The 57,608-nt window shown below is 35.7% G+C and overlaps 1 protein-coding gene across 1 annotated transcript; it reads right to left on the bottom strand.

Moving 5' to 3' along the window:
- Positions 1-2,486: 2,486 nt before the first annotated feature.
- GTF2A1L (general transcription factor IIA subunit 1 like) lies at positions 2,487-50,983 on the bottom strand. The gene is made up of 9 exons (XM_059134758.1): positions 50,800-50,983; positions 48,137-48,238; positions 47,845-47,968; positions 40,353-40,408; positions 38,250-38,334; positions 36,629-37,215; positions 11,534-11,794; positions 10,392-10,481; positions 2,487-2,773 (listed from the first exon to the last, which is right to left on the bottom strand). The coding sequence occupies exons 1-9, from the start codon at positions 50,818-50,820 to the stop codon at positions 2,666-2,668; spliced, it is 1,434 nt and encodes a 477-aa protein (XP_058990741.1). The 5' UTR covers positions 50,821-50,983; the 3' UTR covers positions 2,487-2,665.
- Positions 50,984-57,608: the final 6,625 nt, after the last annotated feature.

Genomic DNA, 57,608 nt, shown 5'->3' with positions numbered 1-57,608 from the left:
GATCAGGGGCAGGCGCCTGGGTGGCTCAGTGGGTTAAGCCGCTGCCTTCGGCTCAGGTCATGATCTCAGGGTCCTGGGATCGAGTCCCGCATCGGGCTCTCTGCTCGGCAGGGAGCCTGCTTCCCTCTCTCTCTCTCTCTCTCTCTGCCTGCCTCTCCATCTACTTGTGATTTCTCTCTGTCAAATAAATAAATAAAATCTTTAAAAAAAAAAAAAAAGATCAGGGGCATGAAGACTTGCAGAGACACAAATGGGACAAGTGTGACTTTTTCTCTGATGATAAAAAATAAGGAGGACCACATAAATAAAGAGGACCAACATAGTAGTATCTGTGATATGCCATTTAAAAAATCACTGAAGCAAAGTGAGATTTTAAAATCCACAATGGAAAAGAGTAAATGAATTTTAGAAACAACTGTTACTGCATCTCCCAAACATTTGAATCAATACATTAAACCCCAGCTCCCAAGTGAATGCACATTCTCAATAAATTCAGCCCTTATTTTGCTTAGGACAAATGCAGAATGATTGGACAACACTGGGAGGGAGAAAGCAAGAAGTCAACCCTAGAATCTTCAGTCCTGGATGGGGTACATTTTAGGAAAGAACAAAACAAGTAAGTGCCATCTTCTTGCCTTCCATGTAGAAAAGATGGACATTTCACATGAAGGACAACATTCATTAAAGACAACATTCATTAAAGGGAAGTTTTGGAAGTTCTTAAAAAACAGACAAGGATCTGGGACAGCAGGGGTCATAAGGAAAAGAATAATTACTCTGAGGATAAAGCAGGCATAGCTGGAGAATCTGGTTTGGAGAGCAGTACATTCACTAGTACTAACTGAATCCTCTTTCAGCTGCATACTTTAGGCCAAAGACAGTACCCCACAAATGTTATCCCAAGGCCCAGAAAAGATTAATCCAGACTTTAAAAAGATTTACCAGTAGCTGAGTCCCTTGGGTAGGACAGGACAAGTACTGGAATAAATTAAATTCTCCAAATGGGGTTGTCTCTGAAAAAGAAATGAGGAATTGGGGAACCTGGCTGGCTCAGTTGGTAGAGCATGCAACTCTTGATCTCAGGGTCATGAGTTCAAGCCCCACATTGGGTATGGAGCCTACTTAATTTTTTTTTTAATTGTATAAAAAGAAACTATTAAATTTAACAAAAAAAAAAAAAAAAAGAAATGAAGAATTTGCCCTGTGACCAAACTGAGCTATCTAATCCTTGGGGAGTTTTCTGAGACCACTGGATTTTCTATGAGAGTTACATCCTAGAAAACACCATTCAGGGCTGAAAGTAGGATCTTAGAGACCATGTATACTCTACCTGTTAAGACAACCAGAATGATGGGGAAAATGTTCCCTTCATTAATTTGAATCTACTAAGGGAAAGAGTATTACAGAACAGCTCATTGGGATATTCATTAGGTGTTTTGTTTTTTTTAAGATTTTATTTATTTATCTGACAGAGAGAGACACAGCAAGAGAGGGAACACAAGCAGCGGAAGTGGGAGAGGGAGAAGCAGGCTTCCCGCCAAGCCAGGAGCCCAATGTGGGGCTCCATCCCAGGACCCTGGGATTAGGACCTGAGCTGAAGGCAATCGCTTAACGACTGAGCCACTCAGGTGCCCCTATTCCATGTTTTTAGTGCTGTAAGAAAATGAGAGCTATTAGTGTTTTGCATTTTTTTTTTCACTCCCTGATTTTAAGAAAGTTATCTAGATCTTCCTGTGTCAAATGAGATTGCCTGGACAAAACAGAAGGTTCCTGAAAAGAATATCTCTTCTTAACTTTTGCTTCAGAAAACCCAAATTCAGTGAGGGAATTCCCTGTGGGGGCAAAGGAAAAGAGATGGTGTCTTTCAGGGAAAAGGAGTCTGCAAAGGGATTTTCCACTGTTAAGAAAAACAGGAAAAAACTACAGATGGAGAAAAAACCCACCATGACTAAGAAGAAGGAAGTCTGTTTCAAGAAACAGAATGGAAACATAACCACTTCCTCACAATTCTCAGGAAAATAGCAGAATATGAAGAAGAATGGCCCAGTCAGGTGCTAAGCCTAAAGAGGCTGATCCTTAGCTCCAGGGATCCTGGGCTCAGCACAGATTTCCATATTCAAGTATAGTACAGTTTCAACAGACATCTGCTTCCAAGGGACCACTTGGGCTTGCACAGTCAGCATATCATTAGTTATCAGTGTAGACTGAAGACCTAGAGAAGCTTTCTTAAATATCCTTCTAATCACAAAACTTTCTAGGGTCTGTTGCAACATGGTTTGGGGAGAGATGGGAGGACACCAGACCCAATCTAATAACTGATACCAACTTTATCATGAAAGGGAATTGGAGTCTGATTTAAATTTTACTTCAAGATGAAAGAAATGTGACATTTCTTCATGCTCCATTACATCTGATTCATTTATGCTTCGTAATGCTATACATAATGAGGGTTTTTTTTTTTAAAGAAACCCCATTAAAACAACAAATGAAAGAAATATAAAATTGTGTATTTGTATCTGCATCTGAATTATAGTTTTATTAAACTCCACACAGGGAACTAAAAAATTTGAGCAGCTCTATACTGGGCTATATAAAAAATAAAAATAGGTTTCACAATATGTGATATAGTCCCACTGATGTTTATGGTGTATCGAGCTCTTAAGTTTTACCACTCTGCATCACCAATGGCTTTGGCAAATACATAATCTCTCCCTCCAAAACACATAACACCATCTTTCAAATAGAATTTCCATTTGTTCTTGCTTCGATGAATCTGGAGGGAGAAAAATAGTCTAAATTAATTAATTTTATAAGTTAAAGGATCATTTATAATTCTTTGCACATCACACGGGATTATTCTGACCCTAAATGGGAGTTCTTTAAAAATAAGACCTCCTCACATACTATACCTACACTTTCTTCCAATATACCTCTTTATTAGCACAGAGTGTTCAGGCTGAACCCTCAAAAGTCTCACTTTGACTCCTTTTCCTTCTACTTCACAATACTTTAAAAAATCTCAATAAAAATAAAATAAAATTAAATTAAAATTAAAATAAGACCTCCTCAACATAGTTTATTCATTCATCCAGCAAATATTTGAGTTCTTGTATGTCAGGTATTATTTTAAGCACTGTAGATATATCATTTTAGAATATATATATGTCATATATATATATTTTTTTTTAACTTTTTAAAACCCGGAAAAATTCCTGACTTTGAATAGTTTATATTTTAGTTAAGGATGGAGGGAATAGAAATCTAATAAATATAACCTAATTATAAGGACTACTAAAAGGTCCTAAGTGCTATGAAAACTAGAGCCGGAAAAGCAAGATCACAAATACAGAGGTGGGTTATAATTTTAAATAAGAAAGTCAGTGTGAGCTTGACTTATGAGATAACATTTGAGCAAAGACTTAAAGAAGGTAAAGGATAAAGCTAGGAAGATATTAACCACAGAGAACATTCCAGGCAAAGGGAACAGAAGCACCAAAGTCCTGAGGAGGGGGGATACCTGTTCAAAAACAGCAAAGGGTTCAGTATGTCTACAACAGAATAAACAGAGAGGATGTAGTTAATATTATCAGGCATGAAAAAAAGTGGAATTTCATTTTGAATGAGAAATTTACAGTAAAGTACTGAGCAAGGTCAGAAGATACAGTTTATAATCTACAAGATTCTACTGGCAGTTCCTTGGACTTAATAAGTCAGTCTAAATACAGACAAAATAAAAACTAGAAAAATCCTACTACTCCAAGAGGTAAGAAATCATAAAATCATTATTACCTCTGGGTAAACCACAAGTGACTATTTAAAAACCTTAGATATGTATGATCTGAAATCAAGGGTAAAAATTAAACCCAGATGTTTATTGCAAACAGTCAAACCAAAGAAGGAAAACCTGTGACCAATATTCATATACATTTTGTAAAGCATAAGAAAATACAAATGATAAACCCCTATTTGTATAGGGGGAAAGAAGTCCTAATAATGGAAAATTTCTTCTAAGTTTGACTCCTAAATTTACACTTGGACATATCTTTAAAAGTCCCTGAAGAAAATACACATATACATACATATTTTTTAAAAAGTCATTGAGGATATTCAGAATCCTAAACTCAGCATAGATGATAAAATCTGACCACTGGGATCCCCTGGGTGGCTCAGTTGGTTAGGCGACTGCCTTCAGCTTGGGTCATGATCCCAGGGTCCTGGGATTGAGCCCCACATCGGACTCCTTGCTCAGTGGAGAGCCTGCTTCTCTCTCTCCCTCTGCTGCTCTGCCTGCTTGTGCTCTCTTAATCTCTCTGTCAAATAAATAAATAAAATCTAAAAAAAAAAAAAAAAAATCTGACCATAACTAGGAGGAGAACAACAGTAACAGCAGCAAATAATCCTAGTTAACTTTATTCTAGAAATAGTGCATAAATAGTACATTTATTCTAAAAATGCAACAATGGTTCAGTATTAGGAATTTATTAATATAAAAACTGTATTACTAGAGCTATGGAGATAAACCATATAATGATCTCCAATGATGTTGAGAAAGCATTAAATAAAGAATCTAAGACCTTTGTTTAACTCAATAAGAATCAAAGACTGCATTACACACATACACACACACACACACACACACACACACACACACACTTCTACCTCAGCTTAAAAGCTGTCTTAGAGGTTAGTGGGGAACCCTAAAAGTATTCCCACTAAAATCAAGACATAGACAAGGCTTATTCAAGTTTTTATTCTAGAGATCCTAACTAATACAATTAGATAAGAGGAAAGTACAACTTGCACTGGATAATGCAAGTAAAGAAAAAGAAAGAAGTGGAGGTATAGAAGTCGGAAAGGATAAATATTTACAGATGCAATGACTGCAGATTGGAAAACTCTAAGAGAATCAAGTAAAAAATTACTAAATAAAGGGACACCTGGGTGGCTCAGTCAGTTGAACGTCCAGCTCTTGATTTTGGCTCAGGTTGTGATCTCAAGAGTTGTGGGTTCGAGCCCACCTGCAACCCCACACTCAACATGAGGTCTGCTTGAGATTCTCTCTGCCCTTCCCACACTTGTAAGCACTCGTGTTCTCTCTCAAATAAATAAATCTTTTAAAAATATTACCAAAAATAATTCAGCATTGCTACAAAATTAATAAGCACAAATTCATACTCTTCATATATATAATAAGCACTGGTTAAAAGATACAATGAAAAAGCCCTTTAACCACGGCAACAAAAGATAAAATAGCTAGCAGTAAATTTTTAAATACCTGATCTATGGCACCCTTCAACACTCTCTCCTCTTTGAGATATTTTCCTCACTTGGCTTCATGAAGAAGTACTAACTCTACCAGATTAAGATTAAAATATATCAATTTAGTATAGGTCAATGGACAAACCAATGGGACAAAAAAGAAAATCGAATAGACCAATATAGAGGGAAATGTAGTAGGTGATAAAAGAATCATTCTTGGGGCGCCTGGGTGGCTCAGTGGGTTAAGCCTCTGCCTTCAGCTCAGGTCATGATCTCAGGGTCCTGGGATCGAGCCCCGCATTGGGCTTTCTGCTTGGCAGGAAGCCTGCTTCTGCCTCTCTCTCTCTCTGCCTGCCTCTCTGCCCATTTGTGATCTTTCTCTCTGCCAAATAAGTAAAAAATAAATATTTTTTTTTAAAAAAGAATCATTCTCTTATTAGCATGGACAAAATAGACTTTTCAATAAGTGATGTTAGGAAAATTGGGTAACCGCCTGGAAAAGAAAAATGAAAGAAGCCAAAGAAATACTACAAGAACACATGACGAATCCCCTTTAAAATCTTAAGAAAGAGCTTTCTATTCATGACTCAAAATCAGAAGCCATAAAAATTAATGTTGACAAATATAACATCTGCATCAAAGAAAGAAAAAGCACTGGGAGCAAACAACTGAGGAAAACTATTTCTGTATATAAGGGCTAATCTCCACCCAAACAATATAGAGCTCTTAGAAATCAATAAACACAACAATAACCCAATTTTTAAAAAAAGACAAATAATATGAACAAGGAGTTCACATAAAAATAGAAATAGTCCTTAAACACATGAAAAGTTTAAAAATTTCACCAAGACATCATTTTCCACTTTTTATAATAGCAGAGATTCGAATATTTTATTGCACTCCATTGGCAAGATTGTAAGAAAAGCAGCACTCTCAGATATTGTAATGGGAGTATATACTGGAATATAGTCTAGGAGAGCAATACCCAGTAATCTCACTTCTGAGGATTTTTTTTCTTAAAGATTTTGTTTTTAGGTTATCTCCACACCCAACATGGGGTTTGAATTTACAGTAACACTGAGATCAAGAGAGGCAGGCTCTACTGACTGAGCCAACCAGCGGTCCTACTGGGTATTTTTTTTTTTTTAATGGATATACTGCACACTTATGAAATACCTTACGGATGTGGTCATTCAATAGCAAATGACCGAAAAATAACTCAAAGATTCATCAGAAATAATTCTGCAATGGAAAATTACACAGCTATAAAAATATTAGGACAAAGATATCCAAGATATGTTGTCTTAAAAGACAAGGTGCAGAATACAGTGTTGACTATGCTACTTTTTAGGTTTCTACTTGAGTAAAAAGACCCTGTAAATACATTAAGAAACTATTATAATGGGTTACATTTTTACACTCAAGGAAGAGACAGGGAGCTACTAGTAGGAAGCACAAATGGTGAAGGAGCAAGAATCAGACTTTTCATGGTGTACGTTTTATAGTGTTTTGAATTTTTATCAGACATGAATGCAGTATCTATTTATAAAACAAAGTATATATTTATAAAGGGAAAGATACTGTTACACACATACCAATTACTCATTGTACCATCATCTACCAGACAAAGCCAACTATAAATAAGCTAAAGTTTGCTAACTTGTTACATGAAGATGCAACATATTCAAATAGTTTTACACTGCACTATAGTGTCCAATTATGGTATAAAACACTCCCATCTACAGTAAAAGGTTGCATTTCACCATCAATCTTCCCTATATCATTATTTTATTTTTATTTATTATTATGTTTGTTTATATTTATTTATATTTATTACTTATTATTATATTTATTTGTTATTTTATTTATATATTTTATGTTTTATATTTATTATTTTATTATTTTATTTATTATTATTATTCCCTATATATAACCTTTATATTAATTTTAGAAATTCTCTAAGACATTCTATAACATGATTATATCCTTTAATTCTGCAGTCAGCATGGTGACCAATGACTTCATTTAACCTTTTTTCATGGCACATCTCAATATTTTCAGTTTTTCCCCAATTGTTAACTTATAAATTTCAAAGGTAAATTCCATACGGTAATCAAAGCCAGATTAAATATACTAAAAAAAGCCAACAAGACAACAACAAAAGTAAAACAAAAACAACACTACTCAAAGTTTAATAAGCATGCAAATCACCCCAGGGTCTTGTTAAAATGCACATTCAGATTCCGTACTCTGGGGTAAGATCCAAAAGTCTACATTTGTAATGCTCTCCCAGGCAAACTGATGATACTGGCCTTCAAAACACACTGACTAGTAAAACTCTTAAAATACTACTGAAAACTTCAAAACTTACTTGAGATTCGCTATATTAAGTGCGATCTTAAATGAGCCAACTGATGCTCATTTCAAAGAACTGGGAAATTATTCCCTCATAAAAATCTACTGCTGGCAGTGGTCTCTTGCATCCCACTTTGACCTTATAGATACATTTTCTTTGCTAGCTATTTCTAAGTTCATCAGTCCCTTTTAAGAACAATTCAGTGGCTCCCCACTGCCTTGGTTTAAAATGTTTAGTACTGTTTTTAAAATATTCATCAATTAGAGAGAACTCAGACAACTAGATTTGTCAACACTATACACCTAATATCACTCCTTCTACCCCCTGTAAGAAGCAAAGACAATGTATGAAAACACACTTTGAAAAATACAAAGCACTATGTAATTAATTATAAGCTATTTCCCACAACGCAATACAACAAAGGATACTATATCCATAATGGTCTAGAATATCCTCTGTGACTCTATGGGATGCATACATAATTTAGTGCCTTATAGTGTCTTCTTCATAGAAGGCAATATACTGTTTATATGAAACTAAAATAAGTTTCGAACCAAGAATGGTCTCTTCTCTATTACCTTCTTATGCTTATGTGTTTACCAGAATCTAAATTGCCATTTTCTATCTATATAAAATGTTATAGGAGAGAAAACGATCTTATTTTTAGAGAAACAGATTTCTTTTTATAGCAATTCAAAACACCATCCTCTGTTTCTCTCAAGTATATTAGAATTGTTACTGGGAAAAAAAGACAATGATGTAAATATACATTAGTCATCGGGAAAATGCAAACCAAAATCACAATGGGATACCCATACCAACTGGAATGGCTAGATTCAAAAAATCAGATAACAAGTGTTAGTGAAAACTTGGAGCAATCTAAACCCTCATACACTGCTGGTAGAAATGGAAAATGGTAAAGCCACTTTGGTGAACAGTCTGGTACTTCCTCAAACTATTGCCGTATAACCCTGAAATTTCACTCCTTTATATATACCAAGAGAAATGAGAATATATGTTCACACAAAAACCTGTAAATAAATGTTTAAAGCATCATTCTTTTCAATAACTTGCAATGACCCAAATGTCCATCAACAGATGATTGGATAAATAAAATGTGGTATTCAATGGACTAGTATTCAGCCATAAAAAAGAATGAAGAACTGTTATATGCTATGACATGGATACATCTTGAAATACTGTAAAGTAAAAGCAGGCAGGCACACATACACACACACACACACACACACACACACACACACATTTATTATATGATCCCTTACATATGGAACTCCAGAATAGAGAAATCTAAAGAGACAAAAAGTAAATTCGTGGTTTCTTAGGCCTGGGGTGAGGATGGGAGGAAATGGGGAGATATGGGAGTGAAAACTAAAGGGAAATGTGTTTCTTTTTGAGGTGATTAAATGTTCTTAAAATGGACTATGTTAATGGCTGCATTTGTATATTCATACTTATGAATATACAAAACCGCTGAATTGTATACTTTAAACGTGAGTTGTATTGTATTTGAATTACACCTCAAAGCTGCTAAAAATAAAGAAGTAAATATACAGGAATTAAAGACAAAAGCTGACTATTCTACCACATCATCACAGATATAGTATTTAAAAAGAAGAAAAAGCAGTATTCTCTGTTAGTTGTCAAAACTGAATTGCTTTTAACTTAATCTCTAGATTTGAAAACTGACACACCTTCAACTATTTTTTTGTTTAAGTGGGCTCAGCCCAATGCAGGGCTTGAACTCATGACCCTGAGATCTTAAACTCTTGACCTGAGCTGAGATCAAGAGTTGGACACCTAAGTGCCCCTCGACTCTCTTTGTTGATCATTCTCTAATGTCCAAATAATCAAGTCCCGTTGATTCTTCCATCACTGATTCTTTCATGTTCTACATTGCCACCCCTCGTCCAGGCTCTGGTTACTTCATGAATGCACTATCCCTGTTCTAACCATTTACCTCTGCCTAATCAGCAACTACAGCCAGTTTTAAGCCCAGTTATAATTTTCTTAGTAACATTTTCAGAACGCCAACGTCCATCAAATCAAGTTTGAATTTCTCGTACCAGACTTCTGGATTTTCCAATCTGCTGCCAACTCTGTCCCAAACCCCACCTCATTTCCTGATAAATCCAAAAGAACATGTAAGGCAGAGCTGTCTCTTCACTGCCCCCTTGTATATTCTACATGCATTCATTTCACTGTTCTACTTGTACTAAGCTGTTCTACTCAGAATGTCTACTCTCCACACTTATCTATATCTTACAAATCATTTAAGACCTATTTCAAAGCTCCACATCACTCATGAAGGATTTGTGGAGAACTCCAACTACAAATGATTTCTTATATTTCCTAGCTACTTTTTGGACTTACTGCCTATACCACTCATCTTACTATTTGATTTATATGCCATGTATTTTAGCATTTGATTTATATGCCATGTACTTTAGCATTTGATTTGCCTGTCACAGATTTTAGCTTCTGATTTACCTACCATCTTATTGTATGCCATTCTTTCATTACATATAGAAACATCTTGTTTCAATAAGATTGTCACCTCCTTAAGTAAGAATTATCACTTTTTTTGTATCCCTGAGACCACACAGCACAATGTTAAGACACAAAATATATATAATTAACTAGCTTTTTCAGGATTCACTATGGATTGTAATTTACCATCATATTGTCCATCATTTTACATACCTTCCTACCATAAATGCAATTAATAAACCCACAGTTCAAAAGGTGAATACAGCACCTTGTCATACTGGCAGACGATTACATTATCCGTGTCAAACAGGTCTGGCACATCCTGCTCACTAACGTCATCTCCAGAATTTAAGGGGTCCTAAAGATGAAAGATGGTCACAGTAAGGAATTTCATGATGCTGTGAATTTTTTAAAGACAGAGATACATATAGAAATAAAGGCACTTGTTGGGGTGCCTGGGTGGCTCAGTCAGTTAAGCATCTGCCTTCGGCTCAGGTCATGATCTCAGGGTCCTGGGATCAGGCCCCGCATCAGGCTCCCTGCTCACAAGGAACCCACTTCTCCCTCTCCTCCCTGCTTGTGCTCTCCCCTGTCTCCATACTCTCTCTCTCTCAAAGAAATAAATAAAATCTTGGGAAGGAATGAAGGAAGGGAGAGAGGGAGGGGGAGAGAGAGAGAGAGAGAGAGAGAGAGAGAAAGAAAGAAAGAAAGAAAGAAAGAAAGAAAGAGGGAAGGAAAGAAGGAACAAATGGAAGGAGGAAGGGAGGAAGGGAGGGAGGAAGTTACTTGGAAAGAGAATAGTATCGTACTTAAAAAGTCAAATAGCCTGAGTTTGAATCCCAGCTTGGATACTTGGTAACTATAAGAGTGACCTTCGTCAACGTACTAAAACTCTTGATATCTCAGTTTTCTCATCTGTTAAATGAGGGCAGTAATAAGACCCATAAGGCTGTGGCAATGTTAAATAACAAAAAAGCAGGTAAGACTTAGTGGGATATCTGGCATATCCCTAAGGCCACCATAAATGATAGTTAGTACTACTTACCACATTCTACAAAAACTTACTGCATTTATTAGAATCAGAGCAGCAACTATATGCTTCTAACCTGGCTGCCTTCTGTACCTCCACTCCTGTCCTCTAAACCTTCCACTGTCTCCAGTTAAGACCAACAAATATAGTAGCCAATTCCCAAATACTTAATATTAGTCTGAATTACAGTTTAAGATAAAAAGTTTAAATAGTAGGGTACCAATAATTCTCATTTTAAAAGACTAAAGACAGGGTTAATCTTAATTGTGATTCCTCTTGATTAAAATATATTAAAGAATAAAGTGTATTTAAATTATACTAAATTACAAATGCTGTAAATTTAATTTAAAAAAAAGTTTCAGCTCAAAAGTGATTCTCACCTCTTCTACAATGTCTGTTTGAGGATCTTCATTATCACTACTGTTGGCAGTTGAAGCTTCATTTGATATACTGTCAACTTCTTCTTCAAGTACCTTCAGGTCTCCTGCATCAATAATCCTTAGAAATTCATTTTCATCTACTTCTCTTGTAATTCCTATTTCGTCATTGGAAGATGTATCACCGGTTCCATCTATTTGAATTATTTCATTAATATCATCATCAGTGACCTGAATGCTTAAATCCATCTGAGAATTAGAATCCTAGAAAGAGAAAAAAATGCAGTAAAGTTTTTCAAGTCAAAAAGGTGTATAAAACATTTTATCACACAAAATATAAAATTAGTTAAACATTTCACAATAATCTTAAAATATATTTATTTTCTATATTTATTTTCTTTCCTATGTAAGTTCCCTAATTTTTTACTTTAGAACAATTTCAGTATTTCTATGCAACATGGAGGTAAGGTTTAAATCATAAATAAAGTAAATCCACTCACATTCATACACAGACAACAAATGAGTTTACTAGTTCCAGGTAGTAACTGCTGGCTTTTATATATACCACCTTAAATTTATACAGTACTTGTTAGATTTTAACTCTTTCATTTTATTTTAAACAATAATTCAATGAAGTAGAAAGTAAAGTGAAATCATGCTCAATAGATAAATAAAAAACAAAGGATTATACTAGCTGAAATAAGCCAAGCACAAAAGAACAAAACGAAATCAAAACTGACAGAAATGAAAAGATAAACAGACAAATCTATAATTATAGTTGGAGATTCAACTTTCCTCTTGCAGTGAACAATAGAAAAATAAACTGAAATTTTGTAAGGATATAAAAGACATGAAAAACACAATCGAACAATTTATCCTAATTGACATTTATAGAATACTCCATCCCAAAATAGCAAAAAGGCACACTTTTTTAAAGAGCACACATAATGTTCACCAAAATGGATCGTATTCTGCTAAAATAAATCCTGACAAATTTAACACACACAATGTTCTCTAAGTGCAAAGGAATTAAACCTGAAATCAGTAACAGAAAGATCTGGAAAATCTTCTAATATTTAAAAATTATCACATTTCTAAATACCCATGGATCAAAGAGTTAAGTCACGAGGGAAAGCAGAACATAATTTTAATTGAATATAAACAAAAACATAACACTTCAAAACTTGTGAAATGTAGCTAAAGCAGTGCCTAGAGGGAAATTACAGCATTACATGATTATATTAAAAAAGAATCAAGTTTCAAATCAATGGCCTAAAATTCTACCATAAGAAAGTAAAAAGACTGAATTAAGCTCCTGGCAAGAAAGAAAACATAAAAAGAGAAATAAATAAAATTGAGAATAGAAAAATATTGAGAAAGTTAGACCAAAAGTTCATTCTTTAAAAAGATCAATAAAATTGATAAGCTTTTAGCCAGACTGACAAGGAAAGAGAAAGAGAAAGAAAAAACAAATAAACACTATCAGGGATTAAAGAAGTGGTTTTGCCATAGATTCTGAAGATACTAAAAGGATAAGGAAATTGTCTTCTGCCATTTGAGCTGCTATAACAACATGCCATAGGCTAGGTAGCTTATAAACAATGGAAATTAATATCTCACAGTTTTAGAGGCTGGGAAGTTCAAGATCAAGTTACAAATAGATTCAGTATCTGGTGAGAACCCACTTTCTAGTTCACAGGCAGTGTCTTCTCACTGTGTCTTCACATGGCAGAGAGGCTAGAGAGTTCTGTATAGGGTCTCTTTCGTAGGGTAATTTGTCCCATTTGTAAGGGCTCCACTCTGACCTAATCATGCCAAAAGACCCAACCTCCTAACACCACCATCTTTGGGGGTTAGGATTTCAGCAATAAATTGAGGGGAAGAGGAACACACCAACATTCAGACTGAAATAAATTAGTTTAAAAAATTAATTTTGGGGGCTCCTGGGTGGCTCAGGGGGTTAAAGCCTCTGCCTTTGGCTCAGGTCATGATCCCAGGATCCTGGGATCAAGCCCCACATCAGGCTCTCTGCTCAGCAGGGAGACTGCTTCCTCTTCTCTCTGCCTGACTCTCTGCCTACTTGTGATCTCTGTCTGTCAAATAAATAAATAAATAAAAATAAATAAATAATAAATTTAAAAATAAAAAATAATTTTGTAGTAGCGATAAATGATTAGAAATTGAAATTTTAAACAGCACTAATTAACTTAAAATTTTACTTCAAATTTTAGAGAAGTTTCCAAAAGTTGCCCCATTGAACTTAAGTTTTGTGCGTTTTTAAAGTTTTTATTTAAATTCTACTCAGCATTTAGTGTACTATTTGTTTCAGGAGTAGAAATTAGTGATTCATCACTTACTCATAATACCCAGTGCTCAACATAACAAAAAAATTGCCCAGTTTTTAAGAGTCTGCACATCTACTAAGTGGGAAGAAGTCTAATGAGCTCTTCACCTCCTTGGAGAGATGAGGGCTGCCTCCTCTGTGGAGAGGGAAGCACTCTGAGAAGCTATGCTCATGTGATTGTGGTGCATTGCTTTCAGTTCTAATTGAAACTAGGAAATGCAGGGAAGTGTGATAAAGAAAACAGGATCAGGTGAGTGTGGAAATTAGTGTACTTTTTTCCCCACAAAATCTATAAAGACAGACTAGCTTGAGTTAGGGGTGTGATTTCCAGGTTATATATGAGAAGAGGTGTCTTAGAGCTAACAGCATGAAACCAACAAGGGAATATCCTTCACTTCCCTGTGACTCCAGGCACAAGTTGCAAGAACGCTCCTTAAGAAGAAGCACAAGACTGTTCCAAAAGTAAATATGTAGAGGAGAGGTTGGGGTGGTGATCGATTTATTTATTTATTTATTTTTATTTGACAGAGATCACAAATAGGCAGAGAGGCAGGCAGAGAGAGAGAGAGAAAGAGAGAGAGAGAGAGAGGAAGGGAAGAAGGCTCCCTGCTGAGCAGAGAACCCAATGTGGGGCTCGATCCCAGGACTCTGGGATCATGACCTGAGCCGAAGCCCGACGCTTTAACCTGCTGAGCCACCCAGGCACCCTGGGGTGGTGATCTATTTAAATCAAACCTAGTTCATACAGTTTTGAGTGTTCTGTGTCTATGTGAATATCTAGCACAGTGCCTACTTTACAGAAGCATTCAATAAATGGTCATTGCAGCAAAACAAATAATAATAAAAAATTTTAAAATCTTAAAAAATAAAAATAAAAACAGCAGTAATTAAATCAGCAACGGAAAAGAAACTCATCACATACAAGAGATCCTCAATAAGGTAACATGCAGATTTCTCAGCAGAAACTTTGAAGGCCAGAAGGCTGTGGGATGATATATATTTAAAGTTCTGAAAGAAAAGAATGTCAACTGGGAATTCTATATCTGGCAAAACTGTCCTGTAAAAATGCGTGAAAAATTAAAAGATTCTGAGATAAAGGCTGAAGGAGTTTATTACCACTGTACCTGCCCCACAAGGCTCCCTAAAGGGAACCCTTTAAATTAAAATGAAAGGAAACCAGAAAATAACTCAAAACCATACAAAAATAAAAAGTTTTCTGGTAAAAATACATAAAGAAATGCAAAATACAAAAAATACAAAAACCAGTATTATAATTTTGTTTGTAATTCTACTTAATCCTGAACAAGATTTAAAAGACAAAAGCATAAAAGCATTTATTATTATAGATCTGTGTTAAGGGAACACAATATATAAAGATGTAATTTGGGATATCATTAACAAAGTGAGAGAAGGCAGAGCTGAAGAGGAGCAGAATTTTTATAAGAGACTGAAGTTGGGTTGGTATCACTTCAAGACCATAATAACTTTAAGATACCACAAGTAATCCCCATGGTAACCAAGAAGAAAATATCTATAGAATATACACAAATGGATATGAAAAGGGAATCAAAATGTGTCACTACAAGAAAATCAACTAAACACAAAGGAAGGCAGTAAGGGAGGAATTGTGGCACAAAAAAGCTAAAAGACAGAGAAAACAAGTAACAAAATGGCAAAAGTCCTACTCTATCAGTTATTACTTTAAATGTAAATGGATTAAGCTCCTCATCAATAGACACACATTGGCAGAATGGATAAAAAACAGGATCATTAGATATGCTGTCTACAAGAAACTCACGTTAGAGCTAAGGACACACATAGGTTGAAAGTAAAAGCATGGAAAAAGATACTTCATGCAAATACCAACCAAAAGAACTGGGATATGCTACTATCAGACAAAATAGACTTTAAGCCAAACGCTATCAGAAGAAACAAAGAAAAACATCATACAATCGAAAAAGAATCAATTCACCCAGAAGATTTGACAATTATAAACATATCAGCACCAAACATTATAGCTCCTAAATACATGTAACAGTGACAGAATTTGAGAAATAGATACCTTTATGATACTAGTATAAAACTTCAATACCCCACTTCCAATAATGAATAGAACCAGACAAAATAGCAATAAAGAAATAAAGAATCTGAATATTATAGGCCAATTGGACCTAAAAGACATATAAAACATGCCACCCAACAATAGCAGGATATCCATTATTCTCATTCTCAAAAACACAGAGAACATTCTCTAGGAAAGACATTTTAGGCCACAAAACAAATCTTAATAAAAAGACTGAAATCACATAAATTATCTTTTCTGATCATAATAGAAAGAAAACACACAAGATATGGAAATTAAACTATAGACTCAAAAAATCAATGGGTCAAAGAAGAAATAAAAAAGAAATAAAAAATAAATCAATCATATAGTTGTGGGTTTATTTCTAGGTTTTCTATTCTTTTCCATAGATCTATAGGATGGCTTGTTCTAGCTCTATAAAAAATGCAGTTGGTATTATGATAGGGATTACATTAAATGTGTAGATTGCTTTGGGTAGTATATACATTTTAACAATATTTGTTCTTCCAACTCATTACTTGGAATGTGTTTCCATTTCTTTGTGTCATCTTCAATTTCTTTTAGAAGTGTTTTTATAGTTTTCAGAACTTCTTTGTTTAGGTCTATTCCTAAGTATCTTACCTTTTTTGGTGCAATTGTAAACAGAATTGATTTCTCTTTCTGCCTCTTCATTACTAGTGTATAGAAATGCAACAGAGGAGGGAGGAGCAAGATGGCAAAGGAGTACGAGAGCTAGATATCATCAGGTCCCAGGAGATCAGCTAGATAGTTATCAAACTATTCTGAACACCTACAAACTCAACAGGAGATCAAAGAGAAGAAGAGCAGCAATTCTAGGAACAGAAAATCGATCACTCTCTGGAAGGCAGGATGTGCACAGAAGTGAATCCAAAGCAATATACAGAAAGAGAGACCACGGGGGGAGGGGCCGGCTCCTGGCAAGTGGTAGAGCAGCAGAGCACAAAATTAGAATTTTCAGAGGTCTGCTCCACTGAAAGACATCACTCCAGAGGCTAAGCAGAGTGTGGATCCCTTGTGGGGACAGTGTGGTCTCAAGACCCACAGGGTCACAAAAAGACCAGGGGTGTCTGAGTGTGAGAGCTCCCAGGTATCAGAATGGGGAGGCCAGCTACAGAGACAGAACCAAGGAGTGGCTCTCAGCTTGGGGTTACCTAAAACCATGATCCGAGAGACAGATCACAGCTCTTCGAGCAGGGACCCAACAAGCAACAGATCCGGGTAGACTCACCTTCCTCCTCTGGGAGGAGTGGTGCAGGAGTGCACAGCAGGAATCTGCTGGGTTTGGAGACTCCAAATGGGGTCATGCACTAGAGATAGAAACGCTCAGTCACAGGCTGGGAAAGAACGGAGTGCAGCCAGGGTCCAGGGAGATGGGAGTGATTGACTGCTTTTCTCTGAGGGTGCACTGAGGAGTGGGGCCCAACGTCTCAGCTCCTCTGGGCCTGAAACTGGGAGGCTGTCATTTTCATTCCCAGCCTCCAAAGCTGTACAGGAAGCATTCAGGGAACAAAAGCTCCTGAGAGCAAACCCGAGCAGATTACTTAGCCTGACCCCTGGCAAGGGCAGTGCAATTCCACCTTGGGCAAAGACATTTGAGAATCACTGCAACAGACCCCTCCCCCAGAAGATCAGCAAGAACATCCTGCTAAGACGAAGTTCACCAATCAATGAGAACTACAGAATTTCAGAGGTAGGGGAAAGCAACGCATAGAATTCATGGCTTTTTTCCCACAATACTTTAGTCTTTCAAAGTTAAATTTTATAAATTTTATTTACTTCTTATTTTATTTTTATTTTTCCTCTTTCCTTTTAATTTTTTTTAACTATTTATCAATGCTTTAAAATCTTTTAAAATTTTCATTGTTATAGTCATATTTTATCCCCTCATTGTATTTAACTTATTTTTTGTGTACATATAGTTTTTTCTTTCTTTAAAATTTTGGGATAAAGTTTCTTCTAATAGATTAAAATATACCCTAAATCTAGCACATGGCTTTGTTCTAGTCTCCAGCGTGATCACATTCCTTTCCCCTTTTTTTTCTATTTTCAACCAACTTCTTAATCAATTCCTTTTTTAGAATCTTTTTAAATTTTCATCTTTATAGTCATAGTCCATCCCTTCATCATATTTACTCTTATTTTTATATAAATCTAAGTTTTTCTTTCTTAAAAATTTTGGGAGTTAGTTTCTTCTAGCAGACCAAAATACACCCAAAATCAAGTGTGTGGCTCTGTTCTATTCACCAATCTAATATATATATTTTTTTCTTTTTTTTCTCCTTTCTTCATCCCCCAGTTTTGGGTCTCTTATGATTTGGTTAGTGTATATTTTTCTGGGGTTGTTGCTACCCTTTTAGCATTTTGTTCTCTCATTCATCTATTCTTACCTGGATAAAATGCCAGGGCGGAAAAATTCACCACCAAAAAAGAACAAGAGATAGTACCAATGGCTATGAGCCTAATCAATATGGACATTAGTAATATGTCAGAACTAAAGTTCAGAAATGACAATTATCAAGGATCTAGCTGGGCTTGAAAAAAGATACTAGAGAATCTCTTTCTGGAGAAATAAAATCCCTTTCTGGAGAACTAAAATACAACCAAGTTGAAATTTTAAAAAGCTATTAATGAGATGCAATAAAAAATGGAGGCTCTTACTGCTGGGATAAATGAGGCAGAAGAGAGAATTACTGATATAGAAGACCAAATGATGAAGAATAAAGAAGCTGAGAAAAACAGAAAAGGAGAAACAAACAACTACTGGACCATGAGGGGAGAATTCAAGAGATAAGTGATACCATAAGATGAAACAATATTAGAATAACAGGGATCCCAGGAGAAAAATAAAGAGGGGAGAAGAAGGTATATTGGAGCAAATTATAGCAGAGAATTCCCCTAATTTGGCAAAGGGGACAAGCATCAAAATCCAGGAGGCACAGAGAATCCCCCTCAAAATCAATAAAAATAGGTCCACACCCCGTCATCTAATAGAAAAACTTACAATTCTCAGTGACAAAGAGAAAATCCTGAAAGCAGCTTGGAACAAGAGGTTTGTAACGTATAAGAGGTCTGTAACATACTTCTATCCACAGAGACTTGGCAGACCAGAAAGGACTGGCATGATATATTCAAAGCACCAAATGAGAAAAATATGCAGCCAAGAATACTATATCCAGCTAGGCTGTCATTGAAAATAGAAGGAGAGATAAAAAGCTTCCAGGACAAACAAAAATTAAAAGAATTTGCAAACACCACACCAGCCCTACAGGAAATATCAAAAGGGGTCCTCTAAGCAAAGAGAGAGCCTCAAAGTAACAGACCTGAAAGGAACAGAGACAATATACAGTAACAGTCACCTTACAGGCAATAAAATGGCAGCAAATTCATATCTTTGAATAGTTACCCTGAATGTAAATGGGCTAAAATGCCCCAATCAGAAGACACATGGTATCAGAATGGATTAAAAAACAAACAACAACAACAAAACAGAAAGCAAGACCCATAGAAATGCTGTCTGTAAGAGACTCATTTTAGACTCAAAGACAACTCAGGATTTAAAGTGAGGGGTAGAAAACAATTTCCCATGCTAATGGACATCAAAAGAAAGCTAGAGTGGCAATCCTTGTATCAGATAAATTAGACTTTAAGCCAAAGACTATAATAAGATATGAGGAAGGATCCTCTATCATACTTAAAGGGTCTGTCCAACAAAATCTAACAATTTTAAATATCTAATTTATTAGTTATTTAATTTAATCCCCTAATTTAATCCCCCAACATGGGAGCAGCCAATTATATAACCCAATTAATAATACAATGAAAGAGACACATCAACAATAATACAATAAAAGCACGGGACTTTAATACCCCCCTCACTGAAATGGATAGATCATCTAAGCAAAATATCAATAAGGAAATAAAGGCTTTAAATGACACACTGGACCAGATGGACATCACAGATATATTTAGACCATTCCATCCCAAAGCAACAGAATACCCATTCTTCTCTAATGCGTATGGAACATTCTTCAGAATAGATCATATCCTGGGTCACCAATCAGATCTCAACTGGTACCAAAAGATTGGGATCATTCCATGCATATTTTCAGACCACAATGCTTCAAAACTAGTACTGAGCAACAAGAGGAAAGTTGGAAAGAACTCAAATACATGGAAGCTAAAGAGCATCCTACTAAAGAATGAATGGGGCAAGCAGGCAATTAAAGAAGAACAAAAAAATTTATGAAAACAAATGAAAATGAAAGCACAACTGTTCAGAATCTTTGGGACTCAGCAAAGGCGGTCCTGAGAGAAAAGTATATAGCAATACAAGCCTTTCTCAAGAAACAAGACAGGTCTCCAGTACACAACCAAACCCTACACATAAAGGAGCTGGAGAAAGAACAGCAAAGAAAGCCTAAATCCTGCAGAGAAATAATAAAGATTAGAGCAGAAATCAATGAAATAGAAAGCAAAAGAACAGTAGAACACATGAACAAAACTAGGAGCTGGTTCTTTGAAAGAATTAATAAGATTGATAAACCCCTGGCCAGACTTATCAAAAAGAAAAGAGAAAGGATCGAAATTAATAAAATCATGAATGAAATAGGAGAGATCACAACCAACACCAAAGAAACACAATTATAAGAACATATTATGAGCAACTATACACTAGCAAATTTGACAATCTGGAAAAAATGGATACAATCCTAGAAACATAAACTACCAAAACTGAACCAGGTAGAAATAGAAAACCTTAACAGACCCATAACCAGTAAGGAGATTGAAGCAGTCACCAAAAATCTCCCAACAAACAAGAGCCCAGGGCCAGATGGCTTCCCAAGAGAATTCTACTAAACATCTAAAGAAGAATTAACACCTTTCTCCTGAAACTGTTCCAAAAAATAGAAATGGAAGGAAAACTTCCAAACTCAATTCATGAAGCCAGCATTACTTTGATCCCAAAACCAGACAAAGACCTCATCAAAAAGGAGAATTACAGACCAATATCCTTGATGAACACAGATGCAAAAATTCTCACCAAAATACTAACTACTAATAAGATCCAACAGTATATTAAAAGGATTATTCACCATGACCAAGTGGGATTTATTCCTAGACTGCAAGTTTGGTTCAGCAAGTGCAAATCAATCAATGTGATACATTAATAAAAGAAAGAACAAGAACCATAGGATACTCTCAATAGATGCTGAAAAAGCAGTTGACAAAGTACAGCATCCTTTCTTGATCAAAACTCTTCAAAGTGTAGACATAGAGGGTACATATCTCACGATCATCAAAGCCATGTATGAAAAACCCACAGTGAATATCATTCTCAATAGGAAAAAACTGAGAGCTTTTCCCCTAAGGTTAAGAACACAGCAGGGATGTCCACTATCACCACTGCTATTCAACAAAGTACTAGAAGTCCTAGCCTCAGCAATCAGACACCAAAAAGAAAAAAGTTTTCTGAATTGGCAAAGAAGTCAAACTCTTACTCTTTGCAGATATGATATGAAACTTTATGTGGAAAACCCAAAAGACTCCTCTCCAAAACTGCTAGAACTCATATAGGAATTCAGTAAAGGATATAAAATCAATGCACAGAAATAAGTTGCATTGCTATACACCAACAGTAAGACAGAAGAAAGAGAAATTAAGGAGTCGATCCCATTTACAATTGCACCAAAAAACATAAGATACCTAGGAATAAACCTAACCAAAGAAGCAAAGAATCTGTACTCAGAAAACTATAAAGTACTCATTAAAGAAATTGAGAAAGAGGAACTGAGGAAGACACAAAGAAATGGAAAAACGTTCCATGCTCATGGATTAGAAGAACAAATATTGTGAAAATGTCTATGCTATATCTAAAGCAATCTATACCTTTAATGCACCCCCTATCAAAATACCATCAATTTTTTTTCAAAGGACCCTCAACTCTATGGTCAACTAATCTTCAACAAAGCAGGAAAGAATGTCCAATGGAAAAAAGACAGTCTCTTCAACAAATGGTGTTGGGAAAATTGGACAGTCACATGCAGAAGAATGAAACTGGACCATTTCCTACACCACACACAAAAATAGACCCAAAATGGATAACAGACCTCAATGTGAGACAAGAATCCATCAAAACCCTTGAGAAGAACACAGGCAGTAACCTCTTCAACCTCAGCCACAGCAACTTCTTCCTAGAAACATCACCAAAGGCAAGGTAAGCAAGGGCAAAAATGAATGCTTGGGACTTCACCAAGACCAAGAGCTTTTGCACAGCACAGGAAACAGTCAACAAAACCAAAGACAACTGACAGAATGGGAGGAGATATTCACAAATGACATATCAGATAAAGGGCTAGTATCCAAAATCTACAAAGAACTTATCAAACCCAACACCCAAAGAACAAATAATCCAATCAAGAAATGGGCAGAAGGCATGAACAGACATTTCTGCAAAGAATACATCCAAATGGCCAACAGACACGTGAAAAAGTGCTCAACATCTCTCAGCATCAGGGAAATACAAATCAAAATGACAGTGAGACACCACCTCACACCAGTCAGAACAGCTAAAATTAACAAGTCAGGAAATGACAGATGTTGGTGAGGATGTGGAGAAAAGGGGAACCTTCCTACACAAGGGGAACCTTGGTGGGAATACAAGCTGGTGCAACCATTCTGGAAAACAGTATGGAGGTTCCTCAAAAAGTTGAAAACATAGCTACCCTATGGCCAGCAATTGCACTACTGGATATTTACCCTAAAGATACAAATGTAGTGATCTGAAGGAGCACGTGCACCCGAATGTTTATAGCAGCAATGAATAGCCAAACTATGGAAAGAACCTAGATATCCATCAACAGATGAATGGATAAAGATGTGGTATATATATATATACACAATTTAATACTATGCAGCCATCGAAAAAATATGAAATCTTGCCATTTGCAATGATGTGGATAGAACTAGAGGGTATGTGCTAAGTGAAATAAGTCAATCAGAGAAAGACAATTATCACATGACCTCTCTGATATGAGGGAATTTGAGTAGGGTGTGGGGTCATGGGGGGCACAGAAGGAAAAAATGAAACAAGATGGGATCAGGAAGGAGACAAATCATGAGAGACTCTTAATCTCAGGAAACTAATTGAGGGTGAGGGGGTGAAAGGGGAGGGATAGGCTGGCTGGGTTATGGACATTGGGGAGGGTATGTGCTATGATGAGTGCTGCAAATGGTTTAAGACCGATGATTCACAGACCTATACCTCTGAAGCAAATAATACATTATATGTTAATTTTTAAAAAAAAGAAATTCAACGTATTTCTGCATGTTGATTTTGTATCCTACGACTTTGTTGAATTCATATAGCAGTACTAGCAATTTTTTGATAGTCTTTTCAGTTTTTTATAGAGTATCATGTCATCCACGAAGAGTAAAACTGACTTCTTCCTTGTTGATTTGGATCCTTTTCTTTTTGTCTGATTGCTGAGGCCAAAACTTCTAATACTATGCTAAGTAACAGTGGTGAGAGTAGACATCCCTGTCCTATTCCTGACAACAGAGGAAAAGTTCTCAGTTTTTCCCCAGTGAGGATGATATTAATTATGGGTTTTTCATATATGCTCTTAATTATGTTGAGGAATATTCCCTCTATCCCTTCTTTGTTGAGGTTTTTTATCCTGAATGAAAATTGTTCTTTGTCAGATGCTTTTTGGGTATATATTGAGAGGATTATATGGCCCTTATCCTTTCTTTTATTAATGTGGTGGTCAACTAATTTTCAACAAAGCAGGAAAGAATATCCAATGGGAAAAAAGACAGTCTTTTCAACAAACAGCATTGGGAAAACTGTACAGCAACATGCAAAAAAATGAAACTGGACCACTTACATACACAAAAATAAATCAAAAATGGATGAAAGACATAAATGTGAGACAGGAAACCATCAACATCCTAGAGGAGAACACAGGCAGTAACCCTCTTGGCATCGGCCATATCAATTTCTTATTAGATACATCTCCTGAGGCAAGGGAAACAAAAGTAAAAATAAATATTGGGACTTCATAAAAATAAAAATCTTCTGTCCAGTGAAGGAAAAAATCAACAAAACTAAAAGGTAACCCATGGAATAGGAGAAGATACTTGCAAATGATGTATCTGATAACAGGTCAATATCCCAAAATCTTTAAAGAACTTATAAATTCAATACCAAAAACCAAATAATCCAGTTAAAAATGGGTAGAAGATATGGACATTTTCCCAAAGAAGACATACAGATGGCTGACATAGGAAAAGACACTAAATATCATTCATCAGGAAAATACAAATCAAAACTACAATGAGATATCACCTCACAACTGTTAGATTGGCTAAAATCAACAACACAGGAAACAACAGGTGTTGGTGAGGATGTAGAGAAACAGGGAACCTCTTACACTGTTGATGGGAATGGAAACTGGTGCAGCCACTGGAAAACAGCATGGAGATCCCTTGAAAAGGTAAAAATAGAACTACCCTATAATCCAGCAATTACATCACTAGGTATTTACCCAAAGAATACAAAAATACTGATTTATGCACCTTGATGTTTATAACAGAATTATCAACAATAGCCAAATTATGGAGAAAGCCTAAATGTCCACCACATGATGAATGGGTGTTTCTTATCTATCTGTGTGTTTGTGTGTGTGTGTGTGTGTGTGTGTGTGTACATACATACAATGGGGTATTACACAGCCATCCAAAAGAATGACATCTTGCCATATTCAATGACATGAATGGAACTAGAGAGTATTATGCTAAGCAAAATAAGTTGGAGAAAAACAAATACTATATGATTTCACTCATATGTGGAATTTAAGAAACAAACAGATGAACATTGGTTGTGGGGTAGGAAAAAAGAGAGGCAAACCAGAAAACAGACTCTTAACTATAGGGGGAGGTGGGCAGGGAGGTGTGGTTAAATGGGTGATGGGTATTGAGGACACTTGCTGTGATGAGCACTGTGTGTTGTATGTAAGTGATGAATTACTTAAATTCTACATCTGAAATTAGTATTATATTTTATGTTAACTGGAATTTAAATAAAAACTTGAAAACAAAAACAAAAAAATCTTTTATGAAAAGGTAGTATCTTAAGACAAATAAAAATGAAAATACAACATAACAAAACTTATGGGATGCAGAGAACCAGTGCTAAGAATGAGATTTATAGCTATAAACATTCACATTAGAAAAGACTTCAAATTAATAACTTAAATTTACACTGTAAGGAACCAGAAAATAAGAACAAAGCCCGAAGCTAGTATAAGGAAGGAAATAATAACAATTAGGACAGAGATAAAGTAAAGAATAGGAAGAAAAAAAAAAAAAAAACAGAGAAAATCAACAAAATGAAGAGTTCGTTCTTCAAAAAAATTAGCAAAATTGATAAGCTTTTGGCTACGTTGATTAAGAAAAAATTAAGACTCAAATAACTAAAATTGAAATGAAACTTTACTACCGATTTTACATAAAAATAATTATGAGAGAATACTATGAACTGTATATCAACAAATTGGATGACCTAAATGAAACAAACAAATTTCTAAAAACACGCAACTTACCAAAAATGAATCATGAATAGAAAATCTGAATAGATCTGTAAGAAGATAGAATTAGTCATTAAAATCTCTCAACAAAGAAATGCCCAGAACCAGATGGCCCCACTGGAGAATTCTAACAAACATTTAAAGAAGAATTAACACCAATCCTCAAATATCCTAAACAAAATACTAATACACACAGAATTCAACAGCACACTAAAAAGATCACACATCATGACCAAGTGGGATTTATTCCTGGGAAGCTGGGATGATTCAACATATGAAAATTCAATCAATGTAATACAACATATTAACATAATGAAGGGGGTACACATAATCACCTGAATTGATACAGAAAAGCATTTGACAAAATTCAATGCCATTTCATAATTTTTTAAAAATACTCTAACTAGGACTAGAAGGAAACTGCTTCATTATAATAAAGGCCATCTATGAGAAGCCCTCAACTAAGAGCATACTCAGTGCTAAAAAACTCAAATGTTTTTCCTTTAAGATCATGAACAAGGCAAAGTGACCACTCTTGTCACTCCTTTTCGACAATGTACTATAAGTCCTACCCAGGACAACTAAGCTAGATAAATAAATAAATGGCACCCAAATTGGAAAGGAAGAAGTAACATTATCTATTTGCATATAATACTATCTCATACCTATACAAAACCCAGAAGATTCCACACACATAAAAATGTGAAAACCAATGAATGAATTCAGCAAAATTGCAAAAGGCAAGAATGAACATACCAACCATCAGCTGCATTTCTATACATGAATAATTAACAGCCTGAAAAAAATGAAGAAAATAACTTCATTTAACATATCATCAAGTAGAATAAAATACTTAGGAGTAAACATAACCAAGGAGTCCAAAGAGTTGCTCACTGAAAACTGTTAAACTTTCCTGAAAGAAGTTAAAGAAGCAAGGAATAAATGGGAAGACATTCTGTGTACATGAATTTTAAAGAGTCAATATTGCTAATGCCACCCAAAGCCATCTATGTATTCACTACAATCCCTATCAAAACCCAAATCCTGATTTCTTTCTTTTTTAAGATTTTATTTATCTATTTGAGAGAGAGAGAGAAAGAAAGAGGAGACAGACAGAGCACAAGCAGGGGCAGGGGCAGGGGCAGAGGAAGAAGCAGGCTCCCCGATGAGTAAGGAAGCCAATGTGGGACTCAATCCCAGGCCCATGACCTGAGCTGAAGGCAGAAGCTTAAACCAACTGAGCCAACCAGGTGCCCTCCCTATTTCTTTTGTAGAAATAGAATACCCATCTTAAAATTCATATGAAATCTTAAGGGACCCTGAATAACCAAAACAGTGTTGAAAAAGAAGATGTAAGTTGGAAGTCTAAAACATCCTGATATTAAACCTTAAAAGAGAGTAGTTAAAACAGTGTGGTGTTGGCATACAGACAGATAACAAACCAACAGAAAAGCATAAAGAGCCCAGAAACAAATCCTCACATTATATGGTCAAAAGATTTTTACGTGATTCCCCATTCAATGAGGAAAAGGGCAGTCCTTTCAACAAATGGCACTGGGAACACTGGGTACCCACATGCAAAAGAAAGTAGTTGGACCCTTACCTTATACTATATACAAAAATTAACTCAAAATGGATCAAAGATTTAAGCCAAAGAACTAAAACTATAAAACTTTTATTTTTTTAGAAAAAATCATAGGGGAAAATCTTCATGATGTTGGACTTGGAATTATTCCTCAAAGAGGATACCAAAAGCACAGGCAAAAAAAAAAAAAAAAAAAAGAGGCAGGAGGGATAGATAAAATGGCCTTCACCAAAATTTAAAAATCTTTATGTATCCAAGGACATTATCAAGAGAGTGAAAACACAACCCACAAAATGGGAAAAAAAATGTTTGCAAGCCATATATATATAAGGAGTTAATATCCGAAATATGTAAGAAATCCTATAACAAAAAAAAAAAAAAAAAAAAAAAAAAAAACTTGATTTAAAAACATACAAAGGACTTGAACAGACATTTCTCCAAAGAAGATAAATAACCAGTAAGTATGTTAAAAAAATGTTGTGTCCCTAGTAATTAGTGAAATGCAAATCAAAACCACAGTAAGATACCACCTCATAACCATTAAGATAGCAATTATCAAAGGAGTAAAACAACAGGAACTAACAAGTGCTAGTAAGCATGTGGAGAAACAGAACCCTGGTGCACTGGTGGGAATATAAAATGGTACAGCTACCATGGAAAATAGTACAGTAGTTCCCTAAAAACCTTAAACAGAATTACCATACAATCCAGCAATTCCACATTTGGCTCTATATCCCCCAAACAACTGAAAGCAGAGACTTGACATATTTGTACACCCAAATTTACAATAGCATTCATCAAAATTGCCAAAGGGTATAAGCAACCCAAATGTCCATGGACAGATGACTGAATAAATAAAATACAGTATGTACCTAACACAGAGTAGTTTTTAACCTTAAAAAAGAAGGAAGTTCTGAGACATGCCTCAACATGAATAAACACTAAAGACATTATACTAAGTGACAAGGGATACAAAAGAACAAACACCATCTGATTCTACTTCTATGAGGTTATCTGAAACAGTCAAATTCATAGAGATAGAAAACAGAATGGTGGATACCCAGGATGGGGTGAAGGAAGGATGGAGAGTTATTTAACAGGCATAGAGTTTCAATTTGGGAAAGCTAAAATGTTCTGAAGATGGATGGAGGTGATAGTTGCACAGCAATGTGAATGCACTTACTGCCACCTAACTGTGCAGTTAAAAATAGTTAAAATGATAAATTTTTACCACAGTACAAAAAGTAGAACAAAACCAATGGTGATAATGAACCGTCAAGTATGTAATAAAATACAGTGATTAAGAGCACTTGTAGCAGGAAAACTGACACAACCTTTTGAAATTATTGTATGTAAAGAACCATGGAAATTTTTTTTCTTGATAACCCTACCTTTGAAAATATCTTTTAAAAATACATATTTTTTTTACAAATAATTCAAATGAAGCATAAAATATGAATTAAGATGTTCTTTATAGGCCTCTTAGTACTATTTATAATTGCACCCAAAACCATAAATACTTAAATAAAAAATAACACATGCATTCTGTGTATGTTGAGAACTACAAGACTTAACGAGAAAAGTCAAAGATCTAAACAGAAAATGTGTCCTATCTATGAATTGGAAAACTCTTTATTATGATGTCAGTTCTCCCATTGATCTATTGATATAACACAAATCAATGTCCTAGCAGGTTTTTTTTAATCTACAAACTCAATCTCACATTTATATGGAAATGCAAAAGAATTAGAATAACCAAAACAACTTTGAAACAAAGTTGAGAGATTTATACTCGCTGATATCCAGACACACAATAAAGGTACCACAATTAAGACAGAGTGGTATGACTGAAAAGATAGACACATGAATTCATGAAACCATGAAAGTCCAGAAATAAATCAATACACATATGGTAACTGATTTTCATTGAAGGTGAAGTGTTTTAGACACTCAATGAACCTTAGACAATTCAATGGAGATAGGCTAGTCTTTTCCATAAGTGATGCTAAAACAAATGAACATTCACATGCAAACAACAAAGAACCTAACCTTGCACTATATACAAAAATTAACCCAACACGGATCACAGCCTCAAATGTAACACCTACCATTTTCTTAGATGCATGAGATCTTTGCAAATTTTGGCTAGCTAAGATGTATAAACAGAAATCAAAAGGAAAAAATAAGTACACTTCATCAAAACCACAACTTTCTCTTCTCCAGAAAACACTATTAAAGTAGCAAGGATGTCAAGTAGCTACAAATCTTATACACTGCTAGGAAAAATGAAAAATTCTACCATACATTGCTGGTGGAAATATGATCACTTTGGTAATGTGTGTTGGTTTCTCATAAGCATATATGTATCATATGGCCTAGAAAGCCCATTCCTACGTATTTACTCAAAATAAAAGAAAAGAAAATCTGCGTCCACACCAAAAAACAACAACTATACATGAATGTTTTTAGGAGCTTTATTCACAAATGCCAACAACTAGAAAGAATCCACATGTCCACAGGGTGAATGAATACACAAACTATGGTACAACAGAATACCAATATATGTAACAACATGGATGAATCACAAATATATTATGCTAGAGCTACATGTTGTAGGGTTCCAGTTGTTTCACATTCTGGAAAAGGCAAGCCTCAACCAAAAGAAAACAGATCAGGGTGCCTGGGTGGCTCAGTGGGTTAAGCCACTGCCTTTGGTTCAGGTCATGATCTCAGGGTCCTGGGATCGAGTCCCACATCAGGCTCTCTGCTAGGCAGGGAGCCTGCTTTCCCCTCTCTCTCTCTGCCTGCCTCTCTGCCTACTTGTGATCTTTCTCTGTCAAATAAATAAATTCTAAAAAAAAAAAAAAAAAGAAAGAAAGAAAACAGATCAGCGAGTGACAGAGAATGGAGGCAAAGGGAGGATACTGACTACAAAAGGGCATGAGGAACTCCTTTGGGGTAACAGAAATGTTCTATGGCTCAGCTTGGTACCAGTTATATAACTGTGTTTGTAAAAATTCACACTGTACACATAAATACTGTGTACCCAAAAAGCAACAACAACAACAACAAAAAACTGTGTACCTACGGAAGTATTAACTTTATCATATATAAATTCTACCGCAATAAATCTGGTTTAAGTAGATTATGATTAGGTTGATCCTAGGTCTAAATCACATGTTGGAATTTGCTCTTGGTTTTAATAGTGACAAGGAGGGACAAGGAGGTGGCTCAGTCAGTTAAGCACCCTGAGACTTCAGCTCAGGTCATGATCCCTGGGCTCTGGAATCCAGTTCTGTATTGAGCTGCTTGCTCAGCAGGGAGCCTCCTTCTCCCTCCACCTGCCTCTCTCCCTGCTTATGCTTACACACATGTTCTCTCATAAATAAATAAAATCTTTAAAAAATAAATTAATAGTGACAAGTACTGAAAACCTCAACCCACAAGATGTTTTGTTGCAAAATTAATCAGAACTCTCACAGTATTCACAGTACTCTGCAAAAATAGTTTAAGCTTATTAAGGAATATTGAAAATTATAGGACTCTTCTGATTAAAATCATATAGCATCATCTTATCTTACTTAAATCAGTAAGGTCCTGTTTACTTTGGGAAAGGAATAAAATTACAAATACAAATTTAATATCAGTAACTACAAGAGTTTTGTAGTTCTCAACTTCAGAAGCACTTCCACCAAGCACTGAAAAGTTCTTATGCTTATCTGACTCTAATCTCCTCTTCTAAGGCTGTAATTTGACCAGAATAGGCAGCAGGTTTGCAGCAAAATCCAAAACTGATATCACAGGATCATGAATACAAAGATTTAAGTCTTTCATATGGCCAAACATCCACTGCATACATCAGCAATGGGCTTCTGTCAAATTCTTACAAGGGGGTTTTCATTCTCTCTCAAAAATAATCAGTATCTCCCCAAGGATCAATTAAGAACTTCAACCATCATCCTTTGAAAAGCAAGAAAAATTCTGAATGAAGAAGAACTTAACATTTTGCCCACATTTTTGGAAAATGTCTTGGAAAGGGCAATAATTCAATACTTTTGCTCTAATGTATCTGAGTTTCATGGCAGCAGATGAAACTTCTTTTAGAGTTATTGGCTGTGTCTTAGTATTAATGTATGCCATGTGCTGAAACAGAGAGCAATGCTCTCTTTCCTGAAGTGGCAAAACCATTTGTTGCCAACCATCTCAGAAGCTCCATGAGGATGGACAGTACAAAGTTTTGCTAAGAAAAAATAATAATAAAAAGTTTCACAACAGCAACTTTTTTAATGGTGCCAACATACAAATGATGATTAAAATCAAATGCTAGCTGCCCTAAGAAGCATTCATATTTTTACCCTGTTAAATGTTAAAGTTACTACTGATTGTTCTGTGAATTCAAGCTGAATGTGAAGAAATGTCAACAATTCTAGTGCAGATGACATCATCTGACAGAGGCACTGCTTCAATTTTCTTTCTCTGTTCTCAAATAAGGCAGCTCCTAATTTCCAAGATTCTCATCTTCACCAAGGTCTCTTCAATTGTATATGGCTTCTGTGTCTGGGTCATACAATAAATAAATGCACAGGAGGCTTCAAGATAAAGCTTTGTTGGCCAAATCCAGTTTCCAATCCTTTCAATTTAAGCTTTCTTTTAATTAAAGAACAGTGTTTTTCTAATTGCTACAAGGACTAACAGAACTTCACACCTATATGTGGGGATAAACAGAAGAGAAACCTAAGCTATAATAAATACCCATTCTTTTTGCATTTTCAAACGTCATTATGTAAGACTGAATTGCCTATAATCATAACGGCATCATACATCTTAATTCCTAACAGAAACTTAATCCAGGTATTTACCATAACATAATGAGTGGCAATAATGATTATATATTACCTGACCATGTACAATTGCATCCCTTACCACTCCACTCTTATCTGGCATGAAATATACCTTATTTTGACGAACACAAAAAAATATTTTGTTAAATTGGCTTTTTTCCTCAAAGAAAAATATCATATCTAGTTTAAAAATCTTTGATTTAGAAATCTTTAGGAGTGACACACAGTGACTCAAAAAATACGTGCTCCGTTAACTAAATCCTGAATTCAACTAACTATTAATATGATTTCTGGACGAGTATCAGAATGGATTTGAAAGAAAAATTAAAGCTCTTAAAGTTATATATTCTCTTACCCCCTTACTCCATCCATATTTCATTCATACATTGATCTAAGTCAATAGTTCCTAATCTCAACTACATTATTACAAGCATCTCAGAAATTTCTTTAACACTAATGAGCAGAACCCATTCCAGACTAATTAAATCTAAATCCCTTGGGGTAGACCTGATCATTTTTTTAACGCCCCAGTGATTTTTTGTTGTTGTTGTTAAAATTTTATTTGAGAGAGAGAGAGAGAAAGAGAGCACAAGTGGGGGGAGGGGCAGAGGAAGTAGGAGAAGCAGACTCCCTGCTGAGCACAGAGCCCTGTGAGGGGCTCAGTTAATTACAGGACTGCAGGATCACAACCTGAGCAGAAGAAAGAAACCCAGTCGACTGAGCCACCCAGGCTTCCCTAATGTCCCAGGATTAAGAACTACTAAGTCAAATAACTAATCATAGATCTTGATGTTTTTTTTTGCTTTAAGATTTTTCTTTATTTACTTAACAGAAATCACAAGTAGGCAGAGAGGCAGGTGGGGGGTGGGGTGGAGCAGGCTCCCCACTGTGCAGAGAGCCCTCCATCCCAGGACCCTAAGATAATGACCAGCACAGAAGGCAGAGGCTTAACCCACTGAGCCACCCAGGTGCCCCTAGATCTTGTTCTTTTAAAGCTTACATTCTATAAATAAATAAATAAATAAATAAAAATAAATTTAAAAAATTTTTTTAAAAAGCTTACATTCTAGAGGTGCCTGGCTGGCTCAGGTGGTAAAGCATGTGACTCTTGATCTCAGAGTCAAGAGTTCAAGCCCCACCTGGAGCACAGTATATTCCAGTATACATGAATGTATATATATTATTAGGGGCTATGTATACAAAGATTAATAAAATGTACCTCTCAAGGTGAACAGGACACTTTAATGCAGCTTTAACTACATTATGATACACACATGCTTAAGGTGCAATGATAACACAGAAAAGATATATAGCCAATCCAAAAATGAGGGGAGAGTAGAGAGGCACTGAAATAAAATTTCTGGAGGAAGTATTAAGTGATATTAAGTATTAATTGCTTCATAAGAAGCAATTAGACAGAAAGAGGGATGGGAGGATGGGAGGAGAAGATTCAGGCACCAGGCAGAGGGAATAACAAAAGCAACAGAAAGATGGATACACCAAGGTTAACAGAGAATCAATCAGTTTGGTGCTCCCACCCAAGTAGTAGGCATTAAATTTAAAAAAAGTAAGAAACTCTTTGGACCGGGAGGAGTGGAGTGAAAAAAGCAGACTACAGGTTAATAAATTATTTAGGAAACTATTATATTATCTTAAATGAGAGACAATGAGGACAACAGCAGAAGAGAGGGAAAAGAGGGAAGAGAGTCCTGAAATATTTAGTACTGAAGTTATAAAGTTATCAAATGACATGATGCAGTCTTAAAAAGAAATGAAATTCTGACACATACTATGACATGGATGAACCTTGAAAATCTTCTGCTAAGTGAAATAAGCCAGTCACAGAGGGATAAATATTTTATGATTCCAGTTATGAGGCATCAAATTCATAGAGACAGAAAGTACAAGTTAGCAGGAGCTAAATGGAGGGGGTAATGGGAAATTATTATATAATGGGTACAGAGATTTGGTTTGGGACAATGAAAAAGGTCTAGAGATGGATAGTAGTGATGGTTGTGCAACCATCAACATACTTAATGCCACTAAACTGTATAGCTAAAAATGGTTAAAATGATAAACTGTATGTTGTATACGCTCTACAGCAATCTTAAAGATAATTTTTTAAAAGCACATGATATAAGGAGAATACGGGGGAAAAGAGCCAAAAGTTAATTGTTAAATCCTTAGCATGGGAGACCAACTAGACAGTGGTACCATGCATGCCTCTGATGAGGATCAAGGAATCGCTGTGACATTCAGGTAGCACTGTCTAGAAGGCAAACAAATAGAAGAATGAAGCTCAAGGGAGTAATATGGTTAGAAACACAGTCATCAACAAATAGGCGGTAGTTAAAACTGTAATAATCCAGGAAATTGTCCAAAGAAAACTTCAAGTAAAAAGAGAATGTCTGAGGACAGAACCTTTGGAAATAGGAGAGAGTCATAAAAGGAGCTCAGAAAGAAGGTAACAGGTTGCAGTCAGACAGGTAAAGAATTAAAACATGAGGCAGCAGAAATGACAGTATTTGGAGGTGGGGCAATGACAATGATAGGGAGTGCAGTCAAGAGATTAAAACAGTTACAGAAGATACATTACCATACCCCTTTCTCTCCTTTTACTCCTATTTTTTGGAGTTCAATGAAAACCCAAGTTTCTAGTTCTCTGTATCCTCCTAAAACTATAAAACAAAATCCCCACACTTAAGAATAATCCAACATACTAATATGCATTTTAAAATAGAAGCACATCTAAAATTGTCAGGAATACATTTTATGTAACAGCAAGAATGTTAAACCTACATAGAAACTAGATCTCTGGTAGTCTACACAGGAAAAGTAAACATGTATACTTAATTGTAACTTGCTTTAAGCAGTAAGATTCACTAAAAAGCTACTTTAAAAAAAAAAAAAAAGAAAGAAAGAAAACCTATTTATAATTCTTGCAAAAATTTTATCAGCATCAATTTTACCAGATTATTCTACTATTTGAAAAGACCCTACTGTGTATTAATTTTAAAAAAATACCTTATGAAGGTATTGGCTACTTGGATTTTTGTGTTTTAAATATAGCTCTATTTTAAAACAAACCAAAGAGTTATATAAAAAGTTACCCAATTTATCACATGCCCATACTAACCTAAAGCTTACTGTGGTCCCAGAAGCTATTACAAACTGTATACAAATCATCTCTGATAGTTTTTAAAATTATGAGGTTGGTTTCATGCCCAGTCTATGGACTATAACTGAATTTCAGAGAGTAACATTACATAGCTTGTTTTTAAACGGTGAATCTGGAATTTGAACCTATTGTGGCTTCAACCTAAGTTCTTGACCACCATCCCCTAACAATTCTTGATTAATCTCCCTTAACTAATCTATTTTCCCATTTCAGAACAAAGTACAAGGTGACATCTCATAAGTAACAGTAGAGTAAGTCCTTGAATCCTCACACCAAAACTCTGCAAAGTTCATAGTGAGTCTGTGATAAAAATGCCTCCAAAAGCCTTAAGTAATAAAAACACTTATTTTAAATTCACAGGTATTTTTTACCTCAAAAACAAATGTTTCCTAATGAGTTTAGCCTACATTTCTTAAATTTTATATATTATGTTGAAAATATAATGAAATAATACTCATAAAACATTTTAATCTTTATACTCTATACCAAACCTCAACTTGCTACAAGATTCTGAACAGGCTTCATCAAACAACAGAAACTTTCTAAAACAGATCCAACAGTTTTACATTCATTTTCTTCGTTCATTACCCTTCACTGTACACTGTAACTTTCCCTTCCATCTAGGAAAATGTTAAAGTAACACTTTATTATCCACTGCTACAGGTTTGTACAGCAGTTCTAGGGGGCCACTAACCCATTAGCTAGACACATAGACCTTTAATTGTCTTATGTGACTAAACCTTATAGAGTTAGCCATAAAACATATTTCACATTTGTAAAAAGAATGCAAGATTCTTTTTTAATTTTACCATCCAAAATTCTCCATGAATCTGTCTGCCTTCACCATGAATTCCTTGGAAATTAATAATTTGAACCTTTTCTCAATGTGCAAAGTTAATTAGGAGCTATTTTTTAGTAGTTTGAATTCCAAAAGACATTAACTCATATTTCAGCAAACAGGGAGAAATAAAGTAGTAGCAAGATAGGGGAAAAATTTCTTATGGAGTTCAGGAAAATTTGGTAGAGCTTCTTAAAAAAAAACAAACAAACAAACAAACAAACAAAAAAAAAACTTTGGACTTCTTTTGTATATTAAGAATTACCTCAAAATATTCATTTATTTTCAGTTAATTATTAGGATTGATTTCTGGGCCTTTTAAATTTATACCCAAATGAACATTCTCACAATGTAAGGTAGAGGTAATATGGATTACTTTAAAACAAATCCATTTTCTTCGAAGACTATTCTAATTTATTAACTGAAATTAAAAGTTTGAAATGCTGGGCATTTATAAGAACTGATTGCTATATTAAATAAGCAGTAATAAATAATCTTCTAAAGGAAAAAACAGAACACTTATACTTCTGAGTACCTTACAGCTTTTAAAAAAACCCTCAGGATGTCAAATCACAGGCCACTGTCTGTCCCCTAATACCATTCACTTCAACAGAGAACTACCTTCTCTGAGACAGGTAGGCTGCTGGGCTCCTCTGTATTTCTTGGCTGCTTTACAAAATCACATCCAAACATCCTATTTTTAAGAACATGAAGCTGAATATCAGACATGTGTTGGTGCTGGGCCCCCTGTCGGCCAGTGGAGAGGGGCACACCATTCAGATTTTGAATCACGCCGCCTGAAACACCAAGCACTGGCTCCCGGTGTTCATCTATCTGAGAGACCTGTGGAGGAAACACAACACCTGGAAGACAGATATACTGAGGGCTTTCCGGCTGACTCAACAAAGCTTCAGACATGATTTCACGCTCATTTCCAGGAAGTGCAAGTGTATCACTGGCGGCATTTTGTAAATGTTTCCTATCCACCATCCCAGAATGAAGAACTGTGGGTTGCTGGAGCACAGTTTCTATTCTCTGTGATTTTTCAGCAGTCACGTGGAGAGAACATGGGTTCAGGCGTGGAACGCTGGTCTGGATTATTGAAGGCTGCCCAAGCTGCTGAAATACTTGCTGAATTGGATGTAGAATACTTGCTCTTCCAGAAGTCTGTGTCACCATAACTGGTACATTGACTTTATAAAGGTGACCTCAAAAAGGAGAAAATAGTACCGTAAGTATGATAGAAACCTAATTTCCTCTAAAAAAAGAAAGAAAGAAAGAAAGGAAAGAAAGAAACCCTCAGGCACAACAGGCTGTCCAAAAACACATCAGTATGTTTATAGTTTTCTCTATGAGTTTTTATTTTATTCTTCAGATTGTGTTTTCTACAATAAATATGTATTACTCTACTTTTAACAAAGCCATCTCACTTGAACTCTAGCCTTTTTTACTGCTTGCTTATATGGCACGCTTTGAGATACATACAGACCACTGATATTTACTCCATGGACCTATCCCATTGTTTGATAAATTACTATGTTACCAACCCAAACTGGGATTTTAACAAACATAATAATGGAGAATATATTTCATGTATTTACGATCTCTAAGATACCATGTAACTACTATAAGGTAATGCTATCCAAAGAGTTAAGTAATTGCAAAAGCTATCAAATCCCCTCCTCCCTTTTTTCCTTTAAAATAACACTAAAAAGGAAGAGGAAAAAATTTATTCTTTTGAGCACAGAGTTAGGGGTTTAAAACTTTGCAAAAACCTAAAGAATAGATAGGATTCTCTTTCAAATCAAGACATAGTACTCTGAAAAAGCAAGGTTTGGTTACTCTCCAAACTTTTTTGGATATTCTACTACACGATCTCTAGTACCAAAGGCGGCAAAGGTTGATCAATGTCATCTTGAGTTTTTCTTCATTAGAGAATTTAGGTAATTGATTTGAATTAAAGAAACATACATAAAGCAACTTCTACAATGCTGGGAAAAAGAAACGGGAATAAGTTACAGGACAAATCTCGTACAGTGTCTTTTATGGAAGGTTGCCTCCACAACAGGAATAACCACCACTTATTATTGTTCTTAAAATAAGTTATATTTTAAAAAGTTCCTGTAACTTCAGTAACTTCTAGTATACAGTTTATTAAAAATCACGAAAATTAACATCCAGCAGTCAGTACCAGTGTTAAAACAAACAAACAAACAAAATTTAATGGGAACTATACCCTTACCAGATGCAGTCTGTAGTGTCACACCTGCTGGTACATGAATAGGATAACCAGGAAAATTGAAACTTGCACTACAGTTTGAGGTGCCCTAGATATGAGAAATTTAATTAGAAAGTTAGAAAAAGGCTTTCATCTTTTTTCCTGATCTCACAGGGATTAAAAAAAAGTCTGATTCAGACAACAGGACAATGGTTGGACATTTAACATTGAGGCTAAGTTCTTTGAATAAAATAGCTTTTCAATATTTGATTTAGATCATTTAAAGATAAAAAGAATTCTGTTCTATGGCTATTCGCAATGAAGCCAGTAAAGTCTTAGTAAATGGTATGAACACTAATTCCTAAAACTTCCCCACTACATAGCTATGCATGAGTCCCTGATCCTCAAATTGTCAGATACAAGAAACACAGCTGTTAATAAGAGCCCTCTAGTCCATAGGTTGATCACTAATGGTACTTTAAATTAGTTAATACAATAGTGTATAATTTTTTAGAATCAATAAACCTCAGGGTTTTCCATTTTTTAAAATGCTAAGTCAAAAGACAAAAAAGTTTTTGCCTACCAGACCTACAAAAATTTATAAGATTGATTAAAAACATCCAATACTGGTAAGGATGTGGTTTTCTCAGACCACTGCTTGTATGAGTAGGCACGTACCAACTTTTTGGAGAGCAATTTCACAATATAATAACCAAATTGAAAACATGCATATTCTTTGGCCCAGAAATTCTACCTCTAGGAATTTATCCTTACTACCTGCTATCATACCAATACACAAAAACTTAGCTACAACTATTATCGATTATATTAGAAAAAAACTAAAAATAAATGTCCATTAATAAAATATCAGTTAATGAAAATGATACATCAACTAAGGTTAGTCAATATTTAACTGGCAGGGAAAAGGATCCATCTATATTACTAAGTAAAAACACAGAACCAGCACAAAGATGTGCCTACATTTACCTTGAAAATTAAGGTAACTTTCATGAAAGAATGCTAGATGGATATACCTCAAACAGTTAAAACAGTTATCTTTGGGCAGGGCTCTTTCGCTTTTTATTTTATAAACTTGTTTTTACTATTAGTGTATTATTTCTTTAACCAGGAGAAAAAGTAGTCTCAAGAATTTCAAAGGCAGATATATTTTTCATTGGTTTCCTATCAAAAACAGCACCATTCTTCCCAAAACTCCTGGTAAGGGGTATGATCTTGTATTTAATAAAGAAATGGAAATTAACAGCCTACCAACCCTTTTGGCCCAGAAAGTGGGCTGAAAGGTGAAAAACAGTGGATTATAAACCACTGAAGAAAGGTAAAAGAGAAAAAGTGCTATCATTTCCCCACCTGAAAACTACTCAATTTTCTAAATACAAGTTGTAATTTATTTTCTGCTCCAAATCTTCGGGGGGTGGGGGGAACCTATCCTCTAAATCTCTACAGCACAAAGACAAAAAATGACCAAAATACTTCACTTAAATAAAAAGAAGAACTATTATGTAGCTCAACTTGCCAAAAAAAAATAATAATAATAATAATAATCAAAAAGTATCAACATCATTTATTTAGGATCTACCTAGTATATAACATTATACTGTGTATTAAAACTCCATAGAATTTAACTTCAGAAGTTTCCTGACCTTATAGATACTAACAACAGTATTTATATATACTACTGGCAGATGCTAATAACTGCTCTGGAAGACAGGAAAAGTTGGTAAATACATCAATTCTGAAACTCCTCAGTTTTTGCAACATGTACATTTTAGAAGTTATTCCTATCTCCCCATCCCTTACTACATCTTTTCTCATTCAAATGGGGGATTATGAATTATACCTATGCCTAGCCTCCTGCTACCATTCACTAAAAGTGAGGCATATCTTTAAAAATATATCCTAGGAGCACCTGGGTGGCTCAGTGGGTTAACCTCTGCCTTCTGTTCGGGTCATGATCTCAGGGTCCTGGGATCAAGCCCGCATCGGGCTCTCTGCTCAGCAGGGAGTATGCTTCCCTCTCTCTGCCTGCCTCTCTGCATACCTGTGATCTCTGTCAAATAAATAAATAAAATCTTAAAAAAAAAAAAATATCCTAAACAGGCTACATACCAGTTCTGCTGTAGTAAAACTGGGAAGAGGTCTACCAGCAGGAATAACTAATGACGCTATATAGAAAACAAAATAAACATTATACATTTGTTACAATTTACCAGTTTAATAAAACTGCTAAGTATAGCTTGTTTTAAAAAAAAAAAAAAAAAAGCTTTCCATCACTAGCATGTCTGACCATGGGGAGTTCTAAACTTCCTAACTGCAAGTGAGGTAAACAAATTAACTATATTTTTTCCCAAAAAACTTCAGATAAAGACTTGATAACTAACCTGTTTTAAGTACCAAAAGAAAATATTTGTTATCAAGTATACCATAGTATAGAAACCCACAAGAAAATACCTAGGTTATTTTTATTAAGTCAATGTAGCCCTAAATCTCCATCACAACTTCTCACAGAGGAGAAAAGGTAGTATTTATTCAAGTAGCACATTTCCAAAAGACTATATTATTGAGCAAAAAAAAAAAAAAAAAAAAAAAAAAAATGTAACCCAACATAAACCATTCTAAATTTTATGGGCTAAAAAGAATTTCCCATTCATTCATTTCAGGAGAAGTTATTTATAATACTTTAGCCAGCACAACTACATAGTTTTAGGAATAAATGAATAACATGTCTCCACAAGTCTTTACATGAAACAAGTATAACTACTAAGAAAAATAAAAGAGAACAAATTCCTAGGGGAAGACCACCCCAACCTGCATTAAAGTTGCAATCTCACATATCTTTTCTTTATTATCTACCAATTTTCTATGCTATCTCTTTGTTTTTAATATAGCTAAAACATTTGCCTAATGGTTGGAAATGGAAGCATTAAAAAAGAAGTGTAAAAAACAAATAGTAACTATAGTAAAAAGACCTCGGGAGATAACATAACCTTAAACTTTACCTCAAGGTTCATTTTACCTAGCTGAACACGACTGTCACACTATCATTTCACCTTTTAATAAAAAAGAATGTTTCAGCATGTTTATGGAGCACATATATATTCAATGTAATGTTTATTATGGTGTTTTTTCACAGACCACATTAAAGTGTCCCTAAGATTTGCTTCTGACACTAGAATGACTCCATCATGAACAGCAAGTCACTCAGAAGAGCAAATATTTTTTTTAACTAACCATTCTTCCCACATTAGAATAACAGAAGTGAAGCTACAGAGATTGATGATTAATGAAGCACAAAATTATTTTTATCCTCCGTTCATCTATGGCTTTGCTTATTAACAGGCATTCTTTTAGAAAGGCTAAATTAGAAAGAATTGGTGTGGCAGGAACACAAGGGTATTAGTCTTAATTAGCTGAAGTAAACGAAGCTTAAGCTGGTACAGCTGAATCTATTGCCTGAGAGGAAACAAAAATCTGTTAACACGCTGTCTAAAGCAATTAAATGAATTTCTTGAGGAAAAATAGCAACAATCCCCCCCTTTTAAATACCTTGCAATAAATCCTAAAGGATAATTCTCTAATCTTATATAAATCAAACAGAGCTATAAGAGAGTTTAAGAGTTCCTTTATAGTCATCAGAATAAAAGCACTGAACAGTTTTATAGTGAAGTTTCATGCAGTACCTAGTTAATTTTGATATTAAATGCACCATTTACATACTTCCACAAATTATATATACCATTACATGTGCCTGAAACATGCTTTTTAAAATATCCAAGATGGCTTCAATACCCAATTAAGTTTTAACTGAGTATATGTCTTTACTTAAACTAAAAGTGTTAGTATTTTGGACTTCATGTATATATTCAAGAAATATTAAATTTCACAAACAATAGGCTTTACAATATAGAAAGAATTCAATTCCACAAATGTAATTTAAGAAGTATAAATTAAGAAAAGATGCTACATTGTGACATCTACAAGAGTATTTCTTTCTTATACACCAAGAAGTCTTCAATACATTAAGGCAGTTAATAACTTCACAATTCTTTTTTTTTTTTTTTAAAGATTTTATTCATTTGACAGAGAGAGGTCACAAGTAGGCAGAGGGGCAGGCAGAGAGAGAGGAGGAAGCAGGCTCCCCAAGGAGCAGAGAGTCCGATGTGGGGCTCGATCCCAGGACCGTAGGATCATGACCCGAGCCAAAGGCAGAGGCTTTAACCCACTGAGCCACCCAGGCACCCCTAACTTCACAATTCTTGATCCTGCTTTAAACCATTCCAAATCTTAATATCCAAGTCACGTGACTCAAGAGGTGCAAAGACTGGTCACTATTCTTTTTGACTACTCATTAGCATATACACAAATACATATCTCTGATAACCAAACTGAATATTCTACCTCAAATTACATCAAGAACCAACAGCACTTTCACCAGATCTAAATTCAACAATTTGGACATGTAGTTTGTACCTGAAGGAGTCTGAACAATCAAAGATGAAAGCCATCACAAACTTCTCAAAATTCCTATTCTTCCCTTTCTTGCTCATACAATGATAGTTTCATCAAAAAGACTATGTGACATGAAGACCAAATAGCACAGATGTGAATTGCTCTAGAAATAGGGCAATCATGGACAAAGTGAATCCCACAACTCAGTTAACCCAGGACAGTCCTAGTTTACACCTATTATTCTGAGATTATTATTAATGCAATCCCATTTCTCTCTCACAAGTGAATTATAGGCAAAAGACCCAGAAGAGCCAATGTGATATTCATGGAGAAACAGTTGGAGAACTGACACTGCCCCACTTCAGGACTTACTAGAAAGCTGCAGTAATCAAGGTAGTGTTACCTGGTGAAAGAATAGACAAATACATCAATGGAACAGAACACAGAGCCAAGAAACTGACCCATATAACACAGTCACTTGATCTTTAACACAAAAGCCAAGGCAATACAATGGCACAAAGATAGTCTCTTCAACAAATGTCTGAACTGGCTACCCAATGCAAAAAACATGAAACTAGACACATACTTTATAACCTTCAAAAAAAATGACTGAAAATAGATCAGAACTAAATGTAAAATGCAAAACTACAAAATTCCTAGAAGATAGAAGAAAATCTAGATGACCAGGAGTATAGCAGTGACTTTTTAGATTCAAAACCAAAGGCACAACCCATGAAAGAAATAATTGATAAGCCAGGTTTTATAAAAACTTAAACCTCCTTTTAAAAAAAAATCAAGATGATATGAAAAGACATAGGATGGAAAAAAATGTCGTGGAAGACATATATGATAATGGGCTATTATCCAAAATAACCAAAGAACTCTTAAAACTCAACCATAACAACCCAATAATGGGCCAAAGACCTTAAGAGACACTTTGCCAAAGAAGGTATAGATGGCAAATAAGCATTTAAGATGCTCCATATCATAAGTCATCAAGAAAATGCAAATGAAATCAATGAGATACCACTACATCCCCATTAAAATGGACAAAATCCATGACACTGATAACACCCAATGTTGGCAAGGATGTGGAACAACAGGAACTCTCACTCACTGCTGGTGGGAATGTAAAATGGCACAGTCACTTTGAAAGAAAATATGGTGGTTCCTTACAAAACTAAGCATACAACCCAGTAGTCACTCTCCTTGGTATTTACCCAAAGAAGTTAAAAACTTACATCCACACATAAACCTCCACACAGCAGCTTTATTCCTAATTGCCAAAACTTGGCAACATCCAAGATGTGCTTTATAGGTGAACAATTAAGTAAACTGGCACATCCAGACAATGGAATATCATTCAATGTTGAAAAGAAATGAGTTAGCAAGCCACAAAAAGATATAAGGGAATCCTAATACCATATTACTAAGTATAATAAGCCAACCTGAAAAGACTAGATACTACATGTTTGATTCCAACTATAGGACATTCTGAAAAAGGTAAAACAATCGAGACGATAAAAATATCAATGGTTGCCTTGAGTTGGTATGGTAGGAAAGGATGAATAGGAGGAGTACAGAGGATTTCTAGGACAATAAAAATACTCTGTAAGACACTGTAAAGATGGATACATGTCATTATAAATTTGCATAAACACATGGTACATGCAACACCAAGAGCAATAAGGTGACCTATGGACTTTGGGTATTTATGATAGGTCAATGTAGGTTGATCAACTGTTAACATGTAACCCTCTGGTGGGGGATGTTAATAACTGAAGAGATGATGCATGATTGGGGACAAGAGGTATAGGAGAAGTCTCTGTACCTTCTCTTAAATTTGTTGCGAATGTAAAGTTCTAAAAACACTGTCTTTTTTAAAAAGTGGATTACAAACTATATATAATCACCCCAAGGATAGAATAGCAGTTCTTAAATTGTACTTTGCAAACCCCCAGGGATCCATGAGACCCTTTCAGGGTGTTCACAAAGCCAGACTATTTTTTATAATACCAATAAAAATCTTTTTTTTTTTTCACTTCTCAGAGAAAGAGGGCATCTTAGCACGAATTAAAGCAGTATTACCAAACCTGCTAGTGGCCCCTTTATTTGTTCTCCATCACCACCCACTCACAGTTAAAAAGATAAACAACAGCAACAATAAAACAGTTTCACTAAAGAAGTTCCTAAATGTAACCATAAAGAACTATTTTTATAAAATTTCAACCCTTGAGGATACTTTCTTTTAATATCCTATGGATGAAATGAGAAGAATACAAAGCATTTCTGCAGCATCCAGATACACAAGGAAGTACATGGAAAGAGGACTGGTGCTATTATCTAAGTTCACAGCTGATCTAGCCTCTCCTTTTTAAGAAACATTTTTACTTGAAAGAATAAGTGACACAAACTATGGTTATTCAGACACAGATATTTGGCAGTCATTTTTTTTTAAATGAACCAAATGTGCCTGTCACTTCAAGGAAAACAAACTGACAGTATCTGTTTGGCAATGGTAAAATTCAAGCTTTCAACCAAAAATCGTAATTTTGTAAACTTTATATCCACCACAGTGAGTTTGATAGCTTTCCAATTTTTCTGAAGAAATGTGTGGTGATATTAATAGTATTTTTTAATCTTGTATAATGAACAATTTATCAAGTGCATAACTCAGTCAAACAGTATTTTCCAAGTTACTAACTTATGTTACAAAATCACACACAGGTTAAGGAGTCATTCAAAGTACAAGAGACACCAGTAATCTTTTAACATTACAAAGTCCACTGATAAAGTTTCAGATTCCACCTTGTAGCTAAACTCTCAGAAACTAACACTTGTTGAGTTTTAGTGTAGTATCAAGTTACCTAAAGTTGCTATAAAAACACTTTTTCCAATTATATATCTGTGGAAGGCTAGATTTTCCTCATGTACTTTAGCCAAAACTACGTATCACAACAGACTGAATTTAGAAATAGATATGAGAATCCAGCTACCTCATATTAAGCCAGACATTTGAAGAGATTTTCAGAAAAGTAAAACAACGCCACTCCTCTCATTAAATACTTTTTGTTCTGGAAAAGTTACTTTTAACAAATATATGTAATTATGTTAGCATATTATCAATTTTGGGGATTTATAAAACTTTAAGTTTCTCATTTTTAAGCTTATATGGTAAATAGATACTTAACAACCCACATAAAGAAAGCTCTTCAAGGTCCTCCATTTTTAGGAGTGAAAAGGGGTCCTGAGACCAAAAAAAAGTTGACAACTGAAAATACAGGAAATTATTAAGCAAATGGATAATCGAGTCAAAGAAAATATGATAGAGCAAAAAGCTTTAAAGATTGAACAAAGGCAAATGACTTACTCCATTGTAGACATAATTCGAACTTGTTATCAAGAGATAAAAAGGTTGTAGAAGTTAGTTTAGATTATTTTAATCAGGCTTTTAAAAGCCTACAATGAGAAGATATAATTAAGAAGTACTTCAATTTTATGAGGCTATTTACTTCAAGAATCTTATTCTAGGGAACCTGGAAATGAAGAGGGATAAAAACAAGGCTTGTAATGCATTTTTAAAGGACATGTACTTCCTCCTAAGTCTTTTCATTATAAATGATGTAGAAAAGAATAAAAACTGTCTTGTTTAAATGTAATTATTTCTATTATTCTAACTTCCAAGAAAGAGAATAGGAATACAGTGCAGAATGAAAGCCAGCTAGACATATTAGTTGCAAGACTATTTGGTGATTTAAATCACTGGTAATATTACCATCTTGCGGCAAAAACAAGTATTGCAATTTTGAATGACAAAAAACCTGAAAAGTGTTAACTGCTTTTGATAAAAAACAGTCTAATCTTTCATTCCTCCATACTGGCCACCCTCCAAGTCACTTCTAGGTTAAAAGAAAGAAAGAAAGAAAGAAAATCTTTAAAGTTCTTCAATAAAGAAAATAATGTTATTTAAATAGAGAAAAGGGATGACCTAATAAAAAAGTTAAAAACAAAAGCATAATCAAAACTATAGGAACTAAGGTAAAATGTTTCAAAGTGTCAACTTAGTAATTAAAACAGCTGTGGCTAACAGAGTAAAGTTATACTTTAGAAGCATAACATTAGATAAAAGTTACATCTGGGAATTCAATATTCATTGTTAACTTATTTCATTTTTAAGTTCTAATTGCTGCCACACTTAAATTCTCTTGTTTTATAATAAACGAGATACTAGCCTCCTTACTATTTTCTCTTCACCTTGTCCCACATGATTTTCCTTTGAATTTTCCCAAGTGTGCAATGAACAACATAGTTATTACTGACAATCCAATCCAAAATCTAATCCAAAATCTACCCTCACTTCTGGCAGACATCAATCTAATTCAACTAAACAAAATAAAACCTCTATGTGTGTGTGTCTGTGTGTGTTGCATGCAGACATACAGACAACACACACACATACATTAGGATAGTATAAAAATTTTAAGAATCAGAAAAGAAGGAATAAAGGCTAGAAAGATAAAACAGCATCATTTATCTTAGCCCCTTTTTTCCAGTTTAAATTGATACACATAATATGGAAAATTATTTCCTCAAAAGCAAAGGTTTCAAGTCCAAGAAATGAAGAAAAGTACACAGGGTTAATTTCTAGCCATAATATATAATACCCAAAACAGCGAAGTAGGCTGAATAATCTCCATATTCATGTTAACTCTCTATTTTTCTTCCAGTACAACAGCAGATTTATAATATATACAACAAGCAAGAGAAAGATAAAGAATGCACAAGCATGCAACCACCCATCTTTCCCACTGCTTTTTCCAGCAATGGTGCCTCAGTTACTCCTTGACACAACCCAATCAAATTCTCTGAAATAACTAGTGGGTATTCCCAATAGCCCACAAATGATGTAACTTGTTCCTCTGAAGTAACAGTTGGTCATCTTTGTGGACTTCAGTATTTTCAAAAGCTGGCTTGAATAACCTAATTTTGTTACCCATAATTACAAGATGATGGTTTACTGTGGTCATTTAATAGTAATGGTTTTGAGGTCCAAGCCCCCTTACCTTAAGAACATTACCCTAATATAAAACCACCACCAATAAGAATGTGTTCTGAAGACCAAAATAGTACTAATTTACTAACTGTATCCAACCTGTTGATGACTGCAATGTTTGGTGCAAGCTGTTTGGCAATGGAAGGGTGAACACAGGTGAATGGGCATTATTTCTGAAGAAGTCTTCCATTGCTTTAGACTGCAAAATCTTTGTTTCCCAGAGCTGCAGAGAAAAAAAATTTTTTAAGTTAGGGTATTTAGGTATTTCACTTTTTAATGTCATCTGATGACACAATGAATGGTAAGCATTAAACTATAATTGAGGGGTTAAAACTAAAATTTATAAGTTTTTTAAGAAGAACAAAAAGGGTAACTTGCATTGTCTACAAACCTGCTTCAAGTCTTTTAGAACATGTTCCTCTATACCTTCTTCAGCGAATAGATCACGCACTCCTTCAATTACATCTTCAATTATAGATCTGTAGAGTTTAGGCTACAAAAAAGCAATTGTTAACATTTTAAACTATGTTTAAATAGTTTAAACAATTAAACTATTAAATGTTTAATAGTTTAAACTATTAAACGTTTAATAGTAAGAAAGAATACATGCAGTGTGTTCTTTCTTATGGTTTAAAGAAAAACCACCATAAAGATTCTTACTAAATGCAATCTACTTCCAGTATAGTCTTAGCTGTCCATAAATTGTGTTAGCTTCTGACCCATAGTCTCAGGCTATCTACAAGGCTGACTTAAAGAACCACAATCAAATATGAGATAATAATTCATCAAGATAGTAGGTTACGTCAATTGGTTTTTGTCAGAATTTAACATTCTCCCTTTTATTTTTTTAAATTCAATTAATTAAATTTAATGTATTACTAGTTTTAGAGGGAGAGGTCAGTGATTCATCAGTCTTATAGGATACCCAGCGCTCATTACATCACGTGCCCTCCTTAGTGTCCATCGTCAAGTTACCCCATCCCCCACCCCTCCCTTCCAGCAACCATCATTTTGTTTCCTGTGATTAAGAGTCTCTTTCGGTTTGTCACCTTTCTGACTTCATCTTGTTTTATTTTTTTCCTCTCTTCTGCTATATCCTGTTTTGTTTCTTAAATTCCACATGAATGAGATCATATGATAATTCTGACTGATTTATTTCACTTAGCATAAATTCATTTAAGGCAGGTAAAAACGAACCTACTATCTTCAACTTATTTTCTCAAAGAGGACAAAGGAGTTTTTAGAGTTCACTATATTACTTTCACATAGATGAATAAATTGCAAGCTGTAAGACTGAGACAAGCACTTACAATAGAGTAACCAAATACCAGTAGTCCAAAAAAATATTCTGAACCACTGTCAAGTGAAAAGTATAAATGCACCAAAATGGATTCCTAACAGAACCTAACCAAGACATGAATGAACTATACCTTTCCACAAGATTTGGCAATAAAAATTGTGGCATTCTAGGACTGTTTTTTCATACTACCCAGTAAATACTCTCTAAATTCTCCCGCTCACATCAAGAATAGTTAGGTTTAAAGTTAATCCCCATTAACTATCCCAGGTAAGCTTATAAATAGACCAATCAGTACCACATTATTCACAGGCATATCCATTAAGTGCCCTAGATTAGTTGCTTCTTCTCAAACAGTTTACCCCGATAAAAGCATACTAAAGTGATACTTCGGTGTTCATCCCAGCTAGTTTGATCACTTTTACCGCAAGAAGAAAACACTTCTAGGGTTAAAAACTTCCTTACGATCTACCCTCAGAGGGTGCCTGGGTGGCTCAGTTGGTTAAGCAACTGCCTTTGGCTCAGGTCATGATCCCAGAGTCCTGGGATTGAGTCCCACATCGGTTCCCCAGCTCCGGGGGGGGGGGAGTCTGCTTCTCCTTCCACCTTCTCCTCTCTCATGCTTCCTCTATCAGATAAATAAAATCTTTAAAAAAAAAAAAAAAAAAAAAAAAGATCCACCCTCAGAGTATAAGAGCAGCTGTCAAAAACAAACCATTAGAACGCAATTTTTAAAAAGGAGAATAAGTATTGAACATACCTTATTCTTCTGGAACTAAGGTTAGCCTTTATATTCTTTCCCTAATACCTTAATCAGAACAATGTATAGTCCAGAAAATCCATCTTAACCTCTTCTCTATTTAAAAGAAAACTCACACACCCTCCGCAGAGTTCACCATCAGATAAAAGGGTACACATGGTAAACTTCTATTCAGGCTTGAGTATTTTACGTATCTTCAAATACATCAGCATCAAAAAATGGATACACAATGAAATAATGTGTCTCTAAAAATGGACCCTTTTGTGCTGCATATATGTACATGGAACCCATAAAATAACAGACCGGGACAAGCACACTGCCTTTCACCAAATACCAAGTTTGTTCAGGTGAACTGAAAATAAAGGTGAATCCTTGTTTTTCTCTTTAATTCAGCTTTTTAAAAATTGATAGAGCATTTCGCAAGTGCCATTTAGCCTGTCAGTTCTCACTGTAAGGGTAGGAGATCAAGGTGTGTGTTTAATTCCAGTGGCGTACTTAAGCATTCAGGATGGGGAAATGCGGGGTACGAGACAACTCAAAAAATACGCCTGGGGCAACAAGAAATACCACATGGCTTATTACTTCAGGTGAATAATAGAGCTCAATCAACAATGGCCCCACTGGAAGTAAGAATTAGAATAAGAGTACAACTGAACTCGGGAATTTTCTCAAGACACAGGAAACTGGAGGGTTACGGCGAGCTCCAGCTCTAACCACCTCTTCCAGACAGCCTCAGTGCCAGTGAGAACGGAGGGGAGGAGGAGGCAGCGGTTCCTTCAGCGGGCGGATTCCAACTTCCGGTGAGCTACTACTGGCCCTCACCGGCTTCCTCCACAGCGGAGGCGAACAGCCGGGGCCACTTAGAGTGACAGTTTCGGAAAGACTGTGAAGGGTCAGGAGGGGAAAGCGTGTGTACAGGCCTGGGCTGCCGTGATCCCTGGACCAGCCCTCCCTCCAGACAGACCATGGGCCTACAGGCCAGGCCGGTCCTCCTTACCACGGGGTTGACACAGGCCATGATGGCGGCTCCAGCACCTCTCCCCCTCGCGCCTGCTCGGCACGCGGTGCCCTACTGAACTCCTCTCGCTGCTCGCTTTGAACGCCGGGCACGTCGTATGCGCAACTACGCAGAGACTCTGGGGGCGGGGCAGGGAGGAGGAAAAGGCTGGTGGGCCGCTTTGAGCAGGGTTCCTTGGAGGGAGGGTGTGCGTGAGCGAGAAGCCCGCTAAAATGGGCTGGTTAACCGCGATCTAAACAGCTGTGGACCGTTCAACTGACCCCTGAAGCACCTTTATTTACTCAGTCTGTGAAATAAAGACTGAGAAAATAGGGAAGATGCGATGAAGTGGTAGATTCCAGTTCCCCTTGAGCTTGGAAGGAGATTGGGCCAGGAAAGTGGGAGACTAGCGGCTTCTGTCCCTCTCCTTCTACCAATTTTCACCGCTCCCCCTACAACCCGCGAACAACTGAACTCTACTAAAAAGACAACAAAAGCCAAACTCTTCTAAGATTGATTCTCAAAGCGTAGGACTGCAAATCAGCATCCTCTGGGAACCTGTTAAAAGCACAAATTATTGAGCCCACCCCAGACCTACCTACCAGAAACTCTAGGGATGGGGCCCAGCATTCTGTAATTTCAGCATGCTCTCCAGATGATTCTGATGGTCGCTGAAATGAGATCTACTGTCCCAAGACAAAAATTCTCAGCTTTGGCTGCCCAGTGAAATCACTTGGAGAGTTTAATAAATATTTGGCACCTGAGTCTCACGGCAGAGACTCTTGATTCTATTAAGCAGCTTAGGTGGAGAACGACTGCTAAAAAAAAGTCAGCACCAGGCACTACCCAGTCTCCTTTTCCTCCTCAGGTAGCAATCACCATCTCTTGACCTGCAATAATTCCCTCCCTCCCCTGAAAGGTAGAGCATCTAGGAGCATATCTTGACTAGGACTGAGAGTAAATCCAAGCATAGATAATGTGAAGTCTTAAGAAAAAGTCATCTATTGCCACTGCTCTGTCTTTTAAATAGCGTTTCTAGTTTGCAGATAGGTCCTGACTTAACCAGATGGCTAGGTTATGTAATGATTTAAATAATCATAGTAGGTTTAAAATTGGCTGTTTATTTGTATGTATAAATTCAGTAGAGCTATTTATGCCCTACTGCTCTGTATTTGCTTTTCCTGGGTCAGGTACCTTTGATTTCTGAGTTTCAAGCAGCTGATTTATATGAAGCCTCTTAGAAGACTTTCTGAAATTAAAAAGTATCTGATATCTCTTTTACAAAAAAGCTGAGAATTTTATATAGTAATTTTTAATGATTGTATCTCTACCTGGCAATTTACTACCAGAAGTATTCAGAGTGACTTATCTACCACCCAGAATAGAAAAGCTAAAAGCAGTCACTGATTTTTACTGATATTATAAAATCCAATTAAATTATTCAAACTGAGAAGCAACCTGAAAGGTCTCTTGTTTTCTAACTTTTCATCATCAAGTTTTAAGAGCTTATTCTTACAAGCATATGATTGGTAATCATCTTACAGCATATTTTTATATTACTCCCTTATTTATTTTACCCTTCTCAAGGCTATACTATAGACCATATTCATTTTTTAAATTAAATCTGGCCATTAATCCCCATAAGAAGTATGGCTAAGAGTTGAATTGTTAATGCTTAGTATACTTAGTAGACTCAGGTGACAGAGAGGTTGTGTAACTTTGGCAGAGAAATGTCAGCAGCTTTCCATTTGCCCCTTGTGGTCTGTCTGGATAGTCACTAGTAGACTCAGATGCAATTTTTCCCTGATAATAAACAATGGCTTTTAGAGGAGGTATATTTTAACCTCTAGGTGAATTCTAGGAGAATCCAAGTCATAAGTTTGCTCTGGACCTGTGGTCGCCACCATCCACGATGGCCCACAGTGATTCTCACCTACTGTAGCCCCGACTGACAGCTTGGCTGCATTCTTTCAAGAGTCCTTGAACTAGAACCACCCTCCAGGCATTTCATGATTCCCAATCCTGAGAGACTGTGTGAGATAATAAATACATGCCATTTTAAGCAGTTAAATTTCGGGATAAATTTGTTACACAGCATGAGATAACTAATATAGAACCCATTGTCTGATTGGATTGTGACTACCAAAGGTTTAGTTTTCCCTCACTGTAATCTCAGCATTTAAAGTTTTTTGAATACTCTTGTCAATCATAAAAGCATTTGAAATGTATGTAAAGGACACTTTATAGACTGATATTTGGTGGCATTGACCCCAGGTTATCATCAAACAAGCAAACTCTTATAGTTATGTGATGGTCGTATTTCTTTTGTCAATTTTTCAAACCCATCAGGGAAGTGTGTTGCACACACAAAACACTTTTGATGCTAAAATTGAAATTCTAGATCTTCAAGCTTCAGCGAGGCCAATCTTCAGTGACGATTTTTTATGTTAGTAAATAGAAGATAAAAAAAGAATGCTGAGCTTTGGTCCTTCTTTGAGTGCTCAGTTCTTTGAAATTACACCTACGGCAAAGCACAAAGATTTTCCCTAGCAGCTCATCACAATTCAGAGCAACAGGTTTTCATTTTCCCCTGCTTTCTTTACAGACTATAATATATAATATTTCATCTATAACACACACCAGTTTTGCAACATATAAAGAAATCTAATAATCAGATTAATTTCATTGTATTCTGTATATTCTCATTATTTTTGCCTGGAGGTCTCAGTGATATTACTTCAAGAGTAAAGAAACAATTTCACTATGCTTATTGTGAGAAAAAACCAGATCTGTGAAGTCCTTTCTCTGAATGAGAATATTTTTTTACAAAAGGTATTTTAGAAAAAGACCATTATCTTTTACATATTAAATTCTACAGCCAAATATAGGGCACTTCAGTAACTATATAGATTCTAAATAATATTTTTAATCTGTAATGAAAAATACAAGTTAGTCTATGAGCATATGGTTTAAGACAGCAAATATTTATAATTAGTTTCTGAACATTTTGCAACCACTGCACTAAACCAGCAGTATTGTGTTCCTCTGACTGTCTCATCCTTCACATCTTCCAGGAAATGAAAATGCAGATAATCTCTATCTCACCTTGTAACTTTGAAATGGTAACAATGTTGGTAGTTCTGATTTATTTACATTCTGTACTTTTGTAACATTTTCCATTTTGTAGTCCCAAATCACCTTATATTATGTGAACATCAGATATTGCTTCACCATGATGAATTCCCTCCCCACCCCAACATGATTTCAGTTAAAATGACTGTGCCATTAGGCAATGGCCAACTGGTAACCTTGACACACAGTGGAACTCTTAATGATCACATTGTTGCCTCTTTCAAAATATTTTAATATTGAAGACATGTATATATTGTGTACATATGAAAATTAGTGATAATAATTAACTCACAGTGAGTGTGGAGGATGACTTCAACACAATTTTTCCCATGGCTACTTTTTCCTATAGTCTCATCAGGGTCTGATAAGGATTCAGTAATTTCCTAGCTAACAAATAATTCCATTTTCATTCTTTAAATCACAACGTGTATAATCATACATGAACATGAAATGTTAGCAAGGAAAATGTCCATTGTCCAGTTAATTTTCCAACATAAATTTCTACTTAGAGACGATAGAAGTAAAGACAAATAAAACTGAACTTAAGGCTACGATTTGGAGAGAACAAACTAGCTTTGTTCCCACAATAACTGTGCTTTTCTTCTTATCTAATTTGTCTCATTTTGTAAGAAATAAATGGCAGCACCTTAATACTCTATATTGTTTCCTTAGGTGCTTCAAATATCAGGAGAGGCAGGGAAGACATGGAGTAGACACACTTCTTCCTATTCCTCCTGCTAAATAGAGCTAAAACAAAAAAACAAAAACAACAACAACAAAAACCCACCTCTGGATATTATATTTAAAACAAATATAAGAAGACCCTGAATGGTAGAGAGAAGAGCATAGACCAGTTAGGGACTTTATAACCCAGAGAATGGCACAGCAGTGAATTCCTTGGTTTTCTTTTTGCCTCATATATCCCAAACTGGGTACTGGTGAAGTGGGCAACCTGGAAAAACCAACTGTCACAGACCAAAAAAAACATAAAAGCCTTCTCTTTCTAGCCAAAGGACCAGGAAAGGGGCAGTAAGACAGAAAATTCTTAAACAACACTGCTCCACTGCAGTCAAACACATAGAGAAGATTGGCTCCATCCCACACCTGTCAGCGAAGGCAAAGTAGGGAGTTTAAACTTCCACTCTTGCCCACATGTAACAAGGTACAGCCATTTCCACAATGTCACTGGAGACCCCATGGGATGCAGGGACTTGCACTCCACCCAGCTATAATGAGTCATCCCTACCACCCACTGGAGCTGTGTCAGAGAAGACCCTGCTGGCAAGAGTGGGACCTGTCCCATGCAGTGCCAATGGAGGCCATGTGAGAAGGAGAGACAAGGCACCATTCCCTGTCTCAGCCAGGGTGCTGTCAGTGGAAGCCTGGTGGGGAGCCTGAACTTCTACCTGACCTAACAGTAATGAGAGCTCCTCCCTCCTGGAGTGTCAGCAGAGGCTGAGTGGAGAACAGGCTCTTCACCTCTACTTGGTAATAGCAAGATGGAAGTCTTACCTTCCGTCACTGACCTGGTGTCACAGAAGACCTGCCAAAACAGATTTAAAGAAGATCCAGTTTCATAGTAACCAAAATGACCAGCAAACAACTGAAAATCATCTATCAAAACAAGAATGGGGAAATCTCAACTTGAATGAGAAAAGACAATCAGTAGACACCAATATAAAGATGACTAAGGTGTTGGAATTTTCTGACAAGGATTTTAAAGCAGTCTTCCTAAAACTGCTTTGATGAGCAATTAGGCAAGCAATTTAATGACCACTTTGAAATGAAATGAGTTTCACAAAATGAAAGCATAGAAGTTCTCCACGAAGAAATCGAAGATACAAAGAGAATCAAATGGAAATTTTATGACCAAAAAATAGAATAACCAAAATAAAAAATTCTATGGATGGGTCTGTTATGGGTTAATTGTATCTCTCAAAAAGGTATGTGGAAGTCCAAGCCCCAGTACCTCAGCATGTGACCTTATTTGGAAATAGAGTCGTTGCAGATGGAATTAGTTAAGATCCTTTTAAGAGAAGGACAAAGACATATAGAAAGAAAGCAGTCATGTGACAACAGAGGCAGATAGTGGAGAAATGTACCTACAAACTAGGAACACCAAACACTGTGGGCAAACTCTGGGAGGCTGGAAAAAGCAAGGAAGAAATTCTCCCCTACAGGTTTCAGAGGGAGTTTGACTATGTCAACACCCTGATTTCAAACTTCTAACAAAATGTCAAATTGAGACAATTCATTCCTGTTATTTCAGGAATGAAATACTTTTCTCAGGTCATAGTAGTCTGTTACGGCAGTCCTAGGAAACTAATACAAGACTCAGCAGCAGACTGGAGTGAAAAAAGAAAGAATCCGTGAACTTGAAAATAGAACAACAGCCCAATTTGAGCAACGAAGACAAAAATAGACAATTGAAATATAAGTGTCTTTCTAGTCAGGAAACATAAAGGCCAGAAGAAATTGGGCTGAAAGAGAGTTCAACTCACTATCTGAAAGGCAGTGGTAATACCATTCAGGGAAAATAAAAATATTCTCAAATGAAAAAAAAAAAAAAAACTAAGATTATTTATCACCAGCAAAACTAACCTAAAAGACTGGCTAAAGGAAGTTCTTGAAATAGAAAGGAAATGATAAAAGGAAGAATATAGGGTGCCTGGGTGTCTCAGTCCTTAAGCATCTGCCTTCCGCTCACGTCATCAGGGAGCCTGTTTTTCCCTCTCCCACTTCCCCTGCTTGTGTTGCCTCTCTCGCTGTCTCTCTCTCTCTGTCAAATACATAAATAACATATTTTTTTAAAAAGAAAAGAACAAAAGGAACAATATAAGGAAGGAGTGAAAGAAGAGAAAAAAGAAAAAATGATTAAATGTAATAGACTTCCTTTTCTTGCCTTTCTGAGTGTGTTTCACAGTTGAGGCGAAAATTGTAACATTGCCTTATATAGTTCTCAAATTCTATTATCAATGGAGAAAGATAGAGGAAGATAAGGTTTCTTTAATTCAAAATACCACTAGAACTGGAAAAACATGGACGGATAAGCCATGTATGTATAATGTAATACCCAGAGCAACCTCTAGCAAAAGCTACACAAAGAAATACACTCGAAAATACTATAGATAAATCAAAATGGAATTCTAAAAAAAAAAAAAAAAGTGCACAAGTAACTAACAGGAAAATAGAAGAGAAATAAAGAAGAGAGGGAAGAAACAGAAAAAGACAGGCACAGACCAGCGTTGGCAAGAACTACACATGTAAATGGTGCAGCTACTTTGGAAAACAGTTCAGCAGTTTCTGGGGGAAAAAATAAATTTACCATATGACCCAGCCATCCCACTCATACCTGAGAGAAAGGAAAACATGTCCACACAAACACTGATACATGAATGTTTATTGCAGCACTGTTGATAATAGCAAAAAAAAAAAAAAAAAAAAAAACTGGGGAAAACACAAATGACCATCAAATGAGAAACGAGTAAATAAATGTAATATAGGGGCGCCTGGGTGGCTCAGTGGGTTAAGCCTCTGACTTCGGCTCAGGTCATGGTCTCAGGGTCCTGGGATCAAGCCCTGCATCAGGCTCTCTGCTCTGCAGAAGCCTCCTGCTTCCTCCTCTCTCAGCCTGCCTCTCTGCCTACTTGTGATCTCTGTCTGTCAAATAAATAAAT

Source organism: Mustela lutreola, chromosome 9 (genome assembly GCF_030435805.1).
Source record: "Mustela lutreola isolate mMusLut2 chromosome 9, mMusLut2.pri, whole genome shotgun sequence".
Lineage (NCBI taxonomy): Eukaryota > Metazoa > Chordata > Mammalia > Carnivora > Mustelidae > Mustela > Mustela lutreola.
Note: the sequence above shows the minus strand (reverse complement) of the source record. Positions and strands in the feature narration are given on the sequence as shown.

Excerpts from the sequence above, each read along its gene's own strand:
- GTF2A1L (XM_059134758.1), bottom strand. The coding sequence starts at position 50,820 with ATGGCCTGTGTCAACCCCGTG. Across the intron at positions 37,216-38,249 it reads GACACTACAGACTGCATCTG|GTCACCTTTATAAAGTCAAT; the intron begins GTAAGGGTATAG and ends CTCCTTTTTGAG. Across the intron at positions 10,482-11,533 it reads AAACAGACATTGTAGAAGAG|GACCCCTTAAATTCTGGAGA; the intron begins GTGAGAATCACT and ends TTTCATCTTTAG.